This window comes from Protopterus annectens, chromosome 10.part0 (assembly GCF_019279795.1).
Source record: "Protopterus annectens isolate FY-2018-M chromosome 10.part0, PAN1.0, whole genome shotgun sequence".
NCBI lineage: Eukaryota > Metazoa > Chordata > Ceratodontiformes > Protopteridae > Protopterus > Protopterus annectens.
The window spans coordinates 1,572,738,583-1,572,810,671 of NC_056744.1; the positions used below are offsets into that span (position 1 = coordinate 1,572,738,583).

Here is a 72,089-nt window from a genome sequence, read left to right on the forward strand (position 1 = left end):
GTGCTGGAAGATATCACCAACCTGCTAGCTGACAGATTCAGCACAAACATCACCCCCTATCCCCAGCTACCATATCCCAAAGCACACCTGACACTCGCCCTCTGCCTAGTATCTCTAGAGAACAGGTCATCTCTGAGATTGCCAAGGCCAAAAACATGGCCTCAAATGGACCAGATAATATCCCAGGTTGTTTACTAAACAATCTAAAACAAGACCTAGTGGACCCACTTGGCACTGTCTTTAATCATAGCTTGAGAACTGGCTGTGTTCCTGCAAAATGGAGAACAGCAACAGTAATCCCCCTACACAAAGGGGGGGGGGGACATGAAATGACCCTGGGAACTACAGATCCATAAGTCTAACCAGCATAACCTGCAAGACCATGGAAAGAATTGTCATGGATCTTATCAAAAAGGACATAGGTGACCTCCAAATGCTGGACCCAGTTTGACTTTGTTAAGGGTAGATCATGCTTAGACAGTGCACACAGCCTCTCTCTACCTTGCCAAGGCTTTCAGCACAACTTCCTATTCTGGCATCATTGACAAGGTTTGCCAGAAAGGGATTAACCTTTACATTACTGTATGGTTAGCCAGTTGGCTCACAGACAGAACACACTTTGTCAAAATTAGTGACTCCACCTCCATCAGTAGACCCATCACCAGTGGATTTCCAGAGGGGTCAGGTCTAAGCTGCCCTCTTACTTGTTGGTATCTATTTCTCAGAAGTCCAGGCCAAAGTAGATGGCCTTTGGCTCACCAAGTTCGCTGATGATTGCAAACTGGGAGCAACCACTGAATCCCCCAATGATGTCAACATATTACAAGAAGAGCTAATACAAACAAAAGGTTTGTGCCAAACCCGTGGTCTAAAACTAAATTAAAAAAATGCATTATTATTCCCTTTGGCAAAACAGAATTCCCTACAAATTACAATATTGCCAGTACCCCTCTGAGTTCCAACCTAGTGGTGCGAGACTTGGGAACACAGGCTGATGGCAATCTGAAGTTTGACCACCAAGTTTCCACAGTGGTAAGGAAAGCCTTCTATGTAGCTCACCTCATAAGCAAGGGCATAGCATCCAGATCAAGGGATGTTATAACTCCACTGTACTCGACCCTCATCAGACCACTAATAGAGTATAATGCACCCTTTGGCAGGTACTTCACCAGATACATGTAGCAGGTGGAGAGACCTCAGAGGTTTCTCACTAAGAAAATACAGGGACTCCAAACCATGACCTACCTGGGCAGGCTGAAAGTCCTGCCACTTTACTTAGTATGTGACAGGTTGCTGAGAGGTGACTTGTAGGGCAATCTCCAACCCTGTCCTAATGGAAATGCTGCGCATCCACAAGTCAAATGGTTCAAGAGTCACTCAATCTAGGGATCTCAACCTAGCTTGTGGCATTAACGGATCATGCTGGAGAAACAGATGTATCTCCCAGAGACTGCCACTTCTCTGGAATGGACTCCCTATTCACGTAAAACAGCACTCCTCACTGACTCTATTCAAACACAATCTAGATAGTTGGATGGGAGACTGCAAATTCACCCCTGAGGTGCCACCCATGCCCCTCATGGACAGGGGTAGCCAGTTTTGATCCCAGACCTGCTCTGTTCATAAATTTGTTCTGTGAACTACCCAAAAAAAAGAACACATTGGGATACTTGGGATTAACGTGGCTAGGCTTGTAAAGGCTCTAGGACCGCTACCTTAGTATCCTGCTAGAAACCTAAGAACCTAGAAGAAAAAAGTGTGTAGCAAATTCAGGGACGGAACAACTAAAAGTAATGCTACCTTTCTAAGTAAACAGGAAGTGCAGACGCTCGCACACACACACATTGTACCGCTCTCTCACTCTATATAACTTGTGTAACATCATGTGCTAACAGTAATCGCTCGTCGCGCTCAGCCTCCTGTTTCCCAAGTAACATTTCACAAACCTCTCCCTTTGCCATTTTTACATTTAAGGTACATATGCGCCAGCAGTGCCAAATGACGTGCCTTTATCAGTTGCGTTCCTGCTTAGTTTATTTCAGAAAGAGATTCGGGTGGCAGTGCAAACTTAGTCGTACTTTCGTTTCTCTCCAGCTGTAAATAAAAACAGCTTTACACTTTCGAGTTTCTATTCCCGATTTCTAATTACACCGCATCATATGATAGAAATTAGTCTCATCATTCACTCTGAGCACAATATACCAGGAACACCAGCACAAACCGAGACAGCCTTTACTTTACACACTGGCATTACTTGACAGAATTAAAAAAATACTGTAACTGTATGTAATGACATTATTCAGAGACTGGAATGCCCTGTGACCATCATCAAAACCAGTGACAATGGCCCTTTTATCAGAAAGTGAAACTTACAGATGACGTAGAGCACTTCATGTATTGCATATTACATCCTCCAAAGTCCTGTGAAGTCAGCTGAGAGCACACACTGGGGAAAGAGCAGGACAAAAGGGAGGAAGACTACATGACCCTTCTGTGGATTCCTCCGGCCACAAACCCCTGGACTTCCTGAAACACCTGCAGGAGTTGGGTGATGTGTGCGCCTGCTGGATAGTCTGGATATGCATGTACAGCTGTTCAAATGTTTAACAATTCAAAGTACAGGTAAATTATTTCACTTCCATTAAGCACATTAAACGATAAAGTGCTGAACAGACTGTCGCGTTTTAAACGGAGAAACAACCTTTACAGACGAGCGATCGAGGAAGAATATGTCCTGCTGTACGTAATATGGGACATCGTAGGAGGTTCTCTGCAAAGAGAATACTGCGAACATTGTGTATATAAACCGTGCATCTATTATTTTCAAGTAGAGCTAATCTGAATGTGATTTTAAAAGGCTCAATGTAAATGTTCCGAAATCATATTCTGTTTTTTTCTGCATTTTTACTTTAGAGGACTTTTGAACAAATGAACTCAAGTGTTCAGCTGATGCCCACCATGGCCTCCCTATATGTGGACAATTTGGCCCCAAGTGTGACAGAGGGCATGCTCTACGAAAAATTTAGCCCATTTGGGCGCATCCATTCTATCCGAATGCTCAGCTCCTTTGGGTATGCCTTTGTCAACTTTGAGCAAATTGCCGATGCTCAAAATGCCTTGGACACCGTGAACTTTGATGTAATAAAGGGCAAACCGATGCATGTAATATGGGCTTGGGCTGACCTATCACAAAATAAAAGTGGGCAGGAAAACATCATAATCAAAAACCTGGACAGGTCCATTGGCCGCTCAGGCTTGCTGGAGGCATTTTCTGAGTTTGGAAACATTCTGCGCTGTAAGGTGGCATATGATGAGAAGGAATTAAAGTCTGAGGGATTTGTTCAGTTTGAGAATCAATGTGAAGCAGAAAGAGCCATCCAAGAAATGAATGGCACAGTTCTTAGTGGTTGCAAACTTTATGTAGGGCCTTTTAGACGTAGTACATTACACGACGAACTAGAACTCAAAGCTAAAAATATATACGTCAAGAACTTTGGAGAAGACATGGATGATGAAAAGCTTCAGCTGCTGTTTGATAAATATGGACCTACAGTGAGTGTTAAGGTGATGAGAGACCAGGATGGAAAATCTAAAGGTTTTGGCTTTGTTAGTTTTGAGCGGCCAGAAGATGCGCAAAATGCTATAGCTTGTATGAACGGGAAAAAAATAAATGGGAAAGAGCTCTATGTAAGCCGTGCTCAAAATAAAATGGAAAGACAACGACAACTGGCCCTTGAATTTGAACAAAAGAAGCAAGAGAGAATGACCAAGGGTGTGAATTTGTATGTGAATAATTTGCATCCCAGCATTGATAATGAGCGATTGAAGGAGGAATTTTCTCCTTTCGGAACTATAACTAGCGCAGCTGTGATGAGAGAAGGCAGTCGAAGTAAAGGCTTTGGATTTGTTTGTTTTTCTTCTCCTCAGGAAGCTACAAAGGCGGTGACTGAAATGAACGGCAAGTTGGTTAACAATAAACCACTTTATGTTTCCCTGGCTCAACACAAGGAAGAACGCCAAGCACATCTGACCGCCCACTACATGCACAGGACGGCAGCTAACAATTTTATTTCTAACCCCTTCATCAACCCATACAAACGAATGCTTCTTGACAGATATTTCCTGTCAAACCTTCTTCGGAATTCCCAGGGCAGCCAAGAAGAACACCTGCAAACCAAAGCCCTCTGGAAAATGCAAGGTACTAAACCTGTACCTTTGCAGAACATAAATGGTGCAATCTACCTGCCCGCTCCTTGCCTACCAACATTTACTGTGACCATGCCAGTTTCCGTCCAGGTACCAGTTGTGCCCTGCCATCGTGCTGATGCTGCAGTAACCCAGGCAACAAGATCTCAGTCGGGTACAGATGCTGCTGGTATTCGTACAGCTCCTCAGGGCACATGTGCCTCAGGTGAGCAGTGGAATAAAACTTGCCAAGCTATGCATTACAGTGAAATGCTCGCACTTAAAACAACTTAGGCATCAAACCACAGGCTTCTCTCAGAAGTGCTATTAGCGTGCTGTAATGCATATGCCTAGTGTATCTAACTGCATTTATAATGATTTTGTTTTAGGGAAAAAAAATGTAACGGCATTGTAAATTAATATGTGATTTTTATCAAATATAATCCTTCTGTACAGAGCTACAAACGTAATTAAATTATTTATAATGAGAATAATCATTGTGATGTTGAATACAGATGTATTTCTGACACAAACGGCACGTTTGGGGTTTGTACCACTTGATTTTTTATCAGAAATATAAATATTCAGCATTTAGAATAACAACAGACCCATATTAAATCACGTAACCAGAATGTTAGAACAATATGGAACGCAATAGGCTATATAAGGTTAACTCTACTGTCATCAAGATTTAAAAAAAAAAGTGTCCAATTTCTTGGCAGTAGCTTTTAAAAAGGCATAGGATCATTCAGTCACATATGTCTTAAGAAGTAATGTTTGCTTTGTTGAATGGAATTATATGTTTACTCCCTACATGATCTACTAAAGCATTTTCCTTAAACTTTAATTATATAGGAACTTTTATCTGTTTTACTCCCTTTGGTTTACCTGACTTCTAAGTGAAATCTGCATATCTTCCATGATGCCTTGATAAAGGGAAGCTTGCAAATAGAAATGCAGATGTTTCATTAAAGCTAAGGTCTATTAACCCAACAGCTATTCATAAACTGAGAAGGGTGATTCCTAAAAAGGGCGAAAATAGTGATTGGGGATGAGGAGAGAGTGTGCCGCAGTAAAAGGAGATGGGGTCAGGGTATAGGTCTGTTGCACAGGTCATGAGGAATGGCCTGGAGAGTATGACAGGGAGAATATCAGCAAAGGATGGACTGTGTCCAGGAACCTCTGGGTAATGTAAGTAAGCCACTGGTGGAAGGGGGATAAAGAGCATAAAGGGGTGATGAAAGGGAGAATACAGCTGAGGAGAAAGAAGCCATGGGAAGTAACAGTGTCTGGGAATTTAGGGTGAAGAGGGATGCAAGACACATCAGAATGCTTTCCTGTGAGCACCCTGCAAGAAGAACACTTGGTAAGAGAGATAGGTAAGGCATTGTGTAAAAAGTCAAAGGAGGGCCATTATTTTCTCAAGGCATACTTCCAGTGCTTTGTACTGAGGAATGGTTCGGAAACAAGATTTCAGTCAGAGTGCGGAAAAAAAAAAACAGATCAGACTGCAAGGCTGTATTTATGCAGTACTGCAACTCAGCTAAATGCTTGGGAAGGGTTTAAAACGAGAAAATCCGATTTCTTAAACATGCTAATTTATATGGAGATCCAGAGAGAAATGTTTCAGTAAAAAACTGTGAAAATTAATAATTCAGCTTATTGCAATGTACTCGGTGATAAAGTGTTTGTGAACATATTAGGTATGAGCTAAAAAGGAGTGCAGTACGTACAATAAAGCTAACGTAGCATTTCAAATCATAAGTGAAAAAATATTTTAGTTTTAAACATTAAGGGTTGGGAGGATGGCCTAATGGTTAAGATGTCTGCCTTACAAACACAAGGTACAGGGTTTGAATCTCACAGGGGATAATTGTCTAGGCTTAAAAAAATGGCTCGCAAGGGCAGTTAGCCTAGTACTAATCTATGAATCTAAGCTGCAAAGTAGCAGAAAATAAGTCACAAGTTATGAGAGGAAGGCATCAAAGGTACAGAATTACTTGTTTGCAGTCTTCCCAGGACAGATGTCTAGGTAATTGCCCAGCTGGGCTATTTGGATAGTAATGTGAAGTTGCTGAAGAGCTCTGTCTTGAAGCCACAAAGGAGATAGTAACTATGATGGATACAAGAAGGCAGTGCCATGTGGGTGATGCAGCTTGGCTAAGGGCCATGTTAACAAATGTTGGTGCTCCCTAAAGCCAAAAATAAGACCAAAAACATGGAAGAAGAAAATTTTGAAAATCGCTGTTGTCCTTAAAACTTCTTTTTGCAGGGCCACACCCCCAAAGTTATATATATACTAACTCCAAGATCGCCATACCTTGGAAAAAAGGGAATATACTGAGAAATGGCATCTCAGACTTAATATATGTAAGTCCTGTTTTCAGCCATTCAGTCTGTGTATTTCGGGACTCACTGTAGTGGGTCCTGACATCTCAAATGGTTACCAATTTGGCTACTGTCTATGCAGTGTATCCGTTTGTTGTTGATGTATGACACTGTGCTGCAGCTTCCAATACAGAGCAGTACCAAGTCACAAAAAACACTACTTCCCCATCCCCTGAGGTAGGTGAGCTGGCTGTTTAATGCTCAGTCCTACGTAACCCCTGCTGTCTTTCATGTTCTTTTGAAATACTATATCTTTAGTCTTAGTAGACCATCATCTTTCCAGACTGTGATTTATCAGTATAGAACCAATACTGAGGCATCATGGATTTATGAAGGCCTGACGTGTCTTCTGCATTTTTTTTTTTTTTTTTTTTGCCAGTAGCTTGAGTTGGAATTTTGATGCATTTAGAAGTAGACCACTGTTATACAACCACATGCATATAGTTGCACTATGGTTGTAGGCCTGTCTGTAGTTTGTGGGGAAAAGAAGAATAAAAGAGAAAAAACAGAAATGTGTGCACATTGTCATTGCTTGTTTTTGTTAGTGTTTTAACATATCATTCATATAAGTTGAGGACTAAAATGCTCCCAATGCATGTCACTTTAAGACCCCCAGGTTACCATTTTTTACAATCAGGAAGTCCATATGCCATTTGACTCTTCAGGTCTTGATTAGCAGGAGGAGATGTTGCACAGCTCAAGCTGAATGTAGGCAATAAAGGAAAATGAGACAGCTGACAGATAATGCTTTAGACATGCTCAGGGAGATGCTACATTTTCTTGAAGACAATTCCACTGACAAACCATTCTGCAGAATTTCACAAATTAAAAAAAATAAAATCTTAGAGGCTCTTGGTGAAGTTGGGGGTGGGGGGGTGAGGGGTGGTCATAGCCACCTGCACCATCTTAGTTAATACAACATCCTATTAAGTCACATAATAAATGAGAGTTTGTTCAATGCAACTGGCTTCAAAGTGTGCAGTCACCTAATTATATATGGTGCTACATATTTTTAGAAGTGTCTCAACATCATCCAATTTTTAATAGCATCCTGGGGGTTCAGAGCATTTTATTGGTTAAAGTATTCAAAAAGGTGTATTTGAATTGCTTTTCCCATTGCTTTAGTCTAACAGATAACAGTAGCTGCAAGAGCGTAATTTGTAGTATTATTATAATGTACGCCTTACATAACAGCACCGCAGCATTTTCTATGCATAATGGTGAAAACTCTCCTCCTAAACTCCAGCTGGAGATTACTTGTATGGGTCTGGCTATGGTTCTGAATGGCAGGTGCCTGAATTTGGGTGGATGCCCATCAAATGAGGATAAACTCTTCCTTTTTATTTTACAGAGTAGGATGAGTGGAGGGGTAAGAAACAAGGATTTAACAGAGTTTGGTTGAGTTATAAGTAGGAGTTGACCAAAAAGTAGTCAATAAATGTTTCATTTGCAGCCAAAGACAGTCTTTGAAGGCTATGAGATCAGCCATAAAATTAGAATTAACTTTTTTTTTTGTCTGGAATACTCCATGGTCAAATACGTTGGTGGCTTACAGTTTAGAATTTCTTTTGACTTTGACAGCTGTGCTCCATATGGTTTTCTCTGTGTTCTATATGTAAGGAGATCAGTGCACAAGTCAGTATGTTTGTAAGTAAATCATATTTTGCTAATTTGTGTTTACCATTTGTTACTAGGGAAGTGAGCTGCATTGAGGAACAGTTTCAGCCACGAAGTAAGGACAATTCCAAGAGTAAAATGTAATACACAGATGAGTATGCAACAAACAGAAAAAAAATGCATAATTAACAAAACATGGAAAATATATAGGCAAACATAGTTAATCAGGAGTAACCAAAGGATACATTGTAGGAGTAAGACACTATATGGTCCTTATAGGAAGTAAGAGTTAGCTAATATATAGGTTAAGTTTCTACTGAGCTCCAGTTACTGTAACAGCAATGCAAAGGTAGAGAGAGCCACATGAATATAAGATGGCTCAACACTAAGTCAGTAGGTCTGAGCGAAGGATTAAAATGGCTGATGTTACTTATAGGTAATAATTTATGTTAAGGGGATTAATCAATGCCCATAAAGCATTCATGTTGGTTCCCAGTGGAAACAGACAGATTTCCAGATTGAAGTCAGTAGATCAAGTTTCCCTATGGAGTCAGGAATGAAGATCCATGTTGGGGGGAGTGATTTTAGAGACTGAGGTTTCACAGAAGAAAATACTGAGAGAGTCTTGGGCCTCATTAACTGAGGAGAAAAGAATCTGTAGGTGAGCTGGAGAGCCAGGTGTTTTGTTCGATAGTGACACAATATTGTGTCCAATACCAGCTAAGTTAATACATTGCAATATTTTATTCTCAGCAGAGAGCAATGAAAGGGGAGGGGGGCATACACAAGTCTTGGGAAAAGAACTTTTATGGCTATGGTTCTGGCATGTATGACTCTATAGGTGAGGACACTGGAGATTTTATATGAAGGTTTCAGTTGTTCAAGGACTTTATCAGCTTGGGATTCTGGGTGAAAATGAAATTGATGCTCTGACTGAATGTCCTAGGTATTTTTGCTGTTTGCTATAGATCAGAGGATTAGTGATAGTGAGATATTGTAGGTTGTGTAACATCTAAGGTGTGTTAGAAGCATAAGAGTGTTTTTTTTAACTATTGACTGTTAATTTGTTGGTATGAAGTCAGTTCCAAACAACTTAAAAACCATTTTGGAAGTCATTTATTACAGGGCTTAGATTTTTCTGGCTTTTATAAAGATAGTATCATCTGCATAGAGGATAACATTGGTTCACAGAGATCCTATGGAAAATTGTTAGTAACAAGGATGCAGCCTTGTGAAATACCTTTGATGTACCTGTAAGTGAAAAGTTGTTGGAGCCAATTAATGGAAAAGAATGACTTGAAAACCTAGTCCTGAAACGAAACATCATCAGAGTCACAGATGTGATTACACTTAAGTAATAAGGAATGGTCAGCATTACCAAATGCCCTTTTAAGATTGAGAAGTTATAGCACCAGTTGGTTTGACTTGCTCCATGTTGGAGTAGATATGGTCAGTCAGATTATAGATAGCTGTGAGGGTACTGTAATTTGAGTGGGAGCTATGCTATCGGTGATATTATTATAGTTTGCAGTATATTCCAGCAGCTGACAGTAAATAATCCTCTCAATTACGTTATAGGGCAGAGATTAGCTATGGATTGGTGGTCATTAGTGGTTGTGGGGGGGGGGCACCTTGAGGAGTAGAAAAACTAAAGTAAGGACGAGTGTTGTTGGTGAGAGGCTGGATAGATGGGTAAGCGGCTTGATGAATGCAGTGCTGTCCACCCTCATAATTTTAGGGTTAATTTAGTGGAAGAGGTGGTTGTAGCCAGTCAGTATTTTCAAAATGTTTTTGTACTTCTGATTTGGGAATGTTTTAAAGTGTGTGGGGGGGGGGCAGTATTCAAGAATTTTGTGTAGAGGTAAAGTATGATGTAGTATCAGGTGTGCAAGCAGGTCTGATATGAGGAATGAGTTAAGTTATTTTGGATTTCTTCAGTTATGGATGTAAAAAGGAGCTTGGCTGGAAGTAGTTTTGGGAATATTTCAGATGATCCAAGAGCTTTTATTGAATCCCAAAATTTCTTAGGATGGCTAAAGAATACAGTTTGAAGTTATCTGTAGTACGCTGCTTTGGATTGATCAGTGTAAATTCTGGTATTTTGCTTCAGCTGTTGATAAATGTTACATTTGGAGGCATTAGTTCCAGTCGCTCTAGGATTCATTTCTTTGTTTAATGAGTTGTTTAGGGTCCCAACTGGCTTTCTCATTCACTATACATACTGATCAAGTATATGTGGTTGTTGAAAGTCCCATTGGCAACATCGTAATGCTTGTTCTTGCATTTTCTCATTAAATATGACAGATGCAAAGTCTACTAAAGTGGTGTGTTTATATATAAATATTTGCCAGTTTTATTTTAACCACTCAACTGAGAGTTTAAGAGCACCACATCAGGGAATGGGAACAAGCTGCTCAATGAAATAGCCACAGTTTTGTCATGTGCCATTCCCTGTTCCTGGACGTAGCTAATGCAGCATAAAGGTCATAATGACCATCCTGCCTGCAGTCCCAAGTCTAACATGCAGATGGAACGGATGCATCAGAGAACTACAGCCAAACTCAACAGCCCTGTCAAGTCCTTGAGTAGGTCTAAGGCTACACATAGATGTGTGTGTTATTTTGCAGGTAAGGTTAGAGTCTACGAGACTGAGTGGTTGAAATTGTGTTGTCTGGGTTTTGCAATGTGGTGTAAGTTGTCATAACTGTATGCTGCATGTTGGTCTTTTCTGATATGTGTGTGCGATAAGTATTTTGCAGGTAGGCTTGGAATAAGTAAGGATGACTGTTCAATTTTATGGTGTTGCACACGTTGTTTGCTTTTTAACAGTCATTTTGTTTTGGCAAGAACATTTCTATACATACAGTGATTCCTTCTAAAGAAAGGCATATAAATGATGATGTACAAACAGGGTTTTCCATCTAGGTATCTTTTCAGAGGTTTTTCTTTTCTTGCTGTAGATGTACAGTGAATTTTCTCTAAATTCCCTTCTTGCAGACATGAGGTCTACAGAGTTGCAAAAAGATGGCTTGCCTCTCATCAGTTGACTCTGAAAAGAAACTTCCTGGATCTTGTTGTTCATAGACCTCACCATACTCCCTAACCCTTCTTACTTTGTTTTCACATTTCAAAATGCATAATTTCATAACCTCATGTATTTTTATGCTTCTGCTGTTGGTACTCTAAGTTGTTAAAAGTGTAGTTATCAAAGTGCGGGCCCCCAAAGATAGAACCAAAGGGCCCACAGAGACTTGCCTCTTCTTCAGATACTTTGATATACAGTACTCATTTATACCTTTAATAAATATTTTTATTCAAATGGAATGAATCATTCTTTCACCTGATGTTGCAGGGGGCATACTTGACAGAGCGAAAGGTAACATGGCTCTTTCCACCAGCCAACTAGCTGAGCACACTTTAGTTACCTGTAAACAGTCACCTGCTTCAGGTGTTACCAGTTATAATTATCTTAAATGAATGGAGCTAATGAAGCCAGCAAAGGTACCAAGCATGACAGGTGTGCAGTTACAGTCCAGGATAAGATAATTTCTTATAATTTACAAACTATACAGTCCTTATTACAATGACTATTTGACAGAACGTGTAAACTTGTACATTTGCTACCCAGAAAGGTCCTCTGTTGATAAATATGCCAGATGTTTTAGACAGCAGTATGGAATGTCAGGCTAGATGATTTAGAGATCTATAATAAAACTAACAGCTAGATGATGTTGACATAGAGATTATTATGACATTGTTGCCAGATCTACTCATTAGTAATTACATCTTCTGTTCTCTAGATGCTGAAAAAAATGCAGCGACTTCTTCCAGTGAAAATCAGAAAAATGTTGATGCTAGTGGGGAAGGTGAGTACTGAGTGGTAACAGAAAACAATACTACATCAACACCCCCTTAAAACTGGCAGCAGGTCCCTTTTACCGCAAAGAGTTGTACAGTGGGATAGCTCCATGGTATAGTCACCTTTCGGTGCTTTCCTAAATATGCAGCCAATAGTTACTATATCAACACCTTCTGTGCGTTGACAATTTCACTAGTGTATGTCACATTCTGAGTATGAGCATATTATTTTCATATTTCACTAGTATGTCACATGCTGAGTATGAGCATATTATTTTCATATTTCACTAGTATGCCACATGCTGAGTATGAGCATATTATTTTCATCTTCCATGTCCAAGTTAAGAAAGTGCACAACAGAGGTGAGTTGTTATTGGTAGGCAGTTCATAGCTAACCATTTTCCCCACTTTCCTTCATATCATCTGTGATATACATATGCAATTTTTTGGTAACCATTTAAAATGCTAAGTCCTGGAATGTGGAGGCTGAATGACTGAAAATTATACTAAATCTGAGATTGTAATTTCTCAGAATATTTCTTTATCACTGAGGAATGAGATATGTCACACACTAGAGTTGCTGCATTAGTTCAGAAGGGGGGGGGGGCTTCACATTCTCACATTGTGGGTGCATAAAAACAATGTTTCATATTCAGTCTTCTGTATTTTTTTAGATTTGTTTTCAGTGTTTTGGGACTCGCAGTTAGAAGTTCAAACATTTCAGTAGGGAGCCTGTATCTTCTCCTTCCTCATCTATGGAACTTGTATAACAGCATCCTATTGGAGATGGTGGTGACTTTTGCAGTAGGCACCATCTCCTAAATTTCCACCTTTGGCACCTCCATAACATTGTCCTGTTGGAGATGGCTGTGACAGATGCAGAGGAGAGCATTTCCTCCATCACTGCCTCTAAAACCTCCACAGCAACAGCCTTTCAGATTCAGCTGGGACTCATACAGTCAGGACCATCTGTGTTCCTTTATTTCTGGAACTCCCATACCAGTGTCCTATCACAGACAGCTGTGACCAATACAGTCAAGGCCATCTGTGCTTCTTCACCTCTGGAATTCCAATACCAATGGCCTATCACAGACAGCTGTGACCAGTACAGTCAAGACCATCTCTGATTTTTCACCTCTAGAACTCCTATGCCAGTGTCCTGTCATAGACAGCTGCAGAAAGGACTATGTTTCATCCACCTCATGTTTAGAATGCTCTCATCAGTGTTCTTTCAGTAGCAGCTGTGCCATCTGTGGTGAGGACCACATGTTCTCTCCCCATCTCTGGAACACTCCTCAAATGTGCCCTGCAAAACACAGTTGTGACACCCAATAACTACTGCTCTCCTTGCCATTCCCTACATTTATCTCCTGAACTTCTTTACATATGCTTTTTGCGACCAGAACCACAGGAAGGCTGGTGTGAAATGGGTGCATGTTCAAGGCACTACATTTTAGGGGGTGCCACGCTTTGTATACAACATAAATATAAAAAAAAAAAGTTTGGCAGTTTGCAAGTTGTCAAACTGTTCTTTTCTTTCAAAGATGGCAACGAGTTATGAAATGGCTACATAACTGTATTTAAAAAAACTTACTACTGTTGTATTGTCTTCATTCACACACCTCACACCTTTGGTCTGAAATGGAAGGTCAGCCAGCTTAGTCCACCTTCTGTTGCCAGACTCATAATATTGGATATACTAAGAATTGCCTGATGCTGCTGAATAATGATCTTCTACTGGACTCACCACTGTCCTTTTGTGACAGATGCATGTACTTAGCCAAGTTTGAGGCTACACTTTCTAACATCCTATCAACATCACTCACCTACCTCATGCTCGGTACATATTTATTCTAAATTATCATACTCTGAGTCTGAGGTACTTAGAGAATCCATGCCCAAGTGACAGTTGTCTACTAGGTGCAAGGCCTGGGCTAAGGTATAAACCAAGTACTGCAACACTGATTACTGATAACAAGTGGAACTCACCAAAAGAGCACATCATAAACCAATCACTCCAAAGCAATTTTCAAACACAAATAAAAATGTATTACTGATTGTTAGCTCCACACTTAGAATCACTGATTCCACACTCATGATGTTGAACAAAATCAGAGTGACAGTGAGCTGTCTCTTAGAAGCCTGGAGCTGTTGTGTTTTTAAACTCAACTGTCTTTTTTAGTTGCCTGCCCCTTATGTTAATTTGACCGCACATCTCCTTCCCTATCCTCTTTCATTGGCTATTGTGAGTAAGCACAGAATTATCATTGTGAAATTACTCCCCTTCAACTATTTGAATTTATAGGCCATGGCACTGTATTCCATAGAGCCAGAATAGAAAGTACCCACCCCTTCCAATATATTTTTCTCATTTAAAATTAGTGGCTCTCCACTTAGGTAGCTAAAGCTTAAATTACCCCAGCTTTCATATCTAACTGCTTAGTGCACACTGCAGCTCTTAGGATATTAACCCATTTTTTCCATCTTAGCTTTAAAACCTGCAGCATCAACTCCAAGACTATCAATTACTGGAGAACCCATATTCTGCATCTTAGTAGTCATCTTGGGATTAGTGCTCCTGGTCAGAGAAGCAGCATAGGAATGTTACTTCCTGGGGACTGATGATCACTGGAAAGCATTATAACTGCTTCATAGGTTCCAGCTTGGAATTTGTGCTTATATTTTGCTCCTGGTGAGAGGAGCTGACTGCATAGATTCCTGACTCTTTTTTTGGTTGGGAAGTGAGCGTCTGTGCTTGACCTTCCTGATTGGTCTGGTTGCTATTCAAGGCCTCTACCAGGATAAGACTACAACAAGCCTACAGAGCCTTGCATCATCTGAGATAAGACTGTGTATCATCAAACAGGCTGTGGCCTGCTTCTCATCTTAGAATGGTGCTAGTGTTTTGTCTCAAAGGAGCATTGTATCCCAGCAGAGTGAAGTTGTGGTGAGACTAACACTAGTAGTAGCCATTCACTTCCCCCTCTTCATCATTCTTGACCAACTTTATTTCCTTACAGTAAGTACTGCTTGATTTACTTCTAATGTCATAATATCTACCTAAATACTTTATACATAAATCATCAGGCTCTACTTATTAGTTTCTCCTCAAGTGGTTGGCAGTGCCCAGTGTATGACCTGTATGCCGCAGATGCTTTGAGTTGACACTGTCTGCTGGAAAAGCACCACTGAAATTTCACCAATACCTAGTTCCACACAGGACAGCTAGTTTTCAGTGACAAGCACTGCCCACAGAGTTGCAAATCAGATATTCCTGACATTAGTCTATATTCTCACTCCAACTGTCTAATCAATAAAAAAAAGGGTCTGTTGCCATGGATATGAACTATATTACCAGCTTGGTGGATGTGGGCATCCTGAGGCAGTGTAGAGATTGCCTCATGTTTACTGACAACCAGTTAATTAAACAAATTGATATGGTATGTGAGAGATGCATTTACACAATCTCTTGAAGGCAAAGCACTCCTAATGTCAATAAGGCTGTCAGTAGTAAACACACTGTACCCATCACACACAATTCAAAGCAAATACAAAGACCCACATATGCTGTGGCACTCAAATGCAACATCTCTAAACTCCAAAGACCTCTTAGATGAAATGCACATAAACACCCACAGCAACCCCTGAATGCGATCATTCAAAACAACACCCATATCAACACATACAACCACATCTCATGGAGCCTCTACTTCTAAGCCCATAAGGCAAGCCACCACAGAATCCAACATTCTAGTCATTGGACACACTGATGTCCCTCTCACCAGGATGAGTAAGAAGAAAGTCACAGTCAGTTGCTTATCAAGGGGCCAGGATCCACCACATTGCATACAGTCATGTCAGTGGTCCAAAAGTACCAGTATGACTCAGTCATAGTCCATGTGGGTGCAAGTGACCTGAGACATACCTCCCTGGACTATATGAAGAGAGACATCATGGAGCTGTCTGAATATGTGTCTCAGGCTAGTAAAGCAGAGCATTGAGCAGTATTTTACCTTCGCCAATGATTATGCCACAATATGAACAAAAGATGACTGACTTTAATCCTTGGCTTAGTTACTGTCATTCTGAGAGGGTGTAATATTTGTTAGCCTGGAAGGAGATGGTCAACAGACCACACTGCTTTGCACCTCTCCCCTCTAAGCTTTTGAATATTAGTTAAACCATTGTTCTCCCCCATAGTGCCTGTTTAGGCAATGCCAAACTGAAAGTACTTCCGACATAGCAAATCAAAACCAAGAAAATATAAAGGTGTTACTGCTCAATGCCAAGAGTCTAAACAAAAAAAACTCCACCTCCTAGAAGCTCTCTTCACCTTAGAGAATGCTGATGCCTGTGTGATCACGGAGACATGGTTTAAAGCCACAGAAAGCACAATGACAGTGCAAGGTTATAATGCTTTCCACACATTTAGATTAGCTACTGCACAAACAGGGACTAAAGGTGGAGGTGTCTTGATTTACATCATTAATAAATATACCTCAAAGCTGGTCAAACAGGACAATGTACTTGGGCTTCTCCACATTAAAATCACCACAGGCATAATCTAATGCCACTTCCTTGCAAGTTATAGGTCCCCCTCTATGACCCAGGAAACCCATACCATGTATTTAAACTTATTGGAAACACTCACCATCCAGCCCAATACCAAATTTATGGGTGACTTTAATTACCTCACTATTAACTGGGAATCATATATGACACCAAACATACAGGCACAGAGATTCCTGGATTTGTTTTTAAACACAAACTGCCTGAACCAGACTATCAATACACCAACAACGGGTGCAACCATATTAGATCTAGTCCTTACTAATATGGGGGAGTGCTGTACACCCCCTAGTGTAACGTTTTCTCTAGTAAGGTCAGATCACAAAATGGTCTCCTTTGAAATAAAAATAAAACCTGGAACCCCAGCTAACCCTGGAATATTCAGGAACTACTCTAAAGCTAACTTCCTACTATTAAGTGATAACCTAGCAACATTTCAAGTCCCCATAAACCCTGAGAACACTGCTGCCTATGCAGAACTGTTCACAAAAACCCTTACACAAGCATGTTAATAGCTTCATAGAGGCAGCTGTACCCACCAGGAAGAAGTATAGAACTAACTCAAAAAACAAGCCAGCTTGGTGAAATCACAGCATCAATTGGCTGTATAACAGAACAAGGAATAAACTCATGGCAAAAATTAGGAGCAGCAGCACCTAGCAGGATAAAAGCAGTCTCATCAAACTAAACAAGCAACTCTGAGAATAAAGTCTACCAAAGCCAAATGTAAAGTAAATTTGGCCTCACAGGTCAAGGACAACCACAAGGCATTCTTTAGCTATGTCTGTAACCACAAAGGCAATACACAATTGTGTGCAGAGCTCATTGTAAATGGAGCCACCTATACTGAGCCAGAAGATATAGCAAACCTACTGGCCTACAAAATTCAGCTCCAAATTTACCTCTCTCTCTCTCTCTCTCCACATCAATGTTCACTCAGGAAATATCATCAAATATAACTCCGCTACTATCACTAGAGACCAGGTACTCAATGCTCTCGCTAAGGCCAAGAACACTGCATCAGTGGGCCCAGACAATATCCCAGGATGCCTTCTAAATAGCATGAAACATGACCGATCAGGGCCTCTGGAATTGCTATTTAACTCATTACATCCAAGTGATGCCTCCAGGTGCATCTGCAGTTAGCTCTTACTGATGCCTCTAGGTGTCAAACATTGCTTTTTCATATTTGCATCAATAATTCCAAATCATGCTAAGTACAAGGTTTTAAAAGATTTCATGTTAAAGCTCACACAATGGCAAACTCAACTGCATTAATATTTGACCTATGCCTAGTACAGGTAAATAGATATTACAGTAGACTCCCTGTTATCCGGCCTCTCTTTAACCAGCCATCAAATATCTGCCATAACCATAGCAAAAGACAACAGAGAACAACACTTCCACTGCCTCTGGACTAAATAATGACAGAAATTTGAGTTTTAGACTTCATATTCATCAGAAAAATGCATACTAACACAAATCCTGTTATTCTAGCTGATTTGTAACCTATAAATGCTATTTTCTATGCATTTTCTGATTAACCACCCATTTGTTTATCCAGCCTAAGGTCTGGTCCCAGTGAGACCGGATAAGAGGGAGTCTACTGTAACTGTTTTTATGATATTAATTTGCATAGATATAATTTTCACATTTTTCTAAATATCTCAACAACCAAGTAACATGGACAGAACTCTTTAGCCTCATATGAAAGCTCTCAGCTAGATGAATACAATGCTGACAGTATGTGTGTAACTTGAGTGGCTGCTGAGCTATTCATAGGTTCATAGGTTCATACTAGGCTATCTGCCCTAGGGCATTTATAAGCCTAGCCAGAGTGTGTGTGGCTTTCACCACCCCTTAGGATGAGAATACTATACCCATTAATTTGCTGTGCCTCTGTCCAGCAGTGATACAGAGATGATTCCCGGGGTAAACCTACGATCTCCCATCCACTCGTCAAGATTTCTCTTGAACAGAGTCAGTGAGGGGCTCTGCCTCACATGGACTGGGATTCTGTTCCATAGTGTAGGGAGTCTCTGGGTGATGAATCTGTCCCTCTAGCACATCCTATTTATATCCATGTTGAGGGTTAAGTCTCTTGCTCTCGTGGCTCTGGTGGATTTGGATTTTTTGAGGTGGAGCATGTCCATTAATTCCGGGTTGGACATGGCCTTGTATGTCAGGCACAGATCACCTCTGAGCAGACGGTATGCGACTGAATAGAGCTGGAGTTTCTTCAGTCGGGCATCGTATGACATATGTTTGAGCCCCTTTATCCTTTTGGTGAGGAACTTTTGGGGTCTTTCCAACGGCTGCATGTGTCGGGTAAGGTACATTCCGAATGGGGCGTTGTACTCGATCATTGGTCTGATAAGTGAAGAGTACAGGGGTACAATGACCTCTCCTGATCTGGATGTGAATCCCTTCATGATCAGGTGGGCAATGTAGAAGGTCTTCCTAACCACTTTGGCAATGTGAGTGTCAAAAGAGAGGTTACTGTCAACTTGGGTCCCCAGGTCCCTGATAACTTCTTCCGTGTTTAATGGATTACCACCTATGTGGTAATTAGGGGTTACCTTGTTTTTCCCAAAGGGTATGACTATACATTTTTTGGCATTTAGCTTAAGGCCATGGCTCTGGCACCAGTTATCCATTTCTATGAGACCTTTCTGGAGGATGTCTGTGTCTGATGGAGTGTCAATTATGGTGCCCAGTTTGCAGTCATCTGCAAATTTTGTCAACCACAATCCCCTATGTTTGCCTGCACTTCAGAAAAATAAATGCCGAACAAGAGGGGCCCAGGACTGAGCCCTGTGGGACACCGCTCGTGACCGGCTTAGAGTCTGACATGGCACCAGCAACTCTAACCCTGTGTGTTCTGTCCTTGAGCCAGTTTGCAACCCATCTTGTGACATATGGGTTTACATCTAAGCTGGTGAGCTTTTCTATGATGCCCGAGTGGGGTATTGTGTCGAGCGCTTTTGCTAGGTCAAGGTAGGCTGTGTGAACTGCCTTACCCTCATCAATGGCCTTAGTGACTGTTTGAAAAAGTCAACCAAGTTCAAGAGGCAGGATCTGCCCTTGACAAAGCCAAATTGGGTAGGATCCAGTGTCTGTAGGTCCCCAATGTCTTTATTTATGAGTTCCATTATGATCCTCTCCATAGCTTTGCAGACAAGGCTCGTCAAGCTTATGGGGTGGTAATTTCAGGGTCCGTAGAAGCACCACCTTTGTGGAGTGGGACCACAGTTGCCGTCGCCATTCTTTGAGTCGTATCCTGTAGTAAGGCTAAGATTAAACAGCAGCCTTATGTGTGGGTTTAGTTCCTCATTGAGTTCGTGTAGCACACATCCGGGGACACCGTCCGGTCCCATTGATGCTGTGTTTTAGCTTTAGAGAGCAGCTCTCACCTGGGCATCTGAGATGTTTGGGAGGCTAGACTCTGGTGGGATAGATATTTCTCGTTTTGGGGGGGGGGGGGAGAAATTTGCACTGAACCTGTCTGCCAGTATGTTGGCCATGTCTGTGGGTTCAGTGATTTTTATCATTTTGGACTAATTCTGAGCATATCTAGGAGTTTCCACCCAGGTTTCTAACATAGCTAAAGAAGGCCTTATGATTGTCTTTTGTGTCATTAGCGATTTTTCTCTCAAAGTTGGCCTTGGATGATTTTATGAGTGATCGTAGTTTTTGCTAGTATTGATCAGAGATGCCTTCCCATTTAAGGATTTTGCTCTGTCATGTAGTAGCTTTCTCCTCTTGTTGTAGAGTTTGTTTATGGCTGGAGTCCACCAGACTGGGCGCCTGCCTTTGGTGGAAAGGGTCTTGATTTTATTAGGGATTGCTTGATCCATACATTCCTGGAGGTGCTCGTAGAAGGCATTTGTAAGGGTTTCAGCAGCGTGGGTTGTGGTTTCCACTGGCTCGGGGCCTTGAAGGATACCACTCCAGTCTTAAGAAGTGTGAAGTTTGCTTTTGAGAAGTTCTTCACTGTGGTCTTTTGCTGGGGGTGGGGCGGGATGTGGATCTCCAGTGAGATTAATTTATGGTCTGATCTCACCAATGAGGGATATACTTCGGTGTGGAGCATTTTGTCCCCATGTTTGTGATGATCAGGTCTAGTATATTTTCTCCTCTTGTGGGAATGGTGACTAGTTGTTCCATAGCATTTGAGTTTATGAACTCAAGGAACCTTTGGGCTAGGGTGTTGGGGCTTGAGTAATGTTCCCAGTCTATGTTTGGGTAGTTGAAGTCACCCAATATGATGGTGTTTGGAGAGACATTTATACTCTCCAGTGTCTTCAGGAAGGCTGTGTGGGTTTCCTGAGTTTGAGAAGGTGGTCTGTAGCATGTTACAAACTGTAGGACAGTTTTACCTATGGTTAATTGCACCTGGATGGTCTCCGATGCTTCGTGCGTTGCCACTAACCTGGAGGTGTGGGTATCCTTTATGAATATGGATACTCCCCTCCTTTTGTGGTTCGGTCCGGATTTTGGGGCCGGAACGCATGATATGAGGTATAACCTGATAGTGCTGGGGTGCTCTCAGGAGCCTTGAACCAGGTTTCAGTCACAGCACAAACATCGATGTTCTCCATACTGAGGAGGGCTTCGAGGGCATGCATCTTGAGGTTTAGACTTCTGGCATTGAGCAGTATTACCCTTAGTTTTTCTCCATTTTTGTTTTCTAGGGCGGTAGGTTTATCATTTGAGCCTTGCCTAAAAAGGCACTATGGGGGTGGCAAGAGCCTTTGCCAATATCTGGAAGCCCAGGGGTGACAGGTGCAAGCCGTTCCTTGCGAAGCAGCATGGCTTGTCAAGCATGTCATCCCAGGCAGACAGACATTGGATCCCCTTAGAATGACACCAGTAATTAAGCCAATTATTAAAGCTGATCATTTTGTCTCTGTATTGTGGCATCATTCTTGGTGAGGGTAGGATACTGCTCAGGGTCAGGGTCATACCGGCCTGGGCTACATAATCTGAGAGCTCCTCTATGTCTCTTTTCATGTAGTCCAGGGAGGTACGTCTCAGGTCGTTCACACCGGCATGGACAATGACTGAGTCATACTTGTACTTGCTGTGGAGTGACCTGAGTGCTTGTGTTATGTGGCGGATTCTAGCGCCTGACAGGCAGCTAACTGTGATCTTTTCCTTGTTCAGTCTGGTGAGAGGGACGTCAGTGTGTCTGACTATGGAGTCACCGATAACAAGTGTGTCTGGCATTGTGTTTGGCCTTAAGGGCTGTGACTGTTTAGCACACTGACTTTGAGAACTATGTGTTGCATGTCTTATGTCTTGAGGTGGCAGTTGCTTGGGTGTCTGCTTTGGAGGCCTCTGTAGTTTTGGTAGATTTTTGATCAGTGCCTCCAGTATGTCTTTGTGTGTTTATGTGTTTGTTTTGCAGTTGTGATAGTTCTATGTAAAACTGGGTTTGTGGTGTGCGTGGTTTCCTTCTCCTCCTGTCTGGTCTTGCCAGTCCTGAGTTGAGAGAGCTCAGCCTCCAGTTTGGCTATATAGTTGCATCTCTCACATGTATTTGTGTTTTGTGGGAGAAGGAGTGGGTTGTCTGTGTACATGAGGCAATTGTAACATTGCCTCAAGATGCCCAGATTCACCAGCTGAACAGGAGAGGACGCTAGCAACTGACCCTTCGACATGCTAGAAAAAGTGAAAAAGTTTGCTGTGTAACTGAGTCAGAAGGGACCTATAGGGAAATGGGTATTCAAGGGGATTCTAGGCTAATGTAGTACTTTGTTTAGTATACAAGTACTTTACCTATATAAAAATGCTTTAGGAGCAAGTGCTGAGCTATTGAGATAGAGAATAGACTGTTTAGATTGCAAGTAGAGAAGTTCTAAGGGAAAAATTGAAGAGCAGACTTTACGGAGCCAGAAATAGTTTAACCTTGTTTAACCGGCGCTGCCCGATGGTGCTCTATGGGCAACTCCGCTAAATCACGCAAAAGCGCACTAAAGTGGGCTTTATAGCAGGGGGTTGAAAAGACCTAGGAATTGACCCAAAATGGCCAATAGACTACAGGTTTCTGGCTGGAACCACTGCTCTAGGGACAAATAGGCTGCTCAGTGCTCCCCACTCCCACTGGTGAACAAAGAAGCTTCCCTTTATCCAAATAAGGATATGGAATAGCACAGGAACCAAGCCAAAGCCCAGAGATCAGCAAACTCTGAAGACTGGACTATTCTAGTTCAGTAAGGTGGGAAAACAAGATTTTTTTTGTTTTTTGTTTTTTCTTTTTTGCAGAAAACAGAAGAAAAACAGACAGTAAATGCTATAAATGCTTTTAAACGGCTAGCGCACTTGAGTGTGTTAGCCTACAAGTAAAATTAAGCAACAAATAACTTTTTAAAAGTGCAAAACAGTTAATCAACACAAAAAACAGTTTAAATAGAATGCAGAGCTGTATAAACAGGCGAAAAAGCAGTCGCTAAGCAGTAAATAATCAAAAAGCCAGAAAAAATACTTAAATCAGGAAAAAGTCACTCTTTTGCTCTCTGCTGCTTGTAGAACTCTGCAGTACACCACGAGGAGCTGTGCTGAGTTGAATACAAGTGAAAAAGCGCTAAAGCGGGCTTTATTACAGGGGCTGAAAAGAGCTAGGAATTGACCCAAAATGGCCAATAGACTACAAGTTTCTGGCTGGAACCACTCCTCTAGGGACAAATAGGCCGCTCAGTGCTCCCCACTCCCACTGGTGAACAAAGACACTTCCTTTTATCCAAATAAGGATATGGAATAGCACAGGAACCAAGACAAAGCCCAGAGATCAGCAAACTCTGAAGACTGGACTATTCTAGTTCAGTAAGGCGGGAAAACAAGATTTTTTTTTTTTTTTTTTCTTTTTTGCAGAAAACAGAGGAAAAACAGACAGTAAATGCTATAAATGCTTTTAAGCGTTTTAATGCTTTTAACTATTGTAAGTTGTTTGCAAAATATTACAAATGTAATAGTTACTGTAGTAGTTATATACTTCATAATAGGATGCATATTATTTTTATTTTCATGCTTATGATTATCATGTATTTTATTGTTAATGTGCATTTTTATTGTTAGTGAAAATTTTAGTAGCATCTGTATGGCATATATAGACTTTATACATCTATTTACATGTGATCTGATATACATTTGTGTATATAATTTTGGAACTATCATGAGTGTGATAAAAGATATTTTATAGAATGTGAGAAATTATAGATACAACTGTACATATATGTAGTCTATATATCTGTTTCAAACATGGTTTTGTCTATATAAGCACTTGGAAAAAGTATTTATATGAATGGAGTTTTAATAAGAATATATTAGGGTGTGGTTACTTTAAGACTGGAAAATAGCGTAGTCATGATTTGATTGATACCAATTAAGGTTCCCTATATAAATTGAGTGGTTTTAAATGTATTTTATTGAATGGTCTGAAGAAGTGGGAGTCATTCTCATGAAAGCACTTACCAAATAAAGTATCTTGATTCTACGAACTGAGCTGAACAGAAGCTGTTTTTCTTCTACATTGTTTATGATTCCTGACGTTCTGTGCGTTGTTGTATGTTGCTATTTTCTTTGGGGTCATTTAACTAGAGAGCTGCATTCCTATGTGTGTAACAGTTACTGTGTTTACTGTGATTTATAAAATTCAGTTTAAGACCTAGACACTAAAGAATACTACCACAACAAAAACAGTTTGTGCTATACAGTTGGCCATTTATACTTCTTTCATAACCCTTATGGTTCCAGAGATATGAACATTTGTTTGAAATGTGAGGACATAATTTGATTCTGTCTAAAGGCTTAGGCTCCGCCCACTGAAAGTTACAGTGCAAACTTCCTGAGCTCCATTGGAGTGAATGAGTTAACTGTAGCTTCCAAACAGGCTTTGTGCCTCATGAATGGAGAACAGCAACATTCATCCTTCTGCACAAAGGTGGACCATATACAGACACTGGAAACTGTAGAGCCATGTGTCTCACCAGTCTCATATGCAAAGCCATGGAAAGAATTGCCATGGAAATTATGAGACAGGAAACCTCTAGACATTGGACCCAACCCAATTTGGTTTCATCAAGGGCAGGTCATGCCTCTTCAGCCTGGTGGACTTCTTTGAGAAGGTCACCAAAGAAATGGATGAGGGCAAAATGGCTCACACTGCCTTCCTTGATGTGGTCAAGGCATTTGACACAATCCCGCACTTGGGCATTGCTGACAAAATTAATGGGTTAGGTACAAACCAGTATGTTACCTTGTGGATAGCCAGCTGGCTCATAGACAGGACCCAGGAAGTTAGAATTGGGGAGTCCACCTCTACAAAGAGGCCAGTCACAAGCAAAGTCCCTCAGGGATCGATCCTGGGACTCCTGCTTTTTGGCATTTTCTTCTCTGAAGTCAAAACCAATGCCAGTTGCCTCTGGCTGACTAAATTTGCTGATGACTGCAAATTAGGAGCTGTCAATGAATCACCCACTGATGCAAATGTTCTCCAGTAAGGGCCAATGCAAACAACTGGTGCCACAGCCATGGACTAAAACTAAATGCCAAGAAATGCATAATAGTATCCTACAGGAATTCATCCATCCCTAGTAACTATCATGTTGACAACACATCCCTTAGAGTTTACCTAGTAACCAGAAACTTAGGGAAACACAGATAGTAGTCCAGCCTTTGACCATCACATGTCTACAATGGTAATGAGGAAATCATTCTATGTTGCACAAATCATAAACAAAGGTATGGCATCTAGGTCCAAGGAAGTCATTGTTCTACTGTATTCGGTATTCATCAGACCTATCATTGAGTACAGTGCCTCCTTTGGTATGTACCTAACCAAGCATATCCAACAACTGGAATGTCCACAGAGGTTCTTCACTAAAATAATACGGGGTGCAAGTAACATGTCCTTTGCAGACTGCCTCAAAGCCCTATCCCTGCATTTTATCTTCTATAGGCTGTTGAGAGGAGATTTATGCTTGGCATATAAGGAATTGTCAGACCCCACTCTGATGGACCTCCTGCATATCCACAAAACAAACAGCACCAGAATTACCCATTCTAAAGATTTCAATCTTATCTGTGATATAAATAGGAGCTGTTGGAGAGACAGGTATGCATCCAAGAGTCTACCCCTTCTTGGGAACAAACTCCCTATCCATGTGAAGCAGAGCTCCTCCCTAAACAAATTCAAGGGTAACTTGGACAATTGGATGGAGAACAGGAAATTCAACCCTGGTTTGGCACCAATGTCTCTAATAGACACAAGCAGCCTGTAAGTGGTTCATCTCCTAGACTCCTCCTTGTAAATATTTCATCTTCCAAGCTCCTGCTAGTAAATGTTTCATCTCCCAAGCCCTTGCTTACACTTATCAAGGGTACCAGAATTTGTCAGAGATTTGGAATGAATCATCATCATCCCCCCTTTTCCATTTTTTCTACATGGGGTCAGGGTAGTGTGTTAACTGTCCCCAACTCTCTCTATTCAAGTGCCACACTCCTGCCTGTCACAGATCATTTTTCACACAATCCATCCACCTTTTTGCTGGATGTCCTCACTTCCTCTTACTTTCTTCCTGTCTGTCCAAATCTTCCTCACCAAATTGTCTTCTGCTTTTCTGCACATGTCCAAGCCACAGTGATCTGTTCTCTTTGATCTTTTCTGCAATTGGAGCTACTTTGTCTTCTGCTCTTATGTCCTCATTTCTTCGTCTGTCCCACAGTGTGCATTCTACCACCCTTCTCAGGCACTTAATTTCCATCACCTTTAGCTTCTTCAACTGTTCTGCCTTTACTGCCCAGGTTTCTGTACCATACAGTAGTACTGGTTGCACCACTGTCTTGTACAGCTTGCCTTTCAGCTTCTTTGGCATTCTTCTGGCACACGCTACACCTGATGCTCTATGCCAATTGACTGCAGCCCCTCTAATTCTAGCTTTGACCTCTTCATTCACACTTCCCCTCTCCTCAACCATCCCTCCCAGATATTTGAAGGTGTTTACCTGTTCCCTTCTTTCTCTGTGCTCAGCATCTTCTGATTTCCCCAATTTGCTGCCAATACCACTGTCTTATCTGCGCTTAGTTTCATCCCATGTGCTTTCATTTCTGCATTCCATTACACTATCCTTTGCTGAAGTTCTTGCTCAGAGTCTGCCTGTAATGCCACATCGTCTGTGTACAGTAACTTTGTTGATCTGCCCCCTCCAACCTGTTTGCTAATGTAGTCCATCACCAGTATGAACAAGAGTGGGCTCAGAGCTGAACCCTTGTGTACACCCACTCCTATTGGGAACCCTTCTATGAGGCTGAACACTGTTCGTACTCGAGTCATAGGGTCCTTGTACATAGCCTGAAGTAATTCTACCAATGTTTCTGGGACTTCAAACCACCACAGTACTGCCCAGATCAGCTTTCTTGGAACCTTGTCATATGCTTTCCTCAGAGTATAGGAATGCCCAGTTGGACTCCTTCCTCATCTCTAGCTTCTTCTCAAGTATCTGTCTCACTGCAAATATCAGGTCAATTGTGCTGCATCCTGATCTGAAACTGAACGGCTCAACTCGCATCTTACATTCTACTACTCTGCACATCTGTTTATCAATCACTCTCTCCAGAACTTTCATGCACTGTGATAGGAGTTTGATGCCTCTGTACTGCCCACAGTTGCGGATGGCCCCTTTGTTCTTGGACACTGGCATGAGTATGCTTATTTTACAGTCATTTGGAATATGCCTCTCTCTCCACACTGCTATGAGTACCCTCAGGAGCCATTTCTCCCCTATCTCACCCCGCATCTTTATCATATCTGCTGTGACCTCATCTGAGCCTGCTGCTTTCCCCGACTTCATCTTCCTTAATGCTGTTCTTACTTCTCCTATGGTGGGCTTCTCTTCTTCTGTCATCATAGGCTGTTTCTGGGGCAGTAAAGCTTTTGTGGGCTTTTCTTCATTCAGAAGCTGCCGGAAATACTCCTTCCATCTGCATTTAATGTTCTGTGGACTGATGAGTAGGTTGTTGTTGGCATCCCTTATGAAGGGTGTCTATCTTCTTTATCTTTCTGTCTTTACCACTTACTGAGTCACCTTCCAGAAATTGGTACAGTGCCTCTGATGCCCTACTCTTTGCTATTGCAACTTCTTTCTTATCTTCTTTTTTAGACAACCAGTAGTCCTTCCTAGCCTGGTCAATCTTTTCTATCTCCCACTTCTTCCTGCACGCCTTTCTTTTGACGACTTTCTGGACTTCTGCATTCCACCACCAGCTTTCCTTATGCATCTTATTTCCACACCTGGCTCGGCCACATATCTTTTCTGTAGTCCTAACATGCTGTTTTTAGGCACTGCCATTCTTGTTCAACTCCACTTATTTCCTCCTCCTCTTGGGGTGCTAGAGCCCTGAGAAATTCCTTGAACTGCTGCACTTTCTCTCCTGTCAACTCCCAGGTCTTCAGTCTAGTCTCTGTTGACCTTTGAGCCTTCTCTGACCACTGCTTGCAGCTGATTGTGGTTTATGCTGTAAGCCATACTGTTTCACTGGGGATGACTTTGCAATCATGGATTCTACCCAAGTGCCTTTTTCTTACTAGGAGGAAGTCTACCTGAGTTGCATGTTGGCTACTCTTGTATGTGATCTTGTAACTCTCTTTCTCTTTTTTAACCATGTGTTGGCTACTATTAAGACATTTGCCAGACAGAAGTCTAGAATGGATTTTCCTTTATTCCTGTTGCCCCACCCATGGGGACCCAGACAGTCCTCATATCCTGTTCTGTCTGTCCTGATATGTACATTCAGTTCACCCATTATCAACACCAATTTATGTTGTCCTGCTTTATCTAGTAGGTCCGGCAATTGCTGTCTGAATCCACTCTTTTCCTCACTATCACAACCCTGCTGTGGGGCATAGGCAGAGATTATGAATACTGCCCTATCATTACACTGGAGTCTGATTGCCATGCATGTGTCATTAATTCTGATCATCTCTCTCACTGTCTTCTGAAGCTTCTCTCTCACTACAGTTCCTACACCATTTCTCTCACTACAGTTCCTACACCATTTCTAGCCTGTCCCCCTTCTGAGTAGTAGAGTCTGCACCCCAAGCCAAGTGGCTTTGCTGCCTTCCATCTCATCTCTTGGAAACATAGAATGTCCATCCTCCTCCGTATCATCATGTCATCCACTTCCAAGCTGCATCCTGTCAGTGAACCTACATTAAGAGTAGCAATTCTCAGTTCATGTTTGGCAGGTAGGTTGGTCTACATCCAGCTTTCGCTCAGAGTTATCACAGGTAACCCAGGCTGGGCAACTAGTCACCGGGCGGCCAGTAACTTATTGAGCCAGGGCTGCTGGGCTTTATGGCGGACACACACTGGCCAATAGGGGCACATATACCCCTCCCACCATTAGCATGGGTCCTTGGCTTAGGTGGGAGTAGGCTGGGTCCTCAACCCACTTATCACTGTTAACTACTCATGCCCATTTTGCCTCCCGAATGCACAAGGTTCGATCCTGACCTCCAACCAATGCCTTTTGGAGTTTGCATGTTTTCCCTGCATCTCCATGGGGCTCCTCCCATGTCCAAAAAATATGGGCACCTAGAGCTATATTTTACAAAGTCGAGCAGCTAGTCCTGCCATGCCATGCAGTCTGTGATCCATGTTCTCCAATCTTGAGGATACTATGCATCACAGTAGATGCCCAAAGCAGTTGGTCTGTACAAATCTTCTCCCTATAGGGTACCACATAGAGTCTGTGCTGCTGCCCACAGCTCCATTCATTGGTGAGTTTGAGATGGAAATACTCACCATATTTTTTGGACATGGGAGGAGCCCCATGGAGATGCAGGGAAAACATGCAAACTCCAAAAGGCATTGGTTGGAGGTCAGGATCGAACCTTGTGCATTCGGGAGGCAAAGACCTTAACCATTATGCCAACTGGTCTCAAGTATTTGGAATGAATGACTGGGCTTAAAAAGGCCCTTGTGGTTGTTAGCCTAGTAGACACTTATGAACCTATTGCCAACATTACAAGGTCCTTAAAGACCATGAAACCAGACATATATGAGTATGATACGCTGGTAGTCTATGTTTGAATAAACATTTTACAGCACAAAACCTCTGAGGGATATGGTGAGAGAGATGAGAGAGCTCTCCATGCATGTCACAAATGCAGGATAGAGCTCAGTATGGTGTGGAATCCTTTCATCACCAAAAATAATGCTGACTCAGAAAAAAGAACTGATTGGTCATTCTATGGGATCTAGTGTGTGTCAGCATGGGATGATGTGCCTGGCAACTGTACTTGATTTGCTAAGAACAGTTCACACCTCACATTCCTTGGCTTCTGCATACCAATAAAAGCTTTTGATGTCCCCATTGCACCATTTTTAGGCAGGGTTCAGCTGATGGAACTCCAAACCTAACATCCAAAAAAATCAACCTCTGGACTATATCAAGGTGGCTCCATTTAATGCTAGAGGTCTTAAAAACAAACTACCATACCTTGAGGCCCTCCTGCATTTGAAGCTCATCCATGTATGTTTTGCTACAGAAATTTGGTTTAAGAGCCCACACAACACTCCTTCAATACCTGGGGTTGTGTTAACTGTGTGTTTAGGCCTGATAGAAACTGTGGTAGCATATCCATATTTGTTACAGACCACATTACCTCAAGCCAGATGCCTAGAGCTCCACAAATAGAACTTACAGAGATTCAAATCACACTAAAGGGAATCAGCTATCAGATTATACCATGCTATAAGACCCCCTGTATATCTCCAGAAAATCATACAACATTCCTAAACATCCTTGAAAAACTCCCCATAAGTAGGAAAACTGTTATCCTAGGTGATTTTAACTACCCAGTGATAAACTAGAGAACCTACAACACCAACATAGGATATGGACATGAATTCTTGGATTTCATAAATAAGAACTTTGGGGACTAGATTATTAAGGAACCAACTGTATGTATATTCTCCAAGGTAGCCCCCCCCCCCCTCACTGTTCAAGTCAGACCACAAACAAGTAACCCTAAACTTTAAAGACACACAGCAATTCCCAGTGGGATGTGGAGGCAAACCAGCAAGTAATAAAATCCAAACCACCACAATTTGTCCTCAGCAAGATGAAACAATGCACTAGCAAGTAATACTTAGTCCAAAAACAAAGTTTATTGAGCACTTTTGTCCAAAAATACAGGACTTCTTTAGAATGTTAGACTACATATTACTTGCTAGTGCATTGTTTTATCTTGCTGGGGATAAACTGTGATGGTTTGGGTTTTATTAAAACCAATAACCTTCTCTTATAAAATCTCCAAACCATTAGAAACCATTAGAAGCAAACGCCAATGAATTCAAGGACTTGAAATGTAGAAATCACCTGCAGTTCTATGATGAAGTCTCCAAATTCAGTTACCCATAATGTTGATACTGCAATGTGTTATGCAGACAAGTTCTAATCATACATGGACACTTGTATTAATTTGATAGTCCCATCTAGACCCAAGTTAATGGCCAGATTTATAAGCAAACTAGAGTGGTGGTCCTCAAGCATTAATAAAGTAAAGTATATAAGAAAAGGAAGAAATTCCTTAACTAATATTATAAAACGGAATGTCCCCAAATTTAAAAAAAACATCAAACAGCTAGGTAAGAAACTAAAAAAGGACATCAGAAAAATGAAGGCATCTCACAACCTCAAATTAGCTACAGCAGCTAAAGATAACTACAAATCCTTCTATAGTTCTGTCAAGAAAATAACAAACAGCAAATAAACAGTCTCACAGTTTATTCATAATGGTGCTGCCTACTCTAATCCACTGGATATTGTCACTCAAAGCCAAATAATGCATCACAGCAGAACTCATTTCTGCAGACATAGGCATCTTAACTGACGTAGACCCCCAACATTTTTTGATGGCAGGTCCTGTCTCTTGAACCTATTAAGCTTTTTTGAAAGGTTACAGAGGCTGTGGTCAGTGGTCGTTTGGTACACACTGTTTATCTTGACCTAGGCAAGGCTTTTGCACTATCATCCAATCTGGTATTGTTAAAAAAAAAATAGAAAAAGTTAGCATAAAACCTTATGTTATCCACTGAATTACAAACTGGCTATCCAACAGATCCCAGCTATGAAAGTTGCTGATAAACCTCTTTTAATGCAAAAAATGGAATTAGTGGTTTACAATGGGAATCAGTTCTTTGCCCTTTCCTCTTTGGCATTTATTTTTTTAGGAATCCAAGTTCGGTGAGGAGTACTACTTTACAGACATACAAAACTATCATTAAACCAGCAGCACTACACTGCACTTAACATAACACAGTCAATTCATAAAAACTTTCCACAGTAGTGATATATGTATTTTCAGCGTGCATTACACGTGTGAAAGGTACACTATAACTGTACTTGTTTATCCCTTAGCTGGGAAACATAATTCTAGCTTTGATAACTGATATAAGATTATTACTATAACTATGTGTCAAAGACAAATGGGTAATATGCAAGTTAATGGAGGTAACATCTCCAAAGTGTGCACCAACAGAAATCTAATTATGGTTTCAGAGTCTCATATTAGATCAGGTTTTCTATGCACTTACATGATTTTTGGTCACATCCTGAGCACATCTTATTATAGCATTGCTTCACCATAAGCCACATATCAACAGCCAGCAAAGTTAAATGAGCGTAAGTGCTTTGCATACGTACAATAATACCATAGTGGCAACTGCACCCATCAGGACAGTAAGGGACTGCTGTCATGCATAGCATTTCAATAACTAAACATCTTAAACATAAAAAAACAATACTGCAAGTTAACTAAAGGAATTAAACTCTATTCTTCTACATAAGCAAAAGGTTCATTCCACATATGGTTATAAAGCCATTTGTATAAGCATATTGAATATAATTCATTTAGCCTATTTATGCCAGTATTGGGAGTACAAAGAGTATCATTTGTCTCCTGTCATACAATCATATAACATTTCCTACATGCATGAAACAACTACTTGTGGTGATTGGGTAATGTATGCTACTCATAAGTGCATTGTCACTTACACATATAACCACATTTTGCCAGCATGACAAAGCCTTTTTATAATAGTATGCGACACTTGTTAGCATATCTGCTAGTACATTGTAGAAGTGGTATGTTACCATATCATTACAATTAACCTCTGTGCACAGTAATTGCATTACAGATATGTATGAACCAATAACAACTCTCTGTTACACATGGAATTACACTAAGTATTGTATGCATATGGTCATACTGCTCAGACTACCACATGAAATCCGATATCAGCTATATGTATATACAAGTTTGACTGCATTGCACTGTACTCTAGCTGTATGCAGTATGCAAGACACAACTGAAAAGCCTGGATATTCTGCAGGTCTGCTCATCTCTCACTAGTATTATGTCCTGTGTCATACACATTTTCATATGCATGACTTTTTTCGTTTGTAAATTTGTGGCTGCTGTGTAGGATGTGATGACTTCTAACAAAGTGCAACTCTCCTGAGCCTTCTTCCCCATGATACCACTGTTATGCAACATCACTCAAGTATTCCTCCCCCCCCCCCCACCTCATCCAGGCTCACCAGCTGATATGGACAGGAAGCAAGTAAAAGTGTAAGCCTGGTGCCAACAATACTCCTCTCACAGGCTGATTTAAAACAGCACTGTGAGGCCTACAACCCTCTATTTTGTCATTATTCAGAATATCATAGTGAGTGGTTAGGCTTGGGCATCTCTTTCTGTGTGGTCATAATGCATGTTGAATAGATTTCATTTTACCTGTGTATGCTACTGCTGATAGTACACCGAGTATCATTTGTCCTGCATCTCAAACTTGTATGATACACAACATTTCACAAGGGCGACAGAATGTGACCTCCATCTCTGTATCCTGTCCATTCCTACTTTGGCTGCAGTTCATGACTCACTGCTTCACTGTGGCTTCAAGAATGTTCTGTCTCATTCTAGCATGCAATCCTCATGCATCCTCTGAAGAGGGATTAGTCGGGCATAGCCTTATCAATCCTCCCATCCCCCTCCAGCTTTTATAGGTGCCTAGGACACTAATTGATACCAGGTTGCCTGGGTCCTAAGTAAGGGCATTATCCCACTGCACAGGCAGAGGTGGCATCCTCTCTAAGACTTGTAGATTTTGGCACATACTTTTGGAGTCAATAAAGATCAGTATACATTGGCATCATATGCTAGCAGTCCCTGAAATTCTGAAACATTGCATGCTAATGAGGTAATTAGTGATTCGTGGTGCTGAAGAGTATTGTGAGATGCTTACACACATGGGATTACCTCTAGAAGGGGAGATAGTGTAGCTGCCTAATATCAATATACAGCCATTTATTTAATGTTACATTAGTTGAGCTTTATCACTTTTTAGGTCTGTGTTCAACATTTGCATAACTATAGCACTCCTGCCACGTGTTTCTTGAAAGTGAAGATTTACATGGAAGATTCTACTTGTGCGTTATGATACTGCCTGCATTTGTGAGGCTCCCTTTTGAAGCTATTCTGTGTAGAATGGATTAATTGGACTATAATGCTTGCTGTGGAAGCCTTTGGTGGATATTGATGCATATTTTCCACACACACACACGTTTCCCATAGGTATGTAGTGTTCTTAACATAGAAAGCTGGTTTGCTGTCCCCAGCTACCCTTGACAGAAGGCTGCATACCCACCCAATCCACAAGTACTTTTATATTTCTGTGACTTTGTAGAAAAAAGAATCACTAAGTTCAGTTAAAGTAGATCATATTTCTCCCTCTCTCTATAGGAAAAAGTACGTGCGTGTAAAACCGTAATGTAACCAAAGCCAACATGCACTACATTAATGCATTATCTATAAATTTGTGGTCAGTGTTACAATTCACATACATATTACACGTGAACACCATGTGCTACATTACCCCTGCAATTACTCCAAAAACATTAAGACTTTTTGGAATATTTCCCCTATATATCCAGTGAATACTTGATAAAGAAATGTTTACAAATATCTCCATAGACATAGTGAGTTGTCTATATATCTTTTTAGAGATTTTGTATGTCTTGCTACAGAAATTCAACAAACTGTTTCCTTATTTTCTGTCTGCTTAGAGAAATGTGCCCTGCAGAATTGCACAACAATGGATTGCCTGTCACAAGTTTTCTCTGCAAATAAAAAAAAACTTCCTGTTTTCAGTTGCTGATACCTCTCCATATACTTCAGTATTTCTTATCCATTCTTTAGTTTTTTTGGCTCCCTCTGCGTGTCGTTCAGCTGACTATTATCTGCTTTCTAATTCTCCTCCTTTGGATCCATTTGTTTTTCAATGTCTCCAGTACACTCTCTCTTAGGGTTAGGACCACTGTTTTGGTGTGTCAGAAGGGGACGTGCCTCAGAGAACAGAAGCAAAAATGTTATGTAACCCGTCCTGCATTCCAGGGCATTCTTTTTGTATGCTCTGAAGAGTTTTCTTCAGCCCCTCCATGCTGAATTTTAACAGCATTCTGCCATACAATTGCTATACCATCCCTTAGATCTTTTTATTTCTATTTTCTCTAAATAAAGTCTTCTAAAACCTCATGCCTTTTTCTGTTTGTGCTGTTGGCACTATATGTTGCTAGACATTTAGAGATTGAAGATATGTAGTGCGAGTCCCCACATCTGTCCCACAGATAAAGCCACAAGATACACAGACATGCTTGCTCTTCACATGCTTCTATATAAAGTACATATTTCAATTTTTCATTTAGTTTTCTCAGATGTGAAATTAATTATCCTTTTTGTACCGATGTTACAGGGGGCACACTATGCAGAACAAAAGGCAATATGGTTGTCCTCATCAACTGGCTCTAGTGCATTTTAGCGCTGTTTAAATGGACACCAGTTATAATTAATTCATTCATGATTGACTGAATGAATTTTTTTTACCAGGGTAATGTACCAATGGCAACTGACCATTTTAGATGCAGCTCAGGTGAAGTCAGCACAGTTAATGCACAGCTAAAAAGGATTTTTCTAATAAAGTACAGCTGTGTAAAATCTTACCATGACTTCACTATTGCAATATTCATTACATTAGAGATCCCCTGCCAAGGGTGGCCTGACACCCGGTTAGTATACCAAAGCCTTAGGTTGCTTTAAGGTATGCCATATGTCACATGCATGCTCCTTGAGTAGTGTAGGGCATAAAGGTGTCATCCAGGCATACCACCCACAGAACTGAGAGCCCCAATAGGAACACCAGTCCAAGGCAAAAAGGAGATTACCAGTGCATCCAGAAGACAAAAGGACCAGGGAGAGAATACTGCAACAATGAAGAAAGGGACATCTACCATTATGACAAGACTTTACATAGCTGTAGTATGTCCTTCCATTTCACTTTTGCAGTATTCTTTACATTACGGAGAGTCCCAAATCTCAGAAAGAGACTTGGGAGGAAGAAGGAGCAGCAGACCCTCCAAGATGCCATGAAGGATGGCCCTAGCAAAACCAGCTCTAGATCTGGAGATTCCATCCAACTTGTAGTGCTTGGTAAATGTATGCACAGAAGTCCAGGTAGCTGCCTCAAGAATAGAGTTAGTATCCAAACCCTTTAAAAAAGTACTAGTAGAAGCTACAGCTCTTAGAATGAGCCTTAACAGAAGAAGGAAGGTTCTTAGCATGAAAGCAGTAACAAAAAGAAATAGGTTTTGAGATCCAAGAAGAAATAGTTTGCTTGAATACAACTAATCTTAAATATCTAAGATGAAAGGAAACAAAGAGCTGATCTGATTTGCCAATAGTCTTAGTCTTATCCAAATAAAATCTAAGTTGTACATGCACATCCACCGTGTACAGCACCTTCTCACTGGCAGACTACAGAGAAGGGAAAAAGTGGGCAAATGAATAGACTGATTAAGGGACACCTCATTCAACACCTTGGGCATAAAAGAAGGATTAGTACAGAAGGACACTCTGTCCCTGTGATAAGTGGACATTAACAGAAGAATAAGCCAACCCAGCACTGAGCAATTCACACAAGAGAGAACCGAAGGAACACCCACAGAAAGTGGATCCAGGTTACGAGAAAGGCACCAAACAGAAAACTTCTTCCATTTGGATACGTAGGATATCCTAGAATTGGGTTTCCTGGCCTCCTGCAGAACCCTAAGTACATCCTCAGGAAAAAAGGTGTCTATGTGGAATCAAAATCCTATCTCCCACAGTGTCAGTTGAAGAGTGGACAGATGGGGATGGATGAGAGATCCTTTGTCTTGTGCGAGTAGGTCCACCCTTTGAGATAACTTGTAATGACTGTCCTTGGCTAAATGCAGAGGAGGGAACCGATGCTGTCTTGGCCAAAAAGGGAGTCACGAACAAGATTTTGGGAACATCCTGTTGAATTTTGAACATGACTCCTGGAATGAAGGGATGGGGAGGAGAAGCGTAAAGAAACATTTTCTTCCAAGAAAAAGATAGGGCATCCATCTTCCAAACTAGAGGACCTGGGACTCTGGCACCAAAGAGAGGAAAGTCTGTTCAGGGGGGTGGCCAAACGATCTATTTGAGAAGTACCCTACGAGTGGACAATGTCCAGAAACACATCCCTGTGAAGCATCCATTCATGGGACTGAGTTAAAGACCTGCTCAGAGTGTCTGCCATAATGTTTTGACCTAAGGAAATGTAAACTGCCTGAAGAGATACTGGATAGCAAGATCCCACACTAGAGGTGCTATAACTGTCACAGAAGTTAAGATCTTGTCCCAACCTGTTTGTTTACATACCACATCACTATAGTATTGTCTGTAAATACCTTGAGAAGTCCTGGGGAGAAAAGAGGATGAAAAGCCTGAAGAGCCAGCAGAAAAGCTCTCCTCTCCTTGACATCGATGTGCTCTTTCTGTTGAAGAGGCGACCACACCCCCTATATACCTTTAGGGAGCCAAAAGCTGCTCCCCATCCCACATCTGAAGCATCTGTGAACTGCTCTTGAGAGGGAAGTGGGGGATGAAAAGGGAGCTCTGGATTCAGAGACAACTGCTGGATCCAAAACTGAAGTCCCTTCTTCAGACCAGGTAGTAGAGGAACTACAGATTACAGGAGAAGGGGATTGTGCATGTTGAAGCCAAACTGACTTCAGAAATCACTGAAATTTTCTCATGTGGAGTTTCGCCAGAGAAAACAGAGATGGTGGATGCCATTAACCCCAGAGCTTTCAGAAATATGCTGGTTGTTATAGAGGTCAGAGGAAGAAGAGTTTGAAAGAAAGAAATGAGAGTTAAGGCCTTGGGAGGAGGCAGGGATGCCAGTATAGGCAGTCTGTATCCTGCACCCCAGAAAAACATGGTCTTGAGGAGTCAGAAAAGACTTTATGAAGTTTATTGTGAACCTCAGACTTTGCAGAAGAGAAATGGTAAAATGAAGATTTTGCAACGTATTCTTTGGAGAGGATGCCTGAAATAGAAGGTCATCCAAATAAGGAAATACTTGGATCCAGCAAAAAGCAATCACAGGAGCATGGCATTTGGTGAATATCCTGGGGCACTAGAAAGGCCAAAGGGCAAAGCAAAGAACTACAAATGTCAGGAAGGAAGAAACAGGGAAATGTAAAAACTTTCTGAAAGGGGATGAACTGGAATATGGAGATAAGCATCACTGAGATCCAGTGACACCGTATAAGTCTGAGGAAGCAGAAGTGGGAACAAAGTCTAAAGGGACAACATTTGAAAGGAGGGCACCTTCAGAAAAGTGTTTAGATGACAGACATCTAGAATTGGTCTCCAAGTACACTCTTTCCCTGGCACAAGAAACATCCTGGAATAAAACCCCTTCCCCCTTTGAGACACAGGCACCTCATGAATAGTACCCTGAATCAAAACATCCTGAAGTATCTCTGGAAAGAAATACAGCTGCTTCTGAGGGGACTGAGGAATACCCATAAAAGGGGGACTGAGGAATACCCATAAAAGGGGGGGGAAGAGATTTTCAGACCATGAAATACCCCTGGCAGATAATGGACAGGACCCAGGAATCCTGGGTAATCTATAGCCAAGCAGGGAGAGAGAAATAGAGGGAGAGAGGAAAATGGCTGGGAAGAATAGGATAGTCAGACAGCACCAGGTTTATCAGGAAAAGGAGACTTCTGAGGCACAGAAATGAGTAGCCTTAGCAGAAGGAGACCACTTACCACCCTTTTTACCCTTAGGAGGAGGGTGAGATTGCCTACGAACAAAAGCTGACTTACTAGGGTAATTTCTTTGAAATCTAGGGACACCAGAAACAAACATGTTTAAGTTCCTGTAAAGCCTTACCTTGTCCTGAAGGGACTTAAATGGAGCAGCAGTAGCTTCACCAAACAAGTGTTTATTATCAAGATGGGCATCCATCAATTTAGCCTTAATATCATCAGGCAAAGGTTGAAACTAAAGCCAAGAATACCTCATCACTGACCCAAAAGCAGCAGCCCTAGAATAAGCATCTGTTGCATCATCACCACAATTGATGAAATGGAGAGCCACCTGAGAGGAAGTCCCTAAAAGGGAAAGGGAAGACATTTTCCCTCAGAGTCTGGAAGATCAGAAATAGCCTGTCAGACCTGGGATAAGAGAGCCAACAAATACCTGGACATATGGGTCTGATAAATAACAGCCCTAAAAGCCCAGGTGGCAGAGGTATAAAACTTTTTGTCTAGCCTTTCCATGGTCCTACTATCTTTATCAGAGACAGCAACTTAGGAGAAGGAAGCAATGGGGAGGGCTTGTCAAAAGCTACAGACACTACCGAGAGGTCTGCTAAAGGATATTTGCACAAATATTGTCTCTTCCGGCATCTTATAGACTCTGAGTTTCTTGGGAGCAGGAGACTGAGACTCTGGAGCCTTAGAATAATTGGAAAATGCATCCAATAAGGCAAACAGAACAGGAGGAGCAGCTGAAGGCCTAGGAGAGTGCATCTGCAGCAACTTATAGTATGTTTTTTGTATCTTAGAAACCTGAGCACAATCCCATTTAGAGAACTCTATTATCCTTGAGATAGTGTCTCCAAAGAAATTTCTTCAAAGACAGTATCAGGACTAGTAGATTCCTCTTCCTCTGGGCCACAATCCAAAGGAGAAGGAATCTGAGAAGACTAAGCAAGGGGTTCCTCATCTGAATCCAGCTCTTTCTCAGAAGAATCCTATTTCCTGGGTCTATTTTTGTGGAGTAGAGGACCAGGGGGTTGGAACAGAAACTCCCTGAGGAGGTTTCAGTGCCATCAAAGCAGTAAACAAGCTCTGAGTAAAGGCCTACCACTCACTTTGAGGGTCCTTATGAGCAGGAGTAATGTGCTTAGTCTTTTGCTTTTTTTCAATGGGATGTCTGCCTTATAAAATTTGGAAGGCTCTGACCCAGGACAACATTCAATGATGGTAGTAGGGACTTCTTCTCTGACTAATATCTGAGGAATACCTCTAGGTTTCTCTGACTAATATCTGAGGAATACATCTAGGCCCCTCAGAGATAATCAGCCATGGTTCCTCGTAAACATCCGAAGCAGATGTCTGCAAAGCCACCTTGGATGTGGTTCAAGTCAGATCCCCGCTGGCCTCCAACCCAGTCATGGCAGAGGAATCCAGTGATAAAGCCAGGTGACCCTCTAGGCATTCACTCGCCTCAGGAGAGAAGTCTGATGGAGGCTGAATAGCAGAGGATTCTAGCCTAGGCTTCTTGGCCTTCTTCTTCCCTGACAGCTGTCCCCTGGAGTGGGAAGTACCCTCCATCATTTCCTTCACAAGAAGCTTAAGACACTGATTTTCAAGATAAGGTGCCAAAGAAAAGATTCTACTACAAAGGGTTTTAGTTACAAAGGGCTGACAGAACAGGATGTATGGTCATGTGAAGTGCCAAAGCAAAACAGACACTGCTCGTGGCAGCCTATATGGGAACTCCGTCTCCCACACTGGCATTTACCCTTCTTGGATGATATGAAACTCTACAAGCAACAACAAAAGCAAAGATAAGTAAATTAGAACCCCAATGAGGCACTTATCTGCAATGGCTCAGTGAACCAACAACGGAATGGGCATTCAGACTGACAAGAGATTGCATTCAGCAAAGTTGTTCTGAGGATGGTACATCCGGACATCACCTTTATGCCCTATGTTACACAAGGAGCAGACGTGTGACATGCTGTGTACCTTAAAGCAACCTAATGCTTTAGTATACAAGTTGGATGTTGGGCCGCCCTTGGCAAGAGATCCCTAATGTAATGAATACTGCAACAGTGAAGAGAAGGATATCACAGAGCAGCATGCACAGTTACTACTCAGCAAGCATAAAGATAGAAAATAATAGGGTGGTTTCTGTATACACACAGAAGCCTAGGCACTATTAACATTAAAGTTATAACACATTAAGATATCTAGCATGCATAAAATTTACATTAATATTCTGGAGCCAGTTAGGCAAAGTTACTTAGCTCGATACTGTTACTCTGTCTCACAGCACGCATGAACTATGCAGTTCTTGTTACAGTAAGACAATTTTACAGCAGATTGTGACCCTGTAAATGTGACAGTGAAAAAGTCTTGTGCTAACAAAGGCTGGTTCTACACAGAACAATATGGGCGGACAGTCTGGTTAACTGAGAGATGTGCAAAAAAAAAACCCAGATAGAATAAGAGTACAGAAATGATTAACACTTTTGCTATATGCACTCATTAATAACTACTCTCTTCTGTTCTCTAGGCAATGAAAGATGTGTATTAGCCATTTCCAGTGAAGATCAAAAGGCTGATGAGGATAAAAGTGAAGACAAGTGCTGAAGGGTAAGAAATCATAAAGCTGACTCCTCGTTATAAGACAGCAATCCATTGTACTGTACACAAACAATTGTAGTATGGGATAATTCCAGAGTATAGAGATCCTTTCTTGTGCAATGGTAAATCTATCCTTTCATCCACAACCCATCTTTTTCCCATTTTTGCACATAGGGTTGGGAAGTCACTTCAGCAGTGACATTTAGAGTCAGTATTCACACCATTGGGTGGTTACCCCTACTGGAGTTGCTTTTCCATGCCACTCATGCACACTCGCACCTACAGACAATTTAGAGCATGCAACCTACCTACTGCATATCTTTGGAATGTGGGATGAAACTGAAACGCCTGCAGAAAACCCACATGAACTCATGTAGACTCTGTACAGAAGACACCCCAGCCAAGAATTGAACCAGAAAACCTCTTGCTGTGAGGAGACAATGCTACCCTCTGCACCAATGTGCCACAGTGGTAAATATAACATAAAATATCACAGTAGTCTCATATGTGTGTAGGGATGGAGATTTCAGTAACACTATGTGGGTCACCTGTATGGTATGAAATGGTGGTACACAGCAGACCACCCCCTCCATACTATGATGGTACACAGCAGATCATCCTCCCTATCTTATGAAGGTACACAGCAGATCATCCTCCTTGTACTGTGAAGGTTCACAGCAGATCATCCTCACTATACTCTGAAGGTACACATCAGATCACTCTTCCTATACTATGAAGGTACTTAGCAGATCCCCCTCCCTATATTCTGAAGGTATATAGCAGATCACCCTTCCCTATACTCTGAAGGTGCAGAGCAGATCACCTTCTCTATACCATGGTGGTACACATCGGATCAGCCCCTCTATCCTATGAAGGTACACAGCAGATCACCCCCCATCCTATGAAGGCACACAGTAGATCACCCTCCCTATGCTATGAAGGTACACAGCAGATCATCCTCCCTATCCTATGAAGGTACACAGGAGATCACCCTCTCTATACTATAATGGTACACATCAGATCACCCCCTCTATCCTATGAAGATACACAGCAGCTCCCCCCACATCCTATGAAGGCATACAGCAGATCACCCTCCCTGTGCTATGAAGGTACACAGGAGATCACCTTTCCTATCCTATGAAGGTACACAGCAGATCACCCTCTCTATAGTGAAGATACACACCAGACCACCCTCCCTATCCTATGAAGGTACACAGCAGATCATAGTCTCTATAGTATAGTGGTACACAGCAGATCACCCCCTATATCCTATGAAGGTACATAGCAGATCACCCTCCCTATGATAGGAAGGTACACAGGAGATCACCTTCCCTCTCCTATGAAGGTACACAGCAGATCACCCTCCCTATACTATGAAAGTACACAGCAGATCACCCTCCCTATGCTATGAAGGTAGTGGTACACAGGAAAATCACCTTCCCTATCCTATGAAGCTACACAGCAGATCACTCTCCCTATCTACGAAGGTGCACAGCAGATCTTAAGACATTCAAATTTAGATCAATATATTGATATCCACCAAAGGTCTTATTTTCATCATCAGTTCACTAACGATCATACTAGGAGTGTTGTACCTGTGACAGTTCTATGGTGGACCATGGTGTCTATATTAAAACCCTTATGTTAACTGTGGTACATCACTGTGAATGCCAGTACCATCATGGTCACATTGGTATTAGTACCCTTACCAGAATCTAGCATCCATGGCAGTTGTCACAAAAGTATTATACTGCACACTCTAAAATGTTAATTTTCACACCCAAACACACCGGTGTCTATGCCTAAACTCTAGTATGTATGTCAGTGAGATAGCAGTCATATCAGGACCTTATTATCCACCACAGGACATTAACATTCACACCAAAAGAGTGGTATATGTACCAGAACTTAAGTAACCTTGTGAGTACAATTATATCATAGTAGCAAAATAGTGTTCACTTCATCATATTAATGTTCACACTAGAACACTATCATCTATACCAAATTCCTATCAACTATGTCAGTGCACTACTTGCTACATCAGAAACATGTTCTTCACTTCAGTAAGTTATCACAGCAGAAACTGGTTAACTATGGAAGAACCCTGTAAGCCCCACTAGGGCTGCAAGACCTCTATGTCTGTGTCAATATGCCCATCTTTAAGCATGGATTTATTTATCTACACTAGTCTGCTATCATCCAAAGAGTGGCAGTAATCACCATAACTGTACAAAACTATTTAATTAGTATCCATAGCAGGACATTCCTGTCATTATCAGTACAGTAGCATAGCACCAATACGAGTGTCCAGACAAGTTTCTACACCAGTGCCATAACAGTCATGCAAAAACATGAAATGGTAACGTCATCAGAAATCACACGCTCCAGAATGCTGTATTACATCAGTGTATATTACATCTGATTAGACAGAAAAAACCCTTTTCGGCAGGGGCCTGGGAAGAAAAGATCCACAGACACTGCAAATATAATATGAATCCATAATGAATGATATTAAATGCACAGTTACAATAGTTATACATGTACGAAAACTGAGTATAATGAGGACATCAAATATTTACAAATAAACAAAAATAATCATACACGACTTAAAGCAATTGGCAGAAATGAAGAATTGTTCAGATGGAGAGAGAGATTAAAAAAGGAAGTTGAATGTATTAGTAGTTTTTTTACATGCATTTAGGAGGGCTTGTGAGTGTGCAGTATAGAACAATAAAGGAAGTAAAAGATTTGGTTGTGGTACTCACACGAAAAAGTGGTAGTGGAACAGACAGCGTTATATCTGTGTTATTCCTTGCTAGTGCTAGAGATGAACTGAGGAGAAGCTGAGTGTCAAAAAGAGAGAAGAAATTAATGACAGAAAGAAGTGGAATATGAGTGACAGACTAGGGAAAATATTAAGTTAAATAATTTTGTCTTAAGATAGGGATAGTTAATGATGAGGGGCAAAAGTTGTTAAATTAGTAAGAAAAGTAGCCATGTACAGAGATATTGAAAAATGAGGAGGCATGTTTACAGTATTGAGGAAGTTTAGAGCTAGGAAAGATGTTGCAGCAGGTAAAGGTGATAAAGGATAATGAGGGAAACATACTCACAAGTGAGGAGAGTGTGTTGAGCAGATGGAAAGAGTACTTTGAGGGGTTGATGAATGAAGAGAATGAGAGGGAGAGAAGGTTGGATGAGGTGGGGATAGTGAATCATGAAGTACAATGGATTTGCAAGGAGGAAGTAAGGATAGCTATGAAGAGGATGAAGAATGGAAAGGCTGTTGGTCCCGATGACATACCCGTGGAAGCATGGCAGTGTTTAGGTGAAACGGCAGTGGAGTTTTTAACCAGACAGTTTAATGAAATCTTGGAAAGTGAGAGGATGCCTGAGGAGTAGAGAAAAAGTGTTTTGGTACCGAATTTTAAGAATAAGGGTGATGTGCAGAGCTGTAGTAACTACAGAGGGATTAAATTGATCAGTCACAGCATGAAGTTATGGGAAAGAGTAGTGAAAGCTAGGTTAAGAAGGCAGGTGATTAATGATCAGCAGTATGGTTTCATGCTGGGAAAGAGCACTACAGATGTGATGTTTGCTCTGTGAGTGTTGATGGAGAAGTACAGAGAAGGTCAGAAGGAGTTGCATTGTGTTTTTGTTGATTCAGAGAAAGCATATGACAGGGTGCCTAGAGAGGAGTTGCAGTATTGTATGAGGAAGTTGGGAGTGTCAGAGAAGTATGTAAGAGTGGTACAGGATATGTACGAGGGTAGTGTGACAGCGGTGAGGTCTGTGGTGGGAGTGATGGATGTGTTTAAGGTGGAGGTGGGATTATATCAAGGATCAGCTCTGAGCCCTTTCTTATTTGCAATGGTGATGGACAGGTTGACAGATGAGATCAGACAGGAGTCCCCGTGGAATATGTTTGCAGATGACATTGTAATCTGTAGTGAGAGTACGGAACAGGTGGAAGAGACCCTGGAGAGATGGAGATATGCTCTAGAGAGAAGAGGAATGAAGGTCAGCAGGACTAAGATAGAATGTGTGTGTGTGAATGAGAGGGAAGATAGAGAAATGGTGAGGATGCAAGGAGTAGAGGTGGCAAAGGTGGATGAGTTTAAATACTTGGGATCAGTAGTTCAGAGTAATGGTGAGTGTGGAAGAGAGGTGAAGAAGAGAGTGCAGGCAGGATGGAGTGGGTGGAGAAGAGTGCCAGGAGTGATTTGTGACAGACGAGTACCAGTAAGAGTGAAAGGGAAGGTCTACAAGAGGGTAGTGAGACCAGCTATGTTATACGGGTTGGAGACAGTGGCATTGACAAAAAGGCAGGAGTTAGTGCTGGATGTGGCAGAGTTAAAGATGTTAAGTTTGCACTGGGTATGACGAGGGTGGACAGGATTAGGAATAAGTATATTAGAGGGTCAGCCCAGGTTGGAAGGTTTGGAGACAAAGCCAGAGAGGCAAGATTATGTTGGTTTGGACATGTGCTGAGGAGGGATGCTGAATATACTGGGGAAAAGATGCTAAGGATGAAGCTACCAAGTAACAGGAAAAGAGGAAGGCCTAAGATAAGGTTTATGGATGTGGTGAGACAGGACATGCAGGTGGTTGGTGTGACAGAGCAAGAGGACAGGAAGAAGTGGAAACAGATGATCCACTGTGGCAACCCCCCCCCCCAACGGGAACAGCCGAAAGATGTTGATGATGAGAGGAAGTTTAGTAGCATTGTATGAGCTGAAACCATATATGCCAGTTTAGTTTGCGGATGTCAGTCAGCAATGATATTTAAGTTGTGAGGTTACCCAGAGGTCGAAAAAAAACCCAGAAGAATCCAATAGGTATTTATTAAGATCTGTTTTGAAGGTGAGGAAGTTATCAATCACCATGAGTTCCATATTTTAGTGACATAAGTTGAGTATGGGGCATCTCCTGCTGTTACTGGACTTGTGAATGTTAAGAAGTTTGTCTTTTGAATGGAATTGTCTTGATTGTGTGTAATACTGAATGATTCCCGTGAAGGCTGGACAATTCTGTGGATTATATACAATACTGTAGGAAATGATTAGCTGAGAATAGATGAGGCAATGCAAACAACTTTAGCTGTTTTAGGACAGACTTGTTACAAACTTGTCACTTTATTGTAGCATTGTTCTAGTTTAAGTTTGAACTGTAGATTTGTCAAGATCAGAGACCCATATAATAGAGACTGCTAAAGGAAGATAGATGCCAATTTTTTTGGACTGTGAGGAACTTTTTGCTTGTATAAAGTGTCCCTGGTTTCCGGTGGGACTTTTTGATTGTCTTAAGTATACAATTTGACTTTCAAGATATTATGTGTAATGATCCATAATAGTTGTGTGCAAGATAATTTCAATTTTTGTATTACTTAGGGAGGTAACAGTGAAGGCACCCCTATTCAAGTTATGTGCTTTGGGGAGGCATTCATTGGATTTAGTAGGAACTCTGAGTTATTAAGCCAGGATTCAATAGAGGTAAAAGATTACTGGGTTATAATGTTGGAGATGCGACTGTGTTTTGGCAGCACATATGAGGGTCAAGTCATCTGCATATTGGATTAAAGAGGCATGCTTGGATGCAGTACGAAGGTTGAGAATGAAAATATTAAAAAACAGAGGACCCAGAAAAGATCCTTGGGGGACCCGAAAGGGACTGGCAGAAAAACTGAAAGGGCACTTTGTCAATTGACAGACTGTTGTTGATCCAATAGGTAGCTGTTGAACCATTGTAGGGACATGCATAAGAAACCTAAAGAAGATAGCTGTTGCAATAGTTTGGGAAGAGTGACAGTAACAAGGAATTTGATAATCCAGGAAATAAGGCAGAAACCAGGCTACCATTGTTTCCTGCTTGGTTAATGGTATTGACAAAGCTGAGAAGGGCAGTGATAGTACTATGTCCTGGATGAAAGCCATACTGACGAGGGATGAGAAGCTGATGGTCAAGAAGGCATTGGAGAAGTTGTCTGGAGACACATTTTTGTAGGATTTTGGACAATATATGTGCGTGTGTGTATGTGTATATATATATATATATATATATATATATATATATATATATGTGTGTGTATATATATATATGTGTGTGTGTGTGTGTGTGTGTGTGTGTATATATATATATATATATATATATATATATATATATATATATATATATATATATGTATGTGTGTGTGTGTGTGTGTGTGTATATATATATATATATATATATATATATATATATATATATATGTATGTGTGTGTGTGTGTATATATATATATATATATATGTGTGTGTGTGTGTGTGTGTGTATATATATATATATATATATATATATATATATATATGTGTGTGTGTGTGTGTGTGTGTGTGTATGTATATATATATATATATATATATATATAGATAGATAGATAGATATACATATAGAGAGAGAGAGAGAAAGAGATTGTAATATCCCAGACTACTACATAAGGCAGTCGGCAAGTATTCATAAAAGTAAAGTGCAAGCCAGATATAAATGCAGGCACATATTTCTGCACACTACAACTTTACATTGCTTATATATGTATATGTGTGTGTGTATTATATATATATATATATATATATAGATATATATATATGCTTCACATCTAGGTACAATGCTGACAACATGCCAGTATCTACATGACTATATTATCTTCAACAGGGCAGTTACAATGATATCTGGAAAATACAGTAGTTATCATATCTGTCACAGTATCCATACTGTTATGCCAGTATACATTCCAGTGCATTGGTATCTGCATCAAGTTATTAGTATCTGTAACATGATACAGCTATGTATACTACTAATGCATACTAATATATATATATATATATATATATATAGTGTAATATAATATATATATATGTATGTGTGTGTGTGTGTGTGTGTGTGTGCATACTGTGTGTACTAGTACTTACCTCAGGATTTAAGTGTATGTAACAGTATGCTGTATAATAATATGTATAATAGTACACTGCTGTGTATACTAGTATCTACATTAACTCTTTAGTACCATTAATGGTAAACTGCTATCTATACTAGTATCTATTTCAATCTATTTCATGCCATTAATACCAGTAACAGAACACTTACATGTATACTAGTATCTATATCCAGTTTTTAATAGCTATAACAGTAAATTGCTCTGTAAACCAGTATCAATATCATGTCATTCTTACTTCTAACACATTGCTATGTGTTTCAGTAGCTGCATCAGGTCATTAATACCTAGAGCAGCAATCTGCTCTCTATACTTATATGTATGTCAGGTTATCAGTAGCTATATACAGCAAACAAGAATATACTGCAGATCATTAGTACTTAAAACAGTACACTGCTAACTATACTAGTATCTACCTAAGGTCATTAGCACCTATAACAGTATACTGCTATACCTATTTCATGTTTCAGTGTCTGTAATAGTGTACTGCTATGTATAGTGATACCTATGCCAGGCCATTAGAACCCATAGCAGTATACTGCTATGCATAAAATTATATACATCAGATCATTAGTACCTGTAACAGTATACTGCTAACTATAGTAATATCTACCTCAGGTAATTAGTACCTATAACAGTACACTGCTAATTATGCTAGTGTCTCACTCAGATCATTAGTACCTATAACAGTATACTGCTATGTATACAAGAATATACTGCAGATCATTAGTACCTATAACGATATACTGCTACCAATACCAGCGTCTACCTCAGGTCATTAGTACCTGTAACAGTATGCTGCTAACTATACTAGTATCTACCTCAGGTCATTAGTACCTGTAACAGTATGCTGCTAACTATACTAGTATCTACCTCAGGTCATTACTGCCTGTAACAGTGTACCGCTACCACTAACTATGTTAGTATTTACCTGAGGTCATTAATACTTATAGCAGTATACTGCTATGTTTACAAGTATATACAGCAGATCATTAGTACTTATAACAGTATACCGCTAACTATACTAGTATCTACCTCAGGTCATTAGTACCTATAACAGCATACTGCTAACTATACTAGTATCTTCTTCAGGTAATTAATACAATTAACAGTATACTGCTAACTATATTAGTATCTACCTCAGGTCATTAGTACCTATATAGTATACTGCTATATTTACTTCACGTTTAAGTATCCATAAGAGTTTACTTCTACAGTAAGTATAGTAATACCTATGCCAGGCCATTAGAACCCATAGCAGTATACTGCTATCTATACAAGTATCTACCTCAGATCAATAGTATCTATAACAGAATACTGCAAACTATATTAGAATCTACCCTCAGGTCATTAGTACCTATAATAGTATACTCCTACCTATTTTAGTATCAGATCATTAGTTGCTATAACAGTATTTTGCTAACAATACTAGTACTTACCACAGGATATTAGTACCTATAACAGTATACTGCTAACTATACTGGTCTCTAGCTCAAGTCCTTAGTACCTATAACAGTATACTGCTAATTATACTAGTATCTACTTCAGGTCATTAATACAATTAACAGTATACTGCTAACTATATTAGTATCTACCTCAGGTCATTAGTACCTGTAACAGTACACTGCTAATTATGCTAGTGTCTAGCTCAGATCATTAGTACCTATAACAGTATACTGCTAATTATACTAGTATCTACCCCAGGTTATTAGTACCTATAACAATATACTGCTACCAATACTAGTGTCTGCCTCAGGTCATTAGTACCCATAACAGTATACTGCTAACTATACTAGTATCTACCTCAGGTCATTACTGCCTATAGCAGTGTACAGCTACCTCTAACTATATTAGTATTTACCTCAGGTCATTAGTACCTATAGCAGTATACTGCTATGCATACAAGTATATATAGCAGATCATTAGTACTTATAACAGTATACCGCTAACTATACTAGTATCTACCTCAGGTCATTAGTACCTATAACAGTATACTCCTAACTAGACTAGTATCTACCCAAGATCATTTGTACTTATAACAGTATACTGTTAACAGTGCTAGTGTGTACCTCTGGTCATTGGTACCTATAACAGTATTCTGCTTCCTATACCAGCATCTATTTCAGGTCATTAGTACCTATGTAGAATACAGTTATATCTATTTCATGTTTCAGTATCTGTAACATTGTACTGCTATGTATAGTAAGATCTATGCCAGGCCATTAGAACCCATAGTAGTAAACTGTTGTCTATACAAGTATGTACCTCAGATCAATAGTACCTGTAATAGTATTCTGAAAAGTATATTAGTATCTACCTCAAGTCATTAGTACCTAGAATAGTATACTGATACATATACCACTATTTACCTCAGATCATTAGTACCTATAACAGTATTCTGCTAAATGTACTAGTATCTACTTCTGGGCATTAATACATATAACATTATACTAACAATACTAGTATCTACCTCAAGTCATTAGTACTTATGACAGTATGCTATTAACTATACTAGTATCTACCTAAGGTAATTGGTTCCTATAACAATGTACTGCTAACTACACTAGTATCTACCCAGGTCTTTAGCACCTATAACAGTATACTGCTAACTATACCAGTATCTACCTCAGGTCATTAGTACCCATAACAGTATACTGCTACCTATACTAATATCTACCTTAGGTTACTATACCTGTAACAGTATATTGCTAACCATACCAGTATCAATTTCAGGTTATTCATAATGGTGCACTGCTATGTATAGTAATATCTGTATCAAGGCATTAGTACCCATAGCAGTACACTGCTGTGAATACCTCTATCTACATCAAGTTATTATTATCTATAACACTTCACTACTTGCTACAGTAATATCTACATGAAATCATGAGTACCTATACCACTACTGTAGTATCTCCAGCAGGTCATTAGTACCTAAAACAATATACTATCACTGTCAGGACAGTTATACCTACAGCAACATGCTGCTTTGCATACAAGATGCTATGAGATGTCATGGCATTTTCAAGAGAGCATTCAAGCCTCCTTTCATTGCAAGTATGTTATTAAATAACACCAAATTGCCGTGACATTTGCAAAAGACATTCCACTGATCATCTGGGTGCTCCTTGGATAACTAATGCACACTCCCCACCACTTGCATGTTTACTTAACTTTCACAGCACATTATACCTATCATCAAATGCCAAACAGAATGTTTCACAGCCAACACAGAACCTCATTTGCTGCTAACAGAACTTTTTCCTTGGACCACTTTCAGACACTATGTGCACGCTACAGCATAACAGTAAATATACAATAAGAGAGGGCAATATGCAACATACAAGTAGAGTATCTAGACAGAAAGTTCATGTAAACACATAAGTACATGTTTAGACTGAATGTCGGGAAAGGGGGGGTAGTAAAACATTGTTAGGCAATCTTACTAATGAGACCTTTTTAATACACATTTTAGTAAAAGTGCCAGCTTAACACTCTTGTGAATAACCATGATTGCTGCCAAACATACATATTGTGCAAATGGATGCATATGCCTGGATTACCCAGCATAACCATGATATTCTTACTGTAACTGAAACTTTGCTTGAACCCAGCATAAACAGGTCTGAAATTACACCTCCTGCTTAGAATATCATCTGTAATGACCATATAAAGAAGAATGGTGATGGTATTCCTTCATAGAGCAGAGCCTGCGGTCACTACATCTGACCTCGATATTGTAGGAGCTCTGCCACAAGGTCCTGCCCTACTCTACAAGTTTACTGAAAATTTTGTCAGCGTTTAATAGCCTAGACTCACTAAACCTGACCTTGATATTGCAGGAGTTCTGCCACAAGGCCATACCCATACAGGTTCACTGAGAATGTTGTCAGTAATTAATAGCCTGCAGTCATTATAGCTAACTCAATATTGCAGGAGCTCTGCCAGAAGGCCCTACACTTACAAGTTTACTGAAAAAATTGTCAGTGTTTAATAGCCTGTGGTCACTACATCTGACCTCAATATTGCAGGAGCTCTACCACAAGGACCCACCCCTACAAGTTTACTGAGAATTTCGTCAGTGTTTAATAGCCTGCAGTCACTAAATTGACATTAATATTGCAGTTGCAGGAGTGAAAGTCTTTGTGAAACAATTTGTACACTCTAAGGACCTCTAACTAAGTTGGCCACTGTTCCCTTTTGCTTGATCAGTAGATTATACAGCATATACTAGTTATTTAGTCACAGGAAATTATAGACAACCTGTTTTACTTGTATTGCTTTGTTAACTGCTTTGTTCTGGTTATAAACCAATTGCTCTCACCTGTAAATTGACACACCCTCTTTAATATTATATTTTAAACATACACATTACACTTGTGACTCTTATTCCAAAAACATCCTCAAATTACCTTACTATGTCTATACATACACTTGTGTTTCATGTTTCCTACTTTCCTATCTCTATTTAATTTTTAGCCCGATTCCCAACTGTCTTTCTCCTCCCATACTGCTTTGCAATATATCCATTTATAATTACAACTCTCCCTAATGGTACCTATCTATTTCACATTGTATCTTTTTTCTTTTCCCAAACAAACTCTCATTTCTTCTTATTTTGACTACATTACTATACTCTAGCCTTTAATACTCGTCTCTCACTTACATTCCATAGAAGATACCAGGACAACCTACGTCTTTTTATAGAAAATATTTCTCTCATTACCTATCCTCTTCCAGCTTTCAGAATTCACTTTCACTGACTCTTCTACTGTCCTGCAACATGTTTCCTTTTTCATTTATATTTCACCAGCAACTGATATCTATAAAATACAGACTCCTGTACTTAATTATGCTACTCTTCAGCTATCCTCTATTCTTCTACTCCTACTGTGCCATCTTTCATCCTACCATGATGACTCAGTAATATCTTGCTGCATCTCTCCAGCTCTGTCCAACCAGCTATCCCTACTTCATCTTTATACTCTCCATACATTGTACCAAACCTATTTAATATTGCCCCTCACCTTAATTCCAAATATAGACCGATTAAGTGCAAGAATCCTCTCCAACATGTATATTCCCCAATATACTAAAATCCTTTAAAAAATAAAAATTAAAATTAATATACTAAAATCCTTCTTGGAGGATCCTGGCCACAACTGTCAATTAAGATAAAAGATAATTCTCTCCCACACACTTAACCCAACAACAGCCAATCCCCAACCCTGGTGATCTAATTTTTGCTGCTATAAATTTTAGAAGTATAAGAAATAAAACTGCTGAACTACATGCCTGGATTACCCAACATAAGTTCTCACACTGTAACTTAAACTTGGCTTAAACCCAGCATAAACAACTCTGAAGTTATACTTCTTGCTTGTAATATCATATGTAATGACAGTGTAAAGAGGAAAGGTGGAGGTATTGCTTTAATATTTCCCAGCACTTTCCACATCTCCCCTTACAGCAAACCAACAGCAAAACTTAGTTCAGCAGAGCTTTCTATTGCTTTCCTCAAAATAAATAATTATAAACAAATATGTATTTATTGTCCTTTATATCTCTCCTGGTGACAATATCCTACACTGGATATCCATAACTTTTCCACAAGAAAAACAATTTTACTAGGTGATATGAATGTCAATCGGTTGGACAAACTATAACTCCCCTACATCTAGCATGAACTTATGTGGTTTCACAAAACTAATTAATAGGCCCACACATTATAGCAAGACATCAAATTCTCTATTAGATTGGATCCTAGTATCAGACCCTAGCAAATACTCCACCACTGGTACAATGTCAGACCCTCCAAGTTATTTTCTCCTAGTCTGTATGACTAGGGGTTCTACTTCTAAACTTCTAAATTTCAAAGTTTCAAAACTTCGGATTTCTTATGGTCAAGACCATAAGATTGAAGTTTTGAAACTTCAATGTTCTGAATGGAGATCACTGTACAGTGCGGAACAGTATATTTACCTTTGTCCTCACACTCTCAGAGTTGGTATATGTAATTAACAGATGGTGTGGGTTTGCAAAAACATAAAAAAAGGATTTTTTGTTTTTATTTTTTTATTTAAATTTCAAAGTATCAAAATGCTGATCTTATGGTCTCGACCATAAAATATTTAATGTTTTGAAACTTCAAAATTTAGAAGTAGACCCATGACTAGACATCTCACACAGAGTTATTCAGCATATTTATAAAACACAATGTAACCTTTCCAAGTTTAACCCATAAATGTTCATCACTGCACTATCATCTATTAACTGGAACTTCCTAAAAATCCTCCCCTTAGATGGTGATGTAATTGAATTCAATAAAACTTTTCTAAACAGCCTTGCACCTGCTAGAAGGAAAAGACTGAAAACAAATAATGCAATTTGGCTATCCAAAAAGAGTAGAATGCTGATGTAGGCTAGAGGAAAAGCTTGGAAAGAACAGCAAAAATATAAAACATCGCAATATCTTGAAAACTTCAGAATGCTTTGCAATTGTACTAAAAAGCAAATAAATGAAGACAAAACTATACTACAATAACTTTCAGAATAATACTAAACACAACCCTAAAAAATTTTGGACCGCCATTAAATAAATCTTACATTGCGGTCAGAAATTCAACCCAAACTCCTGCCCTGATAACTCACCACTTGAAAGTGCAATAGAGTTCAACTCTTATTCTATAGATAGCATAACATCTCTAACCAAGGATTCCTCAACATCTAATCCCAACTCTGCCCAACAACCACATATTGCCATATCCACTTTCCCCTTCAAACATGTGCCCACGTCCTATATAAAACTACAACTTAAATCATGCTCTTCCTTCAGCTGATGACTTTCCAAGTGAGTACCTAAAAATAGCAGTTGGTAGCATTTCCTATCCTGTCTCAATCCTTATAAATAGGTCAATCTGCGAATCCCATGTTCCCTGTCTCTGGAAAAAGCCACACATTATCCCTCTGCATGAAGAAGGAAATTCAACAGACATTAATAACTTTAGACCTCTAGCAACCTTATTTCCCCTCACCAAAACACTTGAAAAATGTATTCAAAAACAATTGTTAGACTGTATCCTGCAGGAAGAACTCCTATCCTCTACACAACATGGCTTCCATCCTTCCCATAGTACTAGCATTGCCCTTCTAACCTATATACATACTCTCAATAAAGCTAGAGATAACAGAAAACTAGTTTCCTCTATTTCTAGACTTGTCTAAAGTCTTGGACACAGTTTGTCACATCAAACATCTACTTCAAATGTCCTCAAAAAGTCCCTTTCAGCCCACCCTACCATGATTCAAAAGCTAGGTATCAGTCAGTAAAATGACAGTCCACTTTCTCTTCATAGCTTCCAGTCACCACAGATGTACCACAAGGCTCTATCCTTGGTCCCCTCTTCTTTAACATTCTCACCAACACCCTCCACACATCTGTACAACAAGCCTCCCCAATATAGTAAACAGATGTCACCATGCTCATTTGCACATCTGACATGGCACACCTCCAAAAAATTACTCGGAAAGCTTTAACAGCTACTGAAACATAGCTTTGTAACTCGCAACTCATGCTCAACCCCCCCAAAAAACAAACTACTGTTCCTCTTTCATAAAAAAAACTTGACATCACCCCCACTTGATAATACAACCACTTAAGTCACTTGTCATAGCAAACTATTAGGGATTATTGTGGATGATGATATTAAATGTGACCTTATTATACAAAATTGCATAAGAAAAACTCATCCAAAACTAGGGATGCTTTACAGAGCCAAATATTTTGTCACCAATGCAAATAAAACTACACTTGCAACTACTTATCTCCTCCCCACAATTCTTTATGATACTCCCATCCTTACTAACTTCTTACTAACTTCAAGGTATCACAAAAATCAAAACTTAAACAATGCTGTAAACAAAGTTTTTAAATTTGCAGCAAATACCTCTTTCAGAACCCATCACAATACAGCACTAAAAGTCTAAATTGGTAAGATCTACCATATCAACTAACATATATACAGTTTCTTACAACCTATAAAATTATCCAGCATCCTTCAGCTTGTTCAGCAGTAAATAACATTATACACTACTATGTTCCCAGTCAGCCATTACAATCCAGTGACCAAAAACTCCTGTCTGTTCATAAACCAATCAAATCTGCTGGGCATTGTCTGTACTCTTACTTGTTGCTAAGGCCTGGAACTCCTTGCCTGTATCCATCATCTCAACACCCTCCCTCCCATCCTTCAAAACCATTCTGAAATACCTCCTAGCCAAAAGCTGTCTCTCTTGTTATTCAAAACCAGGATAAACTATTTTCTTAAATGTGAACAAGCACCTATTCATACCTTACACCTCCTTACTCTCCCATCTTCACTCATTTCTTTACTTCTATCAATTTTTCTCTAAATATACGATAAGTCTGTGTTCTATAAATTGGCTACTATTTCTGTACATATTAAATCATCATCATATAACTGGTATCTTTTCTCACCCAATGTTTTTATATTATGCTTAATATGGTATAATTATTCAAACTGTAGATTTTTTTTGTATTATTTTTCAGGACTGTAAAATTATTGTTCTTAAAATGTTTTGTAATACTTTGGAGTTTTTCTCCTCAAACCTGCACTGAAAGTAGCCTCCTGCACAGTCAGATTTTCTGAGAAATCAAATTTAAATAAATAAATATGCATTATGCGCCACTGTGTGAAGCATTTCTGGAGAACACATCGTCTCATAGTTCACAGTCTGTTTGATGCAGAGGTTCTAATTAGATTTCTTTACTTCCACAGAGCGACATTTTGAGGATATAACAGAAAATGGATCCTTCAGCATCTAACACTTCTTGACTCCATTCTGGAAACTCATTTAGACCAGATATCTTCCAGATAATTACATGTATGAAGATATCATTGCCAAGACTACCTGTCAATAACAACATGCAAGAACTGGCATTGGTCAGCCATAGGAAGGATAAAGCCTTCAGATCTTTACAAAAAGACGTACACCAACTTTATAAAAAAAAAAATGAGGGAACAGTAAATTACATCATTCATTTGCTGCATATATATTTATGTTTTACTGTTTTTCAGTTCACACTGTCAGTTTGCACACACATTCAAAGCAGAACATAATTTTGCTTGATTATGCCAGCCAGCATTGCACAATAAGGTGACTGAACATTTTTATTTTAATAATTTGGCTGAACATTTCTGAGTCTCCAAACATTTGAAATTAGTTATTCTTGCTTTTATTTTCCTGTCAGGGTTGAGGGGTACTTTAGAAACTTCCTTCCAATCTAGCGTGTGTTTAAAATGCTGCACCAATTTTTTATCATATCCAACACCCACAGCTTAAGGTCTAAAAAAAAAAAATGCATTAATTGTAAGTGTTGAGTATACTGTTGCTGCCATCACTGTATCAACAGTAGTAGTTCTGACTAAGTCTTTATTTAGTAGAAGAAAATGTATAATGCACAAGAAAGCTTCTCACCAGATGCACTGTAAAATGACTGCAGTATAAGTATCTACTCTTGTGATCATAAGCATTACTGTTACAGCCACACTGGAATGTGCACAGCAGTAGTTATCAATTATTTTATCATCATTCAAACAAATTCTTGTGTAGAATTTATCTGGAAGAGGAATAACTAATCACAACACTAATCTGTAAACCATTACAACTTAAGTTTTTCTTACGTAACATTGGCTTGATTATACATTATAGAGGTTATAAATTATAATGATCAACAAGAGGTACAGAACAGAAATGCTTGCATGTCTAAGTACTAAAGGATTGTTGTTTTGGATTTTCCTTTTGAGGCCATATTTTCCTTGTATCTAATCTTTTATCGTAAGCATTTGTCTGCACAGAGAATTATAGTAGAGAAATATTCCATTGCTAGTAGTGTGAATCATTGTTGGCTTAATCATGATTGAAAAGGGTTCTCTGTGCTGTGGACAGGTGAAACTAAAACCTAAAAGGACACACATACCCTTGCCATGGAATATTTCTAGCCCACTCAGGAACCAAATATGTAACAGTATGTTAAGCTCAGACACCATTAAACATTACAAAACGTGTTCAGTTAAATAAAAATAAAAAAGATAAAACACACATTTCTAGTACACCATGATTATTTGTAATTAGTGCACATTTTTTAAACTAACTGTCTGAATGTACCACTACAGCTATATGAATATTGTGCATGTACAAGTTATGTTGTTATGAGATGCTATCCCACTAATGTGCAGACTCACATTAGTTTTAACATGGACTCAAAGTACAACATAACTGCAGTGCCCCTTAATGTGTTTATACTCATTACCGAAGTTTGCACTGGATTACTTGTATCACGTTTGCTATATTTCACCATAAGACTCACATTATTCATTGAAATGTAAGAAGATAGTATGTGTGTTTTAAGTGCACAGTATTGTGTAAAATAAAACAGGGCTTATATTATAAACTAAAAGAGAACTTCTTAACATTTTAAACTAGTACTGATGTGAGTATGAGTTTTAAATGTTGAGGAAGTATGCTTTAATTGGCAAAGGTATTTTTAGCAATGCTGAATGTGTTTTGCTGTTGATTCTGCTGCCATTAAGACATAATATCCTCATACTGTATGTTGGAATGTTCAGAATAGCACTTCTGATTGGCTGTTTCATGCATACCTCTCAACCTGGAAACATCAAAAATCTGGACAAGGCCCATGAAAAATAGGTACAAATCTGTACGCGGATTAACGTCTAATTTGCATACATAATTATTTAATCCCACCCACTAATGGAATTGTGGGATACCAACTTTCGAACACAAACTGAAGAACAGACCACCAAAACATGGCACCAGAGTCCCCCTGCAGCCATTCCAATGTCACGTTACCTGGCTATTTCGCCCCATTTACCATAAACACTAATGTATGCATACTGCTTTACTTCTACAATGATTTGGATTTTATTTTTACATTTTACAGCACAACAATGCAGAAACACTAAAAGACATCATCTGGTAAACAAAGCAATACTGTCTCACAATGAAAATAGGCTTGACAGTAAAACTTCTTTGCCCTTGAAACTCACATTCATTGAAACCCACACCACATCCAAAGAAAATGCATCTGGCCAGTGGTGGATAAAGATTACCTTTGGGCTGTTTTCAAATCACTGGCCCCTTGCACACAAAACAAGAAACATACATGTGTTCTTTTCTTTATACACCTTCCTGACTTTATTAAATTATATTTCTTGTATAATACAACACACGTTAGAGTGCATTTTAAATTTATTGTTTGAACATTTTACCAGTAATCTGTACTGTAGGCAATGAAACAAAACACATGAACCAATAATGACAAAACTGCCAAATTCAGAACTTTTCCATCATAAAAGTCTGCTTCCACACCCACACTATAAATAGAATGACAGTAGTGTAAGCCATAGACATCTTGCGGTGTCTCACACTTATTTTCAATTTTAATATATTTTTTTTTGGGGGGGGGGGGACAAAAGGTCACAAACCAGGAACACATTTTAAACATTGCTTGTATAATTTGTAAAGTTGCTAGAATAAAATGTGTTACCATCATGCATTTCACTGGCAGGTTTTGAACCCAGGACACACTGCACTACAGTCAGAACAACATACCACTATGCCAAATCAGTAGCTGCCTGAAAAATAGGAAGACTGAAACTTTATAGCCATCATTTAGTGAATTCATTTCTCAACATAACTCTTAACCTCAACACAAAAAACATGGACAAACAACAAAGCCAATAATGGGGAATACAAATTCAGTTCTCACTTCTCACTCACCATATCTCTGAACTATTAGCACAAAAACAATAATGGGAGAATACAAATTGTGCTCCCACTTCTCATCCTAGCTCTAAACTCTTAGCACAAAAAAATTTTTCTTACTTCTCATCATAGCTCTCTCAACTCTTAGTACAAAAAAAATCTGGACAAAGCTCAGAGCATAACTTTCAACTGTTAGCAGAAAGAAAATGTTCTCACTTCTCATCATAGCTCTCAACTCGCTCAGAAATGGTGGTGGCTAGGGATAGTAGGCTCTTTTTACCCTGTACCAAAGGTACAGGGTTTGAGCCTGAATACCTCTAGCCACCAAGTGTATTATATGGGGGCATTTTCACACACACACACACACACACTACCCTGAACAACGAGTGGTTCCAGCTTACCCTGAGTAGTTCACATTCCTCTGTTGTTGCTTCCTGTCATTAATCCCCGCTCTGCTCGCAAACTCTACCCTGAGTAATTCCTGTTCCACTGCTTGCAAACTCTGCCGTTTCAGCTTCCTGGCCACACACAAGTTCTTCTGCTGTTCCCCATTCCCGCCAGCTTGAAATTCAATTCAGACAGCCAGAAATGATGATGTGAGCTCGAGCTCAATTCCGACTGGCTGGTAGCCTGACAGAGCTGACTTCATTGCGCACGTGATGACATCAGCTTCAACAGCGAGAAAATTTTAAAAAAAGCAAAAAAATCGGAAATAAAGGGGTGCCACTTGGGAATCGTGGCACCCCCTCATTTGAACCCCAAAACCTGGTAAAAAACGAGTAATTCGGAATGGTTGGGAGGTCTGGTTTCATGTATGCTACATGCAGCCACTGTCAGTTACTTCATATTCCCTCCCTTAGATTCCATTTCTACAGACTACTTATCAGTGTCTTTATTTGCACTCAACCACATTGCAAACCACTCGATAAGGAAACAGTGGTAGTTTTTCACAGTTGTCCAGTTTGAGAAAGTTTTCTAATTAATTTTGACTGAAACATTAACTACTGACTGTTTTGGGTGATTTCAATAATAAAAGATGTGACTTTGCATATGACCAAGACCAGCAGCCCCACCTGTCAGAATTTCAGTACAAATGACTCAACCCATGTTGTGTTGACATGTAGTGTGTGTGGTTGTAAGTGTTGAGATCGATCTTCCTTTAAATATTGTCAAAAGAAATATACATTTGCAGGTCAAATCTACTTTGAGTGTTGTATGGATTAATTACTGCTGTGTTGTACCTAGGTAAAGAAGTAAAATGAAAGAAACACAAGACAAATACCACAGTCAGCAAGCAAGGCACCATAACAACTGCAGTCACTGATGTAACAGCACTGTGGCTGGTTTTTGCTATTCTTTGCATACCTCTCAATTTGTTACTAGATGAAATTAGTGGAAATTGTACAATAACTTTGGGTCAAAGTCCCCAAAAATAGGGACAGATGTCAACACATTGCTGTTACAAACTCTCTTACAAACTGAACAACTGTCCAGAGCTACCGGTAGTTACGTATTATCGAGTGGGTTGAAAGCGGTAAAATATGTGGTCTTTCATTTCCCCATACAGCTAAATGTGTTGAACTAAAAGTCACTGTAATAGCAGCCATTTCAGTAACACACTTGCCAAGTAACTTTACCAATATATGTCGGCAGAAGAAGGGCTTGGAAATGCTGCTTCATATGCAACTAATGTGGTTGCGATATTACTCAAGTACCCATTTTTATTTCCTGTTCACAAAAGAGAATGGTGTATTAATGCTGGGTTTGGAGTGCTTGGAGGGCTCATGGTACTACTAGTCAGTCAGCCATTTATTTATTTAAATAAAACAAATGTATACAGAGATACAATATTAGCACTATGAGAGATAAAAAAATTGTAGGTTTAGATTGGTTACACCAATACCAATCCTCATTTACAGGATGAGTTTTTAAAATTTAAAATATAAATTATTAAATAAAATTAAAAAAAATAAATAAACAAATAAATAAAAAGGAAAACCCTGAACAAAGACCTACAATTGAGTTACTTTTCTGGCTGTAGCTGGATAACTTCTAAGTATAGTGTAAAACAAGGTCTGAGCCAAACATAAATGAGGGTGATTAGAAACAGAAAAGTTGCAGTCCTTTTACAGAAGGTAAAAAAGATAAGTGACTCTCACAAATCCCATTACATGTCAATGGCATGGGAATTCACAGTTACTTCCTTATGTCTGGCATGAGTCATACAAAGCATTATAGGAAAGAGAAAGGGTTGAGGGAGAACAAGATCACTTTGATACATCAAGCCCCATTCATAGCCATGTTGTGGAAAATGGGCCACAATTACAAATAAATCAATTAAGAGTGATTTTGAGGTGTTAGCTTAGGTCAGGAAACAAAGATACAGTAGAAATTTATTTTTTTTAGTTCTAAGTTGGAGTTTTCCTTTAAGTAGAATGTTACCCAAGTGGTATGCATTAATGATGTTAGATTTATAGAAAGAAACAATGCTGCAGTTCATGGCATCTAGGGTAAAACCATGATTAATGCAATGAACATTTATTTTGTCCAGCACTTGCTGGTGAATTTGACTATCAAAATGGGATTTGAAGACCACCACATGTTAAATCAACACCAAACGTAGTTAGCCATATTTCCATGATGTCAGTTTATCTGTTTAGGACAAAAATTCCCAACTTTAACTGTGCGGGTACTGTTAGATAACGGATTAACTATCCAATGAGCTACATATGGGCTAATGTTAATTTGGGAGAGTTTTGTCAATAATCTCAGCATGAAGAATACTGTGGAAGGCCTTGTAAAGGTCCAGGTAGGTAGTGCAGACTGTATACCATTTAACTATGTACTCAAACTTTTCAATAAGCTCTGCCAAGCTAGACTCTTCACTCTGTAAAACCTTAAACCTTTTGTAGTGAAAGCTGAAACACTGGTATGTCCTTAAGGGGTTATTTGCATATAATCCCATGTGCCTTCAATACAGAAGGATTAAGGTTTTACACATTTAAGACTTTAGCTTGGTTGTGTATCCGGGGATGTAAGGTCAGCTATATTGTTATATTAGTTCAGCCATAAAGAGCTCCATTGTTTTGCAAATAATACAAGTGAGACTAATGTACCGCTAAGTTCCAGGGTCAGTAGAGGGACCACTTTTATGCAAGGGTACCACAAGTTGTTTTCCACACTTTGAAGTTATAACTATTGGAGAGAGATGTTAGAGGATTTTTTTCTAGCTTGGGCATAGCACTTCTATGCAATAATCCACTGATACTGTCATGACCTATAGAAACAGCACTTTTACTTTGGGGGAGTGCTGAAAGGAGTGTCATTCAGGAAGGCAGATGTGAGGGAGAATGAAGGAGCAGAGTGAAGGGTGTGTTGTGGGGGTTGTTAATGTAGAAGCTTCTGAAGTTATAATGCCAAGTGACAAATATAACAAAAAAATCAAATAAATATTGCTGACATGTACTCATTCCTGTTTCAAAAGATTATGGGCCGGATTTACAAATTTACGAAAGCTTGCATGGAGTGCAAGAAGAGTGTAGGTGCTCACAGAGGCAATGTCTGTCGTGCGGATCCAGGTACAGCCAGCAGGGGCGTGCACGAGAGCTGCTAAAGCTACTCTTGCACGGACAGCATCATGGTATGCAAATTACCTCATTTGCTGCTGAAAGCTAAGCAAATGAGGTACATTTGCAATCCAGGAAACACTAACCTGTCCGTGGAAGATTAGTGTTATCTGCAGAAATGTACTCCATTGGTAACGGAGTACCATTCTGCAAATAGCTAAACAGAGCTATGACAGCTCCAAATAAAGGATGCATACAGTTCAGGAAGCATGCCACTGACATTTATAAATGTTTAAAATTATTAAAATATAACTTTTTTTCCCCGATCTCCGATGTTCAAGCGTAGCGCCGCGCAAACATGCGGCGCTTTAAAAACAAGAAAATAATTTAAAAAATAGCCATTTTCACTAAAGAGCTTATCCTGCCATGCAGGTGAATGGCAGGCTGAAGACAACATGGCCACTGAGTAGTGGTCGCTAAGGGGGGAAGCTCAGTGCAAGAGATGCAACCATGCATTAGTAGGCAATCTTATGCAAATGAGGATAAGGATAGTGAATCCCAATTTTCCCCAGCATGTGAGTCATGTCCCAAGAGTGTAAGTGTAGGAGTAGGTGAGTAGTAGAGTAGAATATAGGTAACATCATGAGGGTGTGTGTCAGAAAGGCTGTAAGCTAATTGGAGCACAGTGTCTTGTGTTTGCCCTGAGTTGCTCAGGATTGCAAGAGGCATGTTTACAGTTGTCCTTTTAGAAAACCAGAAACCAAAGGTGCACACTGTGGAAATAACTGAAATTTCTTGCAAACGTGCACACAGCGTGTGCGCGTGTTTGTGCGGCACTGCCCCAAGCGGAAACAGAAAGGGAAAAGGAAGGAAAAGTAGTACGAAGTTAACCAAGGAGAACTAGCAGAGCTGCCAGGTGAAACATACCACAATCAGCCAATTACACAGGTAGCAGACTAACCTAGTCCAGCCCAGCCCAGCACTTTAAACTCTGCAAACAGCATTCTTCCCTGTTTTTCCCCAAGAATTCTGCAACACTGCAGTATACAAAGAGGGAAAGCTTAAAAACTTTAAAGTCAGACAAAATGTTAGGGGCTGCTCTTGCTATCATAAACCAACATGTGCAAGGTGCTGAGGGTGGTGATGTTGTGAATACTGCTGAGCAACCCACAGTGAGGAGATGGAGAAGAGTGTACAGACCCAGGGTACCCTACCAGGGACTACATGAGCTGGAGATAGTGGAGCGCTATAGGGTGGACAGAGACCTCCTGCAGCAAATTGTTGAGCTGTGCCAGCCAGGCCTCACACACAGAACCAACAGAGGGGAACTCATCCTAGTGGATACCAAGGTATGCGTTGGCCTAAGAATACTAGCTACAGGTACCTTCCAGAGACCAACTGGTGATATGATGGGGATTTCACAGCTATCCGCATCAAGGGTACTGCACCAGTTCCTGGATGCCATGTCAGCACATGCTGGTGAATACATATATTTCCTCTATTCCCATGAGGCATTGGCCAGCGATATGCATCTTTTTCCACCAAATAGCAGAATACCCTGAGGTAGTGGGTGCAATAGACTGCACGCACATACACATCAAAGCACCACCCAGTGAGTGGGGTGGGGTCGACATCAACCACATGGGCTTCCCTTCCATCAACTGCCAGGATGTGTGCAATGCCCAAGGCATGCTGGCTGCCCTGGAAGTTATCACGATTCCCACATCTGGCATGACACAGCTGTACCAGAGATTTGCAGGGATGGTCACCTAGTGGGGGATGCTGGATATGCACTGGAGCCATGGCTGATGACACCCATCAGAAATGCACACACACCCGAACAAGAACTCCATAATGAGGCACACGCACAAACAAGAAACATTGAGTGTGTGTTTGGGATGCTCAAGTCATGGTTCCAGTGCCTGGACACATCTGGTGGAGCCTTGCAGTACTCGCCAACTACATGTACTCAAATTGTCATGGTATACACAATATGATCCTGCGGAAACAGCTGCAGCAGGAACAACATGGGGCAGGGCCAAACAGCCCCCCACCATTGCCAAGGACTGCACAGGCACAGCGTGACTCGGAGGAGGAACAACCTGAGCCTGCCCCAGTAGGCAGAAGGAGGCGTGCCCAGTATGCCCCGGCCTTGGCAAAGAGGCAATGCATAGCACATACACTGACTCAGTAGGAACCCTGGAAATGACACCTCTTTCTGACTCGCACATACAGTAAAAGGGATGCCTAACTTGACACTACCGGTTTTCAAACATGTAGAGGGTGTGTAATATGTCCCTATTTTAAGCAATATAAAGCACTGCTAAGCAAATTTTACCAGTATTAAGCATATTTAAATACAATTGCGCATAGCAGTGCACCGCGCTAACCAGCGCAACGTTGGGCAAAGTCGGGTAAACATGCTCACACCTGCTTTACGGTTCCTTAACCAGTCAGGTCTGCCCAGCAGGAAAATAAAAAGCAGCGACAGGACTCGAACTCAGGATACTGTGCACTATTAGTCACAGTACTGAACCACTAAGCCATGACAGCATTTCACTGGCACAGACACAACTTAAGTCACTCACACATACCAGTTGGTAGGGGTCACATACCTAACAGTCACAGCCAGCAGGACAATTGTAGACAAATGCAAACAAATGCTGTATCATGCCCTCTGAAGAGGCATATGAGTAACCTCCTCCCAGGCCTATGCAGACAGATAACAGCAGGCCAGGCAGTGTGATGTGGGTTGGGTAGGCTATGAAGTCACAAACTAATATGCATGTAATTGGAAGCTAAGGTCTGTAGTACAGTGGTATGCCTCAAGCCAGTACGATAGGCAACAGTACAGACTGAAATGGAGTACCTGACATAGCAGTGCAGGCCTAGCAAATGTGTATAAGTGTCAGATGTACCCCTCCATCCTATGTACACCCACAGTAACAATCAGGTATGCCCCCCTCAGGTAGAAATGTACAAATAATAGCGGTCCCCCCCTGTATGTAGAAATGTTGATAAGTCTATGCAAATTGACTCATGGAAGCCCTGCAGGCACAGCATGCTTCCTGTCGATGTACAACACAAAGGTGAACCCTGAAGTAAAAAACAACTTGATTTTTCACACACATATAGTATATATGCCCATAGTGGGCATGCTCACACACAAATTTAGCAAATGTCAGTCAACAACATACTGAAAGGTCATACTGGGCATGTTCGCACACAAACAAATGAAGCAAATGTCAGTCAACAAAATGAAAGGTCATACTGGGCATGCTCACACACTTTGGCCATGTCTGAGTACAGCAGTGGGCCACACATCTGGCAGTTGCAGTTCTTATTCCAGACATTTGTCACTATTCACCAACCCTGCCTTGCGCACATAGTGATATGAAAACAGATCCATATAATATATTGGACCCCTGTCATAATCAAACTATGTACTACAAGTACTTAAGTTGTTCAAATAAAGTGAAAATGCAAATAAGATCAATAAATCTTCGATCAGTATCATCAAGAAACAATGAGCACTCCTAACATTATCCAAGTCATGTTCTGGCAAAAATATTGCCAAAGAGTCCATAGAGAACCATTAAGCTTTCTTTCGCTGTGTCATAAATATTAATGTAAACTCATACATGTTCTGAGTCAGTGCAAAGTGTAAATGAATACACGTACATGACTGACATTGCCAACATCTTGCCAGACAGGTTCATACATATGTACCCCCCTCTCACTGACAAAAGGGCCCATTACCATACCTGGAGATTGTGAAAACCCAGAAATCACATATACAACGTTTAAACAGCTCTATCCAAATCTAAAAACACGGCGTCTATGGGATGACATGGTTTCCCTAGCTGTGTCATATGTGAACTCCAAAACAAACAGACCCTGCACCTGAACAGTCTGTTGAGACTCACCCTCTGTACAGGATATGAAACTGTTGAATGGGTTACAGCAATGTTTGGCACACTCCACAAGTGTTGGTGCACAATAGACCATGGGAACTATAGTCTTACAAGCCTAATAAGCCTGATCTGCAAGGCCATGGAGTCCATCATTATGGAACTCAAACAGAGCTATTGGGAGCCTACAAAAACCCAACCCTACCCATTTTGGTTTGGTTAGGGGCAGATCATAGTTCCTAAACCTGCTAGACAGTTTTCAAGGCAGTCACCCAGGACATATATCAATGAAATGAACTCCACACGGCCTACATAGACCTTGAAAAGCCCTTTTCCAACATCCCACACACATGTATCCACAAAATCAACAACCTGTGCATAAACACGCATGTCATCTGATGGATTGCCAATTGGGGCACAGATAGATCCCACAAGGTAAGAATTGTGGTCTCCTGTTCAAGCTGGTAACAACTGCTGTCCCCCCCATGGCTCAGTCCTGGGGCCCCTCCTGTCTGGTGTTTACTTTTCAGAAATAGTCAAACATGAGGGCTATGTTTAGCAAAGTTTGTGGAGGACTTCAAAAAGGTTGTCATAATCGATGTTTGGGACAACAGAGACATCCTTAAAAAGGGTCTCAGACAGATGTGGTGTCAAAATTATGGCCTCGAACTACATTTATACAAATACCACATAGGTGCCAACACCCTAAATATGGGGGTAATAAGGGATCTATGGACACATGTGGATAGTCATCTCTACTTCCAGAAACCCATTCATAAAGTGGTTAGAAAAATCATGCTATGTGTTCCCACAAATTGCCAAGGTCTTTGCATGTAGGTCAAAGGAGGTTCCCTCTATTCATCAGTCATCAGACCCATCAGAGCGTATCACGGCACACTTGCGATGAATCTGACTAGGCACCTTCAGCAGCTGGAAAGACCACTGAAGTACTTCAACAAGAAGATTACTGGCCTCAAACAGTTGCCCCATGCAACAAGACTGAATTTAACTCAATCTGTACTCTGTTGCATACTGTCTACTCAGGTGATCTCTGCCCAACAGACAGGTCCATGTCCAATGCAGAACTGATGTACATGCGCTATCTGAAGTAAACCCAAGCTCACTGTGCCACATGTTCTAGGGATATCATCATCACAACAATAAACAGAACATGTTGGAGGGATACATTACTAGCTCACAGACTGCCCTTGCTTTTGAACAGGCTCCCAACCTACATTAAGCCGAGTACCTAACTGACACTCTTCCAGAGGAGCCTTGATGAGTGTATATGAAACTGAACTGACACACCATGGATCACGTCATCAGCTCTACTACACAGAGGCCTAGGGAACTAACCCCATGTGTGGTGATAGCTGCACACTCTGGCCATACTAATATATGCCTTCAGGCAGATAGCCTATTACCTACCTATGTACCTATATATATATATATATGTAGGGGGAACACAGTATAAGCCAAAGATGGATGGGCAGAGATGTGTGTAAGAGGGTGACCATGACAGGGAGCCATCCAGGACTGTCCCACCCAGCACACATCCCAATGGCACAAAAGACATGAGGTGCACATCTCACCCACTGTACATAACAGGCACCAGTATCTGTAAGCATTACAGTGTATGTGGTCCATGTGCCTGCTGTACAATGAAGCACACATCTACTATCTGTAGACATGTACCTGTCACATAGGTTCATAGGTATGTAGTAGACTATCTTCACGAAGGCATATATTAGCCTAGGCAAGTTGTGCAGCTTTCACCACCCCATGGGGTAGTCTCTCAAGCCCTAGTTCTAAAAGTTAGTACCCTAAGCCCCTTATAGTGGAGCTGTTGATGTGATGCCTGGCGTGAATTGTCTGTTTCTCACCCACTCATCAAGGTTCCTATTGAAGAGTGTCAGCAAGGGGCTCTGTCTAATGTACATTGGGACTCTGTTCCACAGTAAGACAAGTGTCTGGGATGGTACTCTATCCCACCAGCATGTTGTATTCATTGTTGTGATGAGGTCCATATCCCTGGAGTGTGTAGTGCGACTCAATTTTGTTATCCGTAGATGGAGCATGTTCAACAGTTGTGTGTTGGGACATGGCTCTGTATGTTAGGCAGAGTGTGCCTCTGAGTAGGCGGTACACAATGGAGAAAAGATTTAGTTTTACCAGTTGTGTTGCATAACACAACTCTTTGAGGCCAGTAATCCTCTTGGTGAGGTACCTCTGTGGTCTCTACAGCTGCTGGATATGCTTAGTTGAGTACATCCAAAATGATGCATTGTACTCAATGATGGGTCTGATGACTTAAGAGTAGAGGGCCACCACTACCTCTTTTGATCCTGATGCAAACCCTTTGTTGATTAGGTGGGCCAATAACATTTCCCAATCACTTTGGCAACATGGTTGTCAAAGGAAAGATGACCATCTACTCGTGCCCCCAAATCCTTTACCTGGTCAGTTTTTAGGGGTAACACCTATGTGGTAGTTTGTGGGTACTTTGTTTTCACCAAAGGGGATTACTATGCATTCTTCCACAATGAGCTTGAGGCCATCATTCTGACACCACACATCTGTCTCAGAGTCTCTTCTAGAGAATATGTGTGTCATCCGGGGAATCTATTATGGCAAACACTTTACAGTTCCCAGCAAACTTAGTCAACCACAACCCTCCTGTGTTGGCATGTACTTTTGAGAAGTCTATACCAAACAGGAGGGACCCCAGGACTGAGGACTGAACCCTGGGGGACACCAGTTGTTTAACCTCATTATAATAATGTGGATGTAATTTTGATTTTGGTTTTCATTCTTATTTTTATTTTTGAATGTATATATGCACCTCTATGGCATTTAAGGTCTTATTAGACCATAATACTGCATTCTGATTGGATATCCTATGTTTAACAGATACTATAAATAGTATCATATGTTCGTGTTGGCTCTCTCTATTTCACTATTTTTTGTGCTCCACTGAAGAAGGTGAAACCGAAACGGGTTTGGAGCTTGTGATATATATTTTTATATCCTTATGTGATTTTTGTTAGCTTAATAAAGCGTTTTGGGACATAATTTGCTGGCCGTTGTGTGTTTTGAGAGTTTGGTTGGCCGAGCAAAGCTTTGCGTGAGAGGTTTGGTGTTGCTTGTACGTGTATTGTACCTCTCTGGGAGCCATTTGTTCCAGTCGTCGGTGGGAGAAGACTCTTCACTCTGGGGATTTAATTACAAAGTTATGAGAGATGCCAACGAACAGTTGTATTTTGGTTCTTTATATTTAATTAGTGAATTTGAAGTACATGTATTCATTTGTGGCTTATCTACGTGATGGTTTATGAACATTTTGTTCAGAAGTTTGTGTGGCGTATTTTCGGACCATATCCACCATTTTGGGCCAAGCGAACGAAGGTTCAAGCTCTAATTTCACGTTTGGTAACCAGCGTTTTGGACTTTGGACTTTGGTTTGTCTTAATTGGACACTTTTTCATCTCAGGTACTGTAAATGGGGATACACTCAGTCGATTGCCGAACAAGTGTTTTTTCTGTATTTCTCAAGTCTACATTGTGTAAATATTGGGACATTTTTTCCATCTTTGGGGCTTGGTTCGATTTGGTCATTGTATGCAACTGTGCTTAACAGACTACATTACCATCTCTTGAAGTAAGATCGGGACGAACTATATGGTCTTAGCACATTATTTGATTTGAATGATACCATGTTGGGTGAGACGAATGGAAGAATATGAGACTAACCAAGTACATTTTCACATTCCCACATAAACGGGCTGTGCCTAATTGTCATTTTTCATAATTTATGACTGTGGGTTTAATAACTGTGCCAGTTACCTTACCATGTGTCAGTGCTTTTAGGCCAATACCATTAGTGGTTAATTGGTCTCATATTGGGAGTGGAAACTGGCTATGTGATTGATGCTTACATCTTGGTTATATAACCATCCGAACCCGTATTCTTCTACGTACAGTTAGCTTTCTGGTTTGTGTACGATTCTAACTACAATGACTGTAGATCCACCTTTTTGGAATTAATGGAACTTTAGAGGGACATTAAAGTGTTTGGTGTTTAGCATTTATGGTCGCCATTTCTATGGAAGTATATCCTGAATTTTTCTTGTGTTTTATGCAATAGGATACAATGACAGTGGTGACTATACTTTATTAGACATGTATATGTTGAATTCCTTTTTATGGGCGTTCTTCCTCTGTTTGTTTCCATTTTAACATGGGCCTAGATTATCTAAAATGATTCATTAAGGTATATATGGATCAAGCCAAATGTGTTTCATATTATACAACATTGGTTGATATATAGGGCATTCTTGTATAATTATTTAACTAACTATTGAATGTTCACTTTATGCCATTTTTGAAGCGCCATCTAATTAGCTAATAGTTTGTTGGCAATATTC

General features: G+C 40.3%; 1 protein-coding gene across 2 annotated transcripts; it reads left to right on the forward strand.

The window, feature by feature from the left end:
- The first annotated feature begins 2,088 nt into the window (after positions 1–2,088).
- On the forward strand, positions 2,089–58,502 carry LOC122813746 (polyadenylate-binding protein 4-like). Of its 2 annotated transcripts, XM_044086220.1 has the most exons (5): positions 2,089–2,622; positions 2,914–4,411; positions 11,991–12,056; positions 41,345–41,424; positions 57,179–58,502. In XM_044086220.1, exons 2-4 carry the CDS (start codon positions 2,929–2,931, stop codon positions 41,419–41,421), a joined length of 1,626 nt encoding a protein of 541 aa, XP_043942155.1. In that variant the 5' UTR covers positions 2,089–2,622; positions 2,914–2,928; the 3' UTR covers positions 41,422–41,424; positions 57,179–58,502. The 2 variants fall into 2 exon arrangements, with proteins under 2 accessions (XP_043942155.1, XP_043942154.1); XM_044086219.1 differs by having other exon boundaries at positions 2,090–4,411.
- The last annotated feature ends 13,587 nt before the right edge of the window (positions 58,503–72,089 follow it).

Coding starts and splice junctions, on each gene's coding strand:
- LOC122813746 (XM_044086220.1), top strand. CDS start 2,929: ATGAACTCAAGTGTTCAGCTGATGCCCACCATGGCCTCCCTATATGTG. Junction 4,412..11,990: donor TCAGGGCACATGTGCCTCAG/GTGAGCAGTGGA, acceptor TCTGTTCTCTAG/ATGCTGAAAAAAATGCAGCG. Junction 12,057..41,344: donor TGTTGATGCTAGTGGGGAAG/GTGAGTACTGAG, acceptor TCTGTTCTCTAG/GCAATGAAAGATGTGTATTA.